The following is a 72,089-nucleotide window of genomic DNA, read 5'->3' on the forward strand; positions in this document are numbered from 1 at the left end:
TGACGTTATCAGTTTGTACATGTAGATTTCCCTGACGTTATCTGTAGGTACATGTAGATATCCCTTACATTATCAGATATCAGTAGGCACATGTAGATATCTCTGACGTTATCAGATATCAGTAGGTGCATGTAGATATCCCTACCATTATTAGATATCAGTAGGTACATGTAGATTTCCCTGACGTTATCAGTAGGTACATGTAGATATCTCTGATATTATCAAATATCAGTAGGTACATGTAGATATCCATGACGTTATCAAATATCAGTGGGTACATGTAGATATCCATGACGTTATCAGTTTGTACATGTAGATTTCCCTGACGTTATCTGTAGGTACATGTAGATATCCCTTACATTATCAGATATCAGTAGGCACATGTAGATATCCCTGACGTTATCAGATATCAGTAGGTGCATGTAGATATCCCTACCATTATTAGATATCAGTAGGTGCATGTAGATACCCCTGAAGTTATCATATATCAGTAGGTAAATGTAGATATCCATGACGTTATCAGATATCAGTTGGTACAGGTAGATATCCATGACGTTATCAGATATCAGTAGGTACAGGTAGATATCCATGACGTTATCAGATATATGTAGGTACATGTAGATATCCCTGACGTTATCAGATATCAGTTGGTACATGTAGATATCCATGACGCTATCAGATATCAGTAGGTACATGTAGATATCCATGACGTTATCAGATATCAGTAGGTGCATGTAGATATCCCTATCATTATTAGATATCAGTAGGTGCATGTAGATACCCTTGACGTTATCAGATATCAGTAGGTACATGTAGATATCCATGCCGTTATCAGATATCAGTAGGTACATGAAGATATCCATGACGTTATCACGTATCAGTAGGTACATGTAGATATCCATGACAATATCAGATATCAGTAAGTACACGTAGATATACATGACGTTATCAGATATTAGTAAGTACATATCCCTGACATTATCAGGTATATGTTCAGTTCAGACATCCCTTAAAACAAAAGACCTCGTTAGGTACAAATCCATTTTGAGGACGATGTTTAAGGATGGTACTGGACTTCCATGTGTAAAATGTAGTCCTGATCAAACCAGGATGACGTAGGAAGATATCTTTTATAAAACTAGACACATCTTTACAAGACATCCCACACGGATCATGGTGCTCATTATTGTTGGATCTCTCTTTATATATCTGAACTTTTTCCTTCTTTTCCCTTCCGTATATCAAATCTAAGGACATGCCAGGTTTGGAAGTCAGAGGAAAGCTGGAGTTCTCAGCGAAAATGCATTGACCTGTGGTCAGTGCTTGACCCACGTAGGCAACGAACCCGTAACTCAGAAGTGGAGTTGGAGACTCCTTAACCTTCTTATGCTATAGTTTTCGTTGGTAACGACACGGAACAGCCCTAGACTAGTGACTGGGATTCTCTAGAATAACTACGTGTAGCATTGACTGAAAACTATTTACCTCATGATCAACGGTAGATTAGAAAGATTTGATAGGAAAATTTGATCCCAAGTGATAGCATACATCGTCCTTCATAGCCCCCTAATCAACACCGCAACTGTCCGCGTATTTCTTGGACCAAATCCTGTGTACCAATCCGTTAATAATTATCGGTCTGACAAGAGTTGCTCGTATCCAACATCTCTGGTAGCTGACGTCCAACAGGGACTGACAAAAAATAAGTACCCATCCTTGATGAGACCCGGAAGTGACGTCCAAAAAGTAAGATTAGGAAGAAGCTGGAGTCCCATAGCCCTGTGTACAGCTTGTCTGTATAACATTCCTGTAACCAACGTAGCTTATTATAAACAGTAGGACGTGGCAATCTACCACACACAATAATAAACTCTATAATATACACAAATATTACGTTTTTATCAATAGACCCTGTATATCAGATTAAAACTTAACTTCAGATAAGTTAAAATAACTCACCTACAACCAAATATGTAGCAACAAGGCAGATAAAAACCACACAGAAGATAGCACCGACACTGATATCATGTCTACACCCATTGTAACAAGCACAGGGAGAGAAGAGATTAAACACAGGTGTATCGTCGTCTTCCGTTCAGGATCAGGACACTTTCACCACTGTTACTACAGTAAACATACGCACAACTCTTCCTGTTAGTAACTGTAATACAGAAGTCAAATATACAAGATTGTAAAACATACATGTAAACAGTGAAATTCTCAAAATCACAATGATCAAAAACATACATGTAAACAGTGAAATTCTCAAAATCACAATGATCAAAAACATACATGTAAAAAATGAAATTCTCAAAATCACAATGATCAAAAACATACATGTAAACAGTGAAATTCTCAAAATCACAATGATCAAAACATACATGTAAAAAATGAAATTCTCAAAATCACAAACATAAAAAACAAACTAGTAACAAAGGAATTCCTCCAACTCGTGAAGATCAAAAAGAAATTCGTAACAAGGGAAATTCCAATACTTAAAAAGATCAAACAAATACCGAAAACTGAAGACAAAAATGACATTCTTATAAACAGCCACATACATGTAACTAGGGACATTCTCAATCATAGTCACACAGATATAACAGGTATAGGTAACTAGGGCAACATCAATCACAGTCACATACATGTAAACCCTACATCACAGTCAAACACAGATATGACAGGTATAGGTAACTAAGGACATCCACAATCACAGTCATACACAGATGTAACAGATACAGGTAACTATGGACATCTTCAATCATAGTCACACAGATATAACAGATACAGGTAACTAGGGACATCCTCAATCATAGTCACACAGATATAACAGATATGGGTACCAAGGGACATCCTCAATCACAGTCACATACAGATATAACAAATACAGGTAACTAGGGACATCCTAAATTACAGTCAAAAACAGATATAACAGATGTAGATAACTAGGGACATCCTCAATCATAGTCACACACATATATAACAGATACAGGTAACTAGGGACATCCTCAATTACAATCACTCAGATGTAACAGACAAAGGTTATTAGGGACATCCTTAGCCACAGTCACACAGATATAACAGATACAGGTAACTAGGGACATCCTCAATCACAATCACACAGATATAACAGATACAGGTAACTAGGGACATCCTCAATCACAGTCACACAAATATAACAAATACAGGTAACTAGGGACATCCTAAATTACAGTCACAAACAGATATAACAGATGTAGATAACTAGGGACATCTTCAATCATAGTCACACACATATATAACAGATACAGGTAACTAGGGACATCCACAATCACAGTCATACATAGATGTAACAGATACAGGTAACTATGGACATCTTCAATAATAGTCACACAGTTATAACAGATACAGGTAACTAGGGACATCCTCAATCATAGTCACACAGATATAACAGATATAGGTACCAAGGGACATCAACAATCACAGTCATACACAGATATAACAGATCTAGGTAACTAGGGACATCCACAATCACAGTCATACATAGATGTAACAGATACAGGTAACTATGGACATCTTCAATCATAGTCACACAGATATAACAGATACAGGTAACTAGGGACATCCTCAATCATAGTCACACAGATGTAACAGACAAAGGTTATTAGGGACATCCTTAGCCACAGTCACACAAATATAACAAATACAGGTAACTAGGGATATCCTTAACCAGAGTCACACAAATGTAACAGATTCAGGTAACTATGGACATCTTCAATCATAGTTACACAGATATAACAGATACAGGTAGCTAGGGACATCCACAATCACAGTCACACACGGATATCACAGATATAGGTAACTAGGGACATCCTCAATCACAATCACACACACAGATACAACAAGTATAGGTAACTAGGGATATTCTTAATCACAATCACACAGATTTAACTGATATAGGTAACTAGGGACATCCTCAATCACAGTCAGAAACATATATAACAGATAAAGGTAACTAGGGACATCCTCTATCAGAGTCACACACAGATATAACAGATACAGGTAACTAGGGACATCCTCAATCACAGCCACACAGATATAATTGATAGAGGTAACTAGGGACATCCTTAATCACAGTCACACAGAATGTACAGAAATAGGTAACGGGGGACATCCTTAATCACAGTCACACGCAGATATAACAGATACAGTTAACAAGGGACATCCTCAATCACAATCGCATAGAAATATTAGATATAGGTAACTATAGACACCTTCCATCACAGTCACATACTGATATCAGACGTCTAGGTAATTAGGGACATCCTCAATCACAATCACACAGAATTAACAGATATGGGTAACTAGGGACATCCTCAATCACAGTCACACAGATATAAAAGATATAGGTAACTAGGGACATCCACAATCACAGTCACACAAAGATATAACCGATATATGTTACTAGGGAAATCCTCAATCACAGTCAAACACATATACAACAGATATAGGTAACTACGGACATCCTTAATCACAATAACACACAGATATAACAGATATAGGTAACTAGGGACATCCACAATCACAGTCATACAAAGATAAAACAGATCTAGGTAACTAGGGACATCCTTAATCACAGTCACACAGATATAACAGATATAGGTAACTAGGGACATCCTCAATCACAATCACACAAATACAACAGATATAGGTAACTACGGACATCCTTAATCACAATAACACATAGATATAACAGATATAGGTAAGTAGGGACATCCTCAATCAGAGTCACACACAGATATAACAGATACAGGTAACTAGGGACATTCTCAATCACAGTCACACAGATATAATTGATAGAGGTAACTATGGACATCCTTAATCACAGTCACATGCAGATGTAACAGATAAAGGTAACTGGGGACATCCTTAGTCACAGTCACACGCAGATATAACAGATACAGTTAACAAGGGACATCCTCAATCACAATCTCATAGATATAACAGATATAGGTAACTATAGACACCCTCCATCACAGTCACATACTGATATCATACATCTAGGTAATTAGGGACATCCTCAATCACAATCACACAGAATTAGCAGATATATGTAACAAGGGACATCCTTAATCACAAACACAAACAGATATGCAAGATCTAGGTAACTAGGGACATCAACAATCACAGTCATACACAGATAAAACAGATCTAGGTAACTAGGGACATCCTTAATCACAGTCACACAGATATAACAGTTAAAGGTAACTAGGGACATCCTCTATCAGAGTCACACACAGATATAACATATACAGGTAACTAGGGACATCCTCTATCAGAGTCACACACAGATATAACATATACAGGTAACTAGGGACATCCTCTATCAGAGTCACACACAGATATAACATATACAGGTAACTATGGACATCCTTAATCACAGTCACACGCAGATATAACAGATACAGTTAACAAGGGACATCCTCAATCACAATCTCATAGATATAACAGATATAGGTAACTATAGACACCCTCCATCACAGTCACATACTGATATCAGACGTTTAGGTAATTAGGGACATCCTCAATCACAATCACACAGAATTAACAGATATAGGTAACTAGGGACATCCACAATCACAGTCACACAAGGATATCACAGATATAGGTAACTAGGGATATACTCAATCACAGTCACACACAGATACAACAAATATAGGTAACTAGGGATATTCTTAATCACAATCACACAGATTTAACTGATATAGGTAACTAGGGACATCCTCAATCACAGCCAGACACATATATAACAGATATAGGTAACTAGGGACATCCTCTATCAGAGTCACACACAGATATAACAGATACAGGTAACTAGGGACATCCTCAATTACAGTCACACAGATATAATTGATACAGTTAACTAGGGACATGCTTAATCACAGTCACACAGAATGTACAGAAATAGGTAACTGGGGACATCCTTAATCACATTCACACGCAGATATAACAGATACAGTTAACAAGGGACATCCTCAATCACAATCGCATAGATATATCAGATATAGGTAACTATAGACACCCTCCATCACAGTCACATACTAATATCAGACTTCTAGGTAATTAGGGACATCCTCAAAGACAATCACACAGAATTAACAGATATAGGTAACTAGGGACATCCTCAATCACTGTCACACAGATATAAAAGATATAGGTAAGTAGGGACATCCAAAATCACAGTCATACACAGATAAAACAGATCTTGGTAACTACTGACATCCTTAATCACAGTCACACATATATAACAGATATAGGTAACTAGGGACATCCTCAATCACAATCACACAGATATAACAGATATAGGTAACTAATGACATCCTCAATCACAGTCACACACAGATCTAACAGAAACAGATTAATTGGGACATCCTCAATTACAATCATACAAATATAACAGATATAGGTAACTAGGGACATCCACAATCACAGTCACACACAGATATAACAGATATATGTTACTAGGGACATCCTTAATCACAGTCAAGCACATATATAACAGATATAGGTAACTAGGGACATCCCCTATCACAGTCACACACATATATAGCAGATACAGGTAACTAAGGACATCCTCAATCACAGTCACACAGATATAATTGATCAAGGTAACTAGGGACATCCTTAATTACTGTCACACACAGATATAACAGATATAGGTAACTTGAGACACCCTCCATCACAGTCACATACTGATATCAGACGTCTTGGTAATTAGAGACATCCTCAATCACAGTCACACAGAATTAACAGATATATGTAACGAGGGACAACCTTAATCACAGTCACAAACAGATATAAAAGATATAGGTAACTATGGACATCTTCATTCAAAGTCACACAGGTATAACAAATACAGTAGGGTTATCCTTAACCAGAGTCACACAAATGTAGCAGATACAGGTAACTATGGACATCTTCAATCATAGTTACACAGATATAACAGATACAGGTAGCTAGGGGCATCCTTAATCACAATCACACGGATATAACTGATATAGGTAACTAGGGATATCCTTAATCACAATCACACAGATATAACTGATATAGGTAACTAGGGACATCCTCAATTACAGTCAAATACAGATATAACAGATATAGATAACTATTGACATCCTCAATATCAGTCACATACAGATATAACAGATACAGGTAACTGGGGACATCCTCAATCACAGTCACACACAGTTATAACAGATATAGGTAACTAGGGACATCCATAATCACAGTCACACACAAATATAACTCATGACAGACACAGGTTACTAGGTACATTCTCACAACTGTACAGATTTAACAGACATAGGTTACTAGGCACATTCTCACAGCTGTTCAGGTATAACAGACATAGGTTACTAGGCACATTCTCACAGCTCAACAGGTATGACAGACACATGTTACTAGGCACATTCTCACAGCTTTACAGGTATAACAGACACTGGTTACTAGACACATCCTCACAGCTGTACAGTTATAACATACACAGGATACTAGCTACATTCTCACAGCTGTACAGATTTAACAATCGTAAGTTATTAGGCACATTCTCCCAGCTGTACAGGTATAACAGACAAAAGGTTACTAGGCATATTTTCACAGCTGTACAGATATAACAGACACAGGCTACTAGGCACATTCTCACAGCTGTACAGGTATGACAGACACAGGTTACTAGGCACATTCTCACAGCTGTACAGGTATAACAGACAGGTTACTAGGCATATTCTCATAGCTGGACAGGTATAACAGACACAGGTTACTAGGCACACTCTCACAGCTGTACAGGTATTACAGACACAGGTTACTTGGCACATTCTCACAGCTGTATTGGTATAACAGACACATGTCACTAGGCACATTCTCACAGCTGTACATATATAACACACACAGGTTACTGGGTACACTATCACAGCTGTACAGGTTTAACTGACACAGATTACTAGGCACATTCTCATTGCTGTACAGGTATAACAGACACAGGTTGCTAAGCTCATCCTCACACCTGTACAGGTATAACAGACACAGATTACTAGGCACATTCTCACACCTGTTCAAGTATAACGGACACGGGTTACTAGGCACACTCTCACAGCTGTACAGGTATAACAGACACAGGTTGCTAGGCACACTCTCACAGCTGTACAGGCATAACAGACACAGGTTACTAGGTATTTTGTCACAGCTGTACAGGTATAACAGACACCGGTTGCTAGGCGCACTCTCACAGCTGTACAGGCATAACAGACACAGGTTACTAGGCACATTCTCATAGCTGTACAGGTATAAGAGATACAGATTACTAGGCATATTTTCACAGCTTTACAGATAAAACAGACACAGGCTACTAGGTACATTCTCCCAGCTGTACAGATTTAACAGACGTAGGTTACTAGACACATTATCACAGCTGTATTGGTATAACAGACACATGTTACTAGGCACATTCTCACAGCTGTACATATATAACACACACAGGTTACTGGATACACTATCACAGCTGTACAGGTATAACAGACACAGGTTACTAGGCACACTCTCACAGCTGTACAGGTATGACAAACACAGGTTACTTGGCACATTTTCACAGTTGTATAGGTATAACAGACACATGTTACTGGGCACATTCTCACGGCTGTACATATATAACAGACACAGGTTACTGGGTACACTATCACAGCTGTACAGGTTTAACAGACACAGGTTACTAGGCACATTCGCACAGCTGTACTGGTATAACAGACACAGGATGCTAAGCTCATCCTCACAGTTGTACAGATATAACAAACACAGCTTACTAGACACATTCTCAAGGCTGTACAGATATAACAGATACAGGCTACTAGGCACATTCTCACAGCTGTACAGGTATGACACACATAGGTTACTAGGCACATTCTCACAGCTATACAGGTATAACAGACAAAAGGTTACTAGGCATATTCTCACAGCTGTACAGGTATAACAAACACAGGTTACTAGGCATATTCTCACAGCTGTACTGGTATAATAGACAGAAGTTACTAGGCATATTCTCACAGCTGGAGAGGTATAACAGACACAGGTTACTAGGCCTATTCTCATAGCTGGAGAGGTATAACAGACACAGGTTACTAGGCACACTCTCACAGCTGTACAGATATAACACACACAGGTTACTGGGTACACTATCACAGCTGTACAGGTTTAACAGACACAGGTTACTAGGCATATTCTCACAGCTGTACAGGTATAACAGACACAGGTTACTAGGCATATTCTCACAGCTGTACAGGTATAATAGACACAGGTTACTAGGCATATTCTCACAGCTGGAGAGGTATAACAGACACAGGTTACTAGGCATATTCTCACAGCTGGAGAGGTATAACAGACACAGGTTACTAGGCACACTCTCACAGCTGTACAGATATGACAGACACAGGTTACTTGGCACATTCTCACAGCTGTATAGGTATAACAGACAAATGTTACTAGGCACATTCTCACAGCTGTACATATATAACACACACAGGTTACTGGGTACACTATCACAGCTGTACAGGTTTAACTGACACAGATTACTAGGCACATTCTCACAGCTGTACAGGTATAACAGACACAGGTTACTAGGTATTTTGTCACAGCTGTACAGGTATAACAGACACCGGTTGCTAGGCACATTCTCACACCTGTTCAAGTATAACGGACACGGGTTACTAGGCACACTCTCACAGCTGTACAGGTATAACAGACACAGGTTGCTAGGCACACTCTCACAGCTGTACAGGCATAACAGACACAGGTTACTAGGTATTTTGTCACAGCTGTACAGGTATAACAGACACCGGTTGCTAGGCGCACTCTCACAGCTGTACAGGCATAACAGACACAGGTTACTAGGCACATTCTCATAGCTGTACAGGTATAAGAGATACAGATTACTAGGCATATTTTCACAGCTTTACAGATAAAACAGACACAGGCTACTAGGTACATTCTCCCAGCTGTACAGATTTAACAGACGTAGGTTACTAGACACATTATCACAGGTATAACAGACACATGTTACTAGGCACATTCTCACAGCTGTACATATATAACAGACACAGGTTACTGGATACACTATCACAGCTGTACAGGTATAACAGACACAGGTTACTAGGCACACTCTCACAGCTGTACAGGTATGACAAACACAGGTTGCTTGGCACATTTTCACAGTTGTATAGGTATAACAGACACATGTTACTGGGCACATTCTCACGGCTGTACATATATAACAGACATAGGTTACTGGGTACACTATCACAGCTGTACAGGTTTAACAGACACGGGTTACTAGGCACATTCGCACAGCTGTACTGGTATAACAGACACAGATTACTGTAGTTGATGTATAATACTTGTTTATCATCACCATATCCGAAAACAGCTTGTTCCTGGTGTCCAACGTCTACAAACGGATGATTCTGTGAGTTGAACTGGCACACAGCCACCTGGTGACAGCCATGTTGGGATGTTTTTGATGACCCAATGTTGAATGAATAGCATGGATTGTAGTAGTATGATGGCGACTGGTCTTCAATGGCCGTTAAACCATCCTAATAAATTTCATCAAAATATATACAGTATAAAAAAATTGTTAAAGTATCTGTATCGTAATAATTTCAAACTCATGTTTTTTTCCATGCCTGAAGACTAATTTAAGAAAACATCTATCTATCTATTTTTGAGGTAAGTGTGCATTTTATATTATTTTGTTGGGGTAGGCCTATCAAATAAAAGAAACAGGGTTGGCCTGCTAGTGTTTATGAGTGTGTGCGATCCATTGCCTATTTAGGGGATGATAAAAGATAGATACTCGGCAGTATGAGAATCAAATAATAAGCCAAACTGTACAAAGGGAAGTAACTCTTCTTGATGTATTTTGTTCAAGTGGTACAATTGATATATATATAGAGAGAGAGCACGTATATCAAGTAATCAAACATTTTTGACATCGGAAGAACGTCCAAAACCGAAGACTTTTCCGACCTTTTTTTTAAATTCGTAATACATTGTGCGCTATCAATTTACCACACTGTTTATTTACAGATGCGAAATTTGACATATTCGGAGTGATTTTTTTATTACATGACTACATCAGTGCATTTAACTAGAACACACATGTACACACACAAAACAGAAGAAAATAAATCAATGAGAGATAGACATTGGGAGTTGATGTTCAGGATATGTACGCTGTGCTTACCATCCAAGAACTACCTGGAACAAAGAACCGAGCGATGTAATCACTCCTACCAACAGAATGAACGAGTTCGGCAGAAAACACCAACAGTCCGAGAATACACACAGACAAATTATGAGTGAATGCCATCTCCTGAACTTTCGTTTTCCGTTCGTTTGTATAGCTGATTTAGAACCTTGTTTTCCTAATGACAAAGTCCAAGGAATTCGGAAGAGAAGAGCTACGTACTAACTGTTTTACTTTCATTTTGACGCAATGAATATGTATATATATGTACATATATACATAAAGCATGTGTACATGATATGTTGTACGGGAGAACATCAATCACCATTTGATATGAATATCATCCGTGTTACTCTATATATACACATACACAAAAACCTATTTTTTTTATTATGTGTTTTAACTGCGGTATCAATACGAATGGCTTTGTTGGTTGGAAGCGAGATAACTCGTATTTCTCTGCTAGCGATGACGTCATGCAGGAGTGTTTTAAGACTGCGTTGGGATCGTGAGGGAGTGAACCAGTTGATCATTTAAGGAAGGAAGGTAATTAATTTTCCATAGTGATAAACTCATTCCGCAATCAGACCGATCAAGACAAATCTGCCACAAAAAGTCCATCCAGGAACTGTTCAAAATGTCCTTCATTATTAGGAGTATAAACGACGGATTGTGTGGAATAAAACGGTGGTTTCCGATGAAAGGCATTTGACAGAAAATGAATGCTAATTGCAAAATGATGATGATAATAGTAAGGAAAAAATAAACAAGCTAAAAAAACTAAACAAAAAAAAAGCTTAATCGTCAACTACGGTTTCGGCCAGTTGCTAAATACTCATACTGCTGTAGTGTGTGTGGTACATCAACGCCCAGAAATGCATTTCAGTAATGACAGTAAACTTTCTTATAATACATTATACAACTATCATCTGGTCAGTCCTTTAAATTGAAGAACTTGTGTCTGAAATAACACGAGACTTGCAAAGACAACCATGTGATTAACATAAAAAATAAATTTTAATAATGTGAATAGTACGTAGGTAGATAAGTTATGGACTACTTTTTCACACGCGAGCTTCCAGTACAAAACAGAAAAGTCCCTAACCTGCCCTAACCTGGACAGAACAATATGGTAAGTAGTTGTAAATTGATTAATCACAGAATTCCAAGACGCCGTTTTAATATTATGTACTTTTGTGAGATATCAAAAAATATTTAAAATTGAAAAAATCGGAGTTTTGATATCAAGAATTCTACTTTCTGATAACTTCAAATGTGCATTTTGATATCAAGCATTTCTGATGACATCAAACATAGTGTAATATCAGAAAAAATATGTCTTATTTTCTTATATCAAAACATCGATTTTTTTTATATCAGAAAATTTATGATCAGGAGACCTATACAACCATTATTACACGATGGGACGACGATAATGTTTTCCTTTCTTTGATATTTTCATATCAGAAAATCGACCCGATGTCTTGACGTCAACCAAGCGAATGTTTGATATCAGAAAAAAGAAAATATCTATGTTTTTTTTTCTGAATCAAGAAATATTTTTTTTATATACAAAGGGAATAGATGGTAAGATTGGTGGCTGTTGATTTTCGAAATTGTTTTGATAGCAGAGATAGCGGGGCTGATTGTTTTGTATGAATTTCATACCAGAAAATAGCGAATAAAGCAAAACGGCGCCCCAGGTAGTATAGGTGTTTCACTTCAAATGTGCTAGCGTGTGTGCTTGGTCGCTTGACGGTTATAATGCTCTTTTTGAACAGACCATCTACCGATGTCAAAATTTTGCACATCTTTATTAAATTTTGTTTGAGTTTGTAATGTGATCTTGTGCGTAGTTATATAAGGCTCATTGGATTATAAAGGCGAAATCTTAACGTACACGATAAAGTTTCGCATTATTTTCAAAGGTCCCTACCGTGCACTATATGAACAGTGCCAGAAAACAATCTATTGAGGCTATAACCCCCATACTACCGCACCCCGCATCCCCACACTACCTCACACCCGCACCCCTACACTACCGCATCCTCCGCACCCCTCACTACCGCACCCCTACACTACCGCACTCCTACACTATCGCACCCCAACACTACCGAATCCTTTGCACCCCCCCCCCACATCCTCCACAACTCCGTAACCCCACACCAACACACTACCACATACCCACACTACTGCACCCCCACACTACTGCATCCTTCGCACCCCACACTACCGCATCCTCTGCACCCCTCATCCCCATACTACCGCATCATCCTCGCCCACTGCATCCTCCGCACCCCAACACTACCGTATCTTCCGTATCCTCACACTACACTACAGCATCCTCCGTACCCATTGCATCCTCCGCACCCCCACACTACCGTATCCTCCACACCCTCCGCATCCTCCATTTCACCACACTACCGCATCCTCCGTATCCTCACACTACACCACCGCATCCTCCGCACCCCCACACTACCGCATCCTCCGCATCCCCACACTACCGCATCCACCGTATCCCCACACTACACTACAGCATTCTCCGCATCCCCACACTACCGCAACCTCCACACCCTCACACTACCGCATCCTCCGTACCCCCTGCATCCTCCGCATCCCCACATTACCGCATCCTCCGCACCCCCACAATACCGCATCCTCCGCACCCCACACTACAGCATCCTCCGCACCCCCCACACTACCGCATCCTCCGCACCCCTACACTACCGCATCCCCCGCACCCCCATACTACCGCATCCTCCGCACCCCCAAACTACCGCATCTTCCGCACCCCCACACTACCGCATCCTCCGCACCCCCATACTACCGCATCCTCCGCACCCCCAAACTACCGCATCCTCCGCACCCCCACACTACAGCATCCTCCACACCCTCCGCATCCTCCGCACCCCCACACTACCGCATCCTCCGCACCCCCACACTACCGCATCCTCCATACCCACTGAATCATCCGCACCCCCATACTACCGCATCCTCCGCACCCTAACACTACCGTATCCTCCACACCCTCCGCATCCTCCATTTCCCCACACTACCGCATCCTCCGTATCCTCACACTACACTTCCACATCCTCCGCACCCCCACACTACCGCATCCTCCGCATCCCCACACTACCGCATCCTCCGGATCCCCACACTACACTACAGCATTCTCCGCATCCCCACATTACGGCATCCTCCGCACCCTAACACTACAGCATCTTTCGTACCCACTACATCCTCCGCATCCCCACACTACAGCATCCTCCACACCCTTCGCATCCCCCGCATCCCTAAAACTACCGCATCCTCCGTACCCACCGCATTCTCCGCACCCCCACACTACCGTATCCTTCACACCCTCCGCATCCTCCATTTCCCCACACTACCGCATCCTCCGTATCCTTACACTACACCACCGCATCCTCCGCACCCCCACACTACCGCATCCTTCGCATCCCCACACTACCGCATCCTCCGGATCCCCACACTACACTACAGCATTCTCCGCATCCCCACATTACGGCATCCTCCGCACCCTAACACTACAGCATATTTCGTACCCACTACATCCTCCGCATCCCCACACTACAGCATCCTCCACACCCTTCGCATTCCCCGCACCCCTAAAACTACCGCATCCTCCGAACCCACTGCATTCTCCGCACCCCCACACTACCGTATCCTTCACACCCTCCGCATCCTCCATTTCCCCACACTACCGCACCCTCCGTATCCTCACACTACACCACCGCATCCTCCGCACCCCCACACTACCGCGTCCTCCGCATCCCCACACTACCGCATCCTCCGTATCCTCACACTACACTACAGCATTCTCCGCATCCCCACACTACCGCATCCTCCACACCCTCACACTACCGCATCCTCCGTACCCACTACATCCTCCGCATCCCAACACTACCGCATCCTCCGCACCCCCACACTACCGCATCCTCCGCACCCCTACACTACAGCATCCTCCACACCCTCCGCATCCTCCATTTCCCCACACTACCGCATCCTCCGTATCCTCATACTACACTACCGCATCCTCCGCACCCTCACATTACCGCATCCTCCGCACCCCCACGCTACCGCATCCTCCGCATCCCCACACTATCGCATCCTCCGCACCCCCACACTACCGCATCCTCCGTACCCACTGAATCCTCCGCACCCCCACACTACCGCATCCTCCGCACCCTAACACTACCGTATCCTCCACACCCTCCGCATCCTCCATTTCCCCACACTACCGCACCCTCCGTATCCTCACACTACACTTCCGCATCCTCCGCACCCCCACAGTACCGCATCCTCCGCATCCCCACACTACCGCATCCTCCGTATCCCCACAATACACTACAGCATTCTCCGCATCCCCACACTACCGCATCCTCCGCACCCTCACACTACCGCATCCTTCGTACCCACTGCATCCTCCGCATCCCCACACTACCGCATCCTCTGCATCCCCACACTACAGCATCCTCCACACCCTCCGCACCCCCACACTACCGCATCCTCCGTACCCACTGCATCCTCCGCACCCCCACACTACCGCATCCTCCGCACCCTAACACTACCGTATCCTCCACATCCTCCGCATCCTCCATTTCCCCACACTACCGCATCCTCCGTATCCTCACACTACACTACCGCATTCTCCGCACCCCCACACTACCGCATCCTCCGCATCCCCACACTACCGCATCCTCCGTATCCCCACACTACACTACAGCATTTTCCGCATCCCCACACTACAGCATCCTCCGCACCCCCACACTACCGCATCCTCCGCACCCCCACACTACCGCATCCTCCGCACCCCCACACTACCGCATCATCCGCACCCCCACACTACCGCATCCTCCGCACCCCCATACTACCGCATCCTTCTATTGTTCTGTTGTACTGTTGTATGTATTGGACCCCCTACCCCACTCACTGACATTGAACTAGTGATCTAGTTAACCTGCAATATATATTGAAAATTCAGAATCCGCGCAAAAAATCACAAGGCGGCGCCATAATCTTTTTTTTTTTTTTTTGTATAATTTTTTTATTTTCAACAATACATGAAACATAACACATCAAACATTCCACTCCGTGCCATAATCACATCCCGATTTTAAATAACACAAGGCGGCGCCATAATCACATCCCGATTTTAAATACAAGGCGGTACCACAATCATATCTCGAGTTTGTATTACACAAGGGGCGTCCAAAAATGTAATGATGCCTGTCTTCAACCAATCAAATTAGTTCAAATGTCCTCACAATTCTCTGCTTATGTTGAACATTTTTAACTTTTCATATAGTTGAATTGTTTAAAGTAAATAATTTCTCAACACTGCTGTTTAGATGAAGCCATCATGAAAACGTGGCCGAGCAGTAATGTCATAAATAATGTCATGAATGAAAGATTGGGCGACAAGTTATGACGTCATAGATGATTTGATGCCATCATCAGTTCACTGTTCTTCGTAAATAGCAATAAAATCTCCAGTTTTTGGTTGTTACCTCAATTGTGTACAACCAAGATTCACGAGTGAGTACTGCGGAAACTTGTTAAGATCAGCCTTATGTCGTTTTAGGATATTGTCAGAATGGAATTGATAGTTTACAACAACAGGACAGTTAACATACTGAAAGTTAACAACAACAGGCCAGTTAACATACTGATAGTTCACAACAACAGGACAGTTAACATACTGATAGTTTACAACAACAGGACAGTTAACATACTGATAGTTTACCACAACAGGACAGTTAACATACTGATAGTTTACAACAACAGGACAGTTAACATACTGATAGTTTACAACAACAGGACAGTTACTGACAGTTTACAACAATAGACAGTTAACATAATAGTTACAACAACAGGACAGTTAACATACTGATAGTTAATTACAACAGAAGAGTTAACATACTGATAGTTTACTACAACAGGACAGTTAACAAACATACTGATAGTTAACTACAACAGGACAGTTAACATACAAATAGTTCACAACAACAGAACAGCTAACATACTAATAGTTCACAACAAAAGGACAGTTAACAAACTGATAGATAACAACAACAGGACAGTTAACATACACAACTGACAGTTACACTACAACTTACAAGGACAGTTAACATACTGATACAACAGGACAGTTTATAGTTAAACAACAGGACAGTTAACATAATTACAGTTTACAACAACAGGACAGTTAACATACTAATAGTTCACAACAAAAGGACAGTTAATATACCAATAGTATACGACAACAGGACAGTTAACATAATGTTAGTTTACCACAACAAGACAGTTAAAATACTGATAATTTACCACATTAGGACGGTTAAGAAACTGATAGATAACAACAACAGGACAGTTAACATACTGATAGTTTACAACAACAGGACAGTTAACATATTGATAGTTTACAACAACAGGACAGTTAACATACTGAAAGTTAACATACTGATAGTTCACAACAACAGGACAGTTAACATACTTATAGTTTACAACAACAGGACAGTTAACATACTGTTTTATTACATCAAACAGGACAGTTAACATACTGACAGTTTACCACAACAGGACAGTTAACATACTGATAGTTTACAACAACAGGACAGTTAACATACTGATAGTATAAAACAACGGGACAGTTAATATACTGATAGTATACAACAACAGGACAGTTAACATACTGACAATTTACAACAACAGGACAGTTAACATAAAGACAGTTTAGAACAAGAGGAGAGTTAACATACTGACAGTTAACTACAACAGGACAGTTAACATACTGACAGTTAACTAAACCAGGACAGTTAACATACTGATAGTTCACTCAAACAGGACAGTTAACATACTGACAGTTAACTACAACAGGACAGTTAACATACTGTTAACTACAACAGGACAGTTAACATACTGATAGTTAACTACAACAGGACAGTTAACATACTGACAGTTAACTACAACAGGACAGTTAACATACTGACAGTTAACTACAACAGGACAGTTAACATACTGACAGTTAACTAAAACAGGACAGTTAACATACTGACAGTTAACTTAAACAGGACAGTTAACATATTCACTATTAACTACAACAGGACAGTTAACATACTGACAGTTAACTACAACAGGACAGTTAACATACTGATAGTTTACCAGAACAGGACAGTTAACATACTGATAGTTTACCACATCAGGACAGTTAACAAACTGATAGATAACGACAACAGGACAGTTAACATACAGATAGTTAATTACAACAGGACAGTTAACATACTGATAGTTTACCACAACAGGACAGTTAACATACTGATAGTTTACAACAACAGGACAGTTAACATACTGTTTGATTACATCAAACAGGACAGTTAACATACTGACAGTTTACCACAACAGGACAGATAACTTATTGATAGTTTTCAACGACAGGACAGTTAATATACTGATAGTTTACAACAACAGGACAGTTAACATACTGACAGTTTACAACAACAGGACAGTTAACATACTGATAGTTAATTACAACAGGACAGTTAACATGCTGACAGTTTAAACAACAGAACAGTTAACATACTGACAGTTAACTTAAACAGGACAGTTAACATACTGATAGTTTACAACAACAGGACAGTTAACATACTGATAGTTCACAACAACAGGACAGTTAACATACTGATAGTTTACCACAACAGGACAGTTAACATACTGATAGTTTACCACAACAGGACAGATATCTTATTGATAGTTTTCAACTACAGGACAGTTAATATACAAACAGACAGTTAACATACAGTTTACAGTTAACAAAAGGACAGTTAACATACTGATAGTTAACAACAACAGGACAGTTAACATACTGATAGTTTACCACAACAGGACAGTTAACATACTGATAGTTTACAACAACAGGACAGTTAACATACTGATAGTATACAACAATAGGACAGTTAACATACTGAAAGTTAACTAAACCAGGACAGTTAACATACTGATAGTTTACTACAACAGGACAGTTAACATACTGATAGTTAACTACAACAGGACAGTTAACAAACTGATAGATAACAACAACAGGACAGTTAACATACTGATAGTTAACAACAACAGGACAGTTAACATACCGATAGTTTAAAACAACAGGACAGTTAACATACTGACAGTTTACAACAACAGGACAGTTAACATACTGACAGTTAACTACAACAGGACAGTTAACATACTGATAGTTCACAAGAACAGGACAGTTAACATACTGATAGTATAAAACAACAGGACAGTTAACATACTGACAGTTAACTACAACAGGACAGTTAACATACTGACAGTTAACTACAACAGGACAGTTAACATACTGACAGTTAACTACAACAGGACAGTTAACATACTGACAGTTAACTACAACAGGACAGTTAACATACTGATAGTTAACTACAACAGGACAGTTAACATACTGACAGTTAACTACAACAGGACAGTTAACATACTGACAGTTAACTACAACAGGACAGTTAACATACTGAAAGTTAACAACAACAGGCCAGTCAACAGGACAGTTAACATACTGAAAGTTAACTACAACAGGACAGTTAACATACTGATAGTTAACAACAACAGGACAGTTAACATACCGATAGTATAAAACAACAGGACAGTTAACATACTGATAGTATACAGTTTACCACAACAGGACAGATAACTTATTCATAGTTTTCAACGACTGGACAGTTAATATACTGATAGTTCACAACAACAGGACAGTTAACATACTGATAGTTTACCACAACAGGACAGTTAACATACTGATAGTTTACAACAACAGGACAGTTAACATACTGACAGTTTACCACAACAGGACAGTTAACATACTGATAGTTTACAACAACAGGACAGTTAACATACTAATAGTTCTCAACAAAAGGACAGTTAACATACCGATAGTATACAACAACAGGACAGTTAACATACTGATAGTTTACAACAACAGGACAGTTAACATACTGATAGTTTACAACAACAGGACAGTTAACATACTGACAGTTTACAACAACAGGACAGTTAACATACTGATAGTTTACAACAACAGGACAGTTAACATACTGATAGTTTACAACAACAGGACAGTTAACATACTGAAAGTTAACAACAACAGGCCAGTTAACATACTGACAGTTTACCATAACAGAACAGTTAAAATTAACAACAACAGGACAGACAATACTGAGTTTACAACAACAGGACAGTTAACACAGGACAGTTAACATACTGACAGTTTACAACAACAGGACAGTTAACATACTGATAGTATACAACAACAGGACAGTTAACATACTGATAGTATACAACAATAGGACAGTTAACATATTGATAGTTTACAACAACAGGACAGTTAACATACTGATAGTTTACAACAACAGGACAGTTAACATACTGAGAGTTTACAACAAGAGGACAGTTAACATACTGACAGTTTACAACAACAGGACAGTTAACATACTGATAGTTAACTACAACAGGACAGTTAACATACTGATAGTTTACAACAACAGGACAGTTAACATACTGATAGTTTACAACAACAGGACAGTTAACATATTGATAGTTTACAACAACAGGACAGTTAACATACTGAAAGTTAACAACAACAGGCCAGTTAACATACTGATAGTTCACAACAACAGGACAGTTAACATACTGATAGTTTACCACAACAGGACAGTTAACATACTGATAGTTTACAACAACAGGACAGTTAACATACTGTTTGATTACATCAAACAGGTCAGTTAACATACTGACAGTTTACAACAACAGGACAGTTAACATACTGATAGTATACAACAACAGGACAGTTAACATACTGACAGTTAACTACAACAGGACAGTTAACATACTGACAGTTAACTAAACCAGGACAGTTAACATACTGACAGTTCACTCAAACAGGACAGTTAACATACTGACAGTTAACTTAAACAGGACAGTTAACATACTGACAGTTAACAACAACAGGACAGTTAACATACTGATAGTTAACTACAACAGGACAGTTAACATACTGATAGTTAACTACAACAGGACAGTTAACATACTGACAGTTAACTACAACAGGACAGTTAACATACTGACAGTTAACTAAACCAGGACAGTTAACATACTGACAGTTCACTCAAACAGGACAGTTAACATACTGACAGTTAACTTAAACAGGACATTTAACATACTGACAGTTAACTTAAACAGGACAGTTAACATATTCACTGTCAACTACAACAGGACAGTTAACATACTGAAAGTTAACAACAACAGGCCAGTTAACATACTGATAGGTCACAACAAAAAGGACAGTTAACATACTGATAGTTAACAACAACAGGACAGTTAACATACTGATAGTTTACAACAACAGGACAGTTAACATACTGATAGTTTACAACAACAGGACAGTTAACATACTGAAAGTTACAACAACAGGACAGTTAACATACTGATAGTTAACAACAACAGGACAGTTAACATACTGATAGTTAATTACAACAGGACAGTTAACATACTGATATTTTACTACAACAGGAGAGTTAACATACTGATAGTTTACTACAACAGGACAGTTAACATACTAATAGTTCACAACAACAGAACAGTTAACATACTAATAGTTCACAACAAAAGGACAGTTAACATACCGATAGTATACAACAATAGGACAGTTAACATATTGATAGTTTACAACAACAGGACAGTTAACATACTGAAAGTTAACAACAACAGGACAGTTAACATACTGATAGTTTACAACAACAGGACAGTTAACATACTGATAGTTTACAACAACAGGACAGTTAACATACTGAAAGTTAACAACAACAGGCCAGTTAACATACTGATAGTTTACAACAACAGGAGACTTAACATACTGATAATTAACTACAACAGGACAGTTAACATACTGAGAGTTTACAACAACAGGACAGTTAACATACTGATAGTTAACAACAACAGGACAGTTAACATGCTGACAGTTTACAACAACAGGACAGTTAACATACTGATAGTTTACAACAACAGGACAGTTAACATACTGAAAGTTAACTACAACAGGACAGTTAACATACTGATAGTTCATAAGAACAGGACAGTTAACATACTGATAGTTCACAGTTAACTACAACAGGACAGTTAACATAATGATAGTTTACAACAACAGGACAGTTAACATACTGACAGTTAACTACAACAGGACAGTTAACATACTGACAGTTAACTAAACCAGGACAGTTAACATACTGATAGTTCACTCAAACAGGACAGTTAACATACTGATAGTATACAACAACAGGACAGTTAACATATTGATAGTTTACAACAACAGGACAGTTAACATACTGAAAGTTAACTACAACAGGACAGTTAACATACTGATAGTTAACAACAACAGGACAGTTAACATATTCACTGTTAACTACAACAGGACAATTAACATACTGATAGGTCACAACAAAAAGGACAGTTAACATACTGATAGTATACAACAACAGGACAGTTAACATACTGATAGTTTACAACAACAGGACAGTTAACATACTGACAGTTAACAACAACAGGACAGTTAACATACTGACAGTTAACTAAACCAGGACAGTTAACATACTGACAGTTAACTAAACCAAGACAGTTAACATACTGACAATTCACTCAAACAGGACAGTTAACATACTGATAGTTAACAACAACAGGACAGTTAACATACTGATAGACAGTTTTCCAACAACAGGACAGTTAACATAATGACAGTTTACAACAAGAGGAAAGTTAACATACTGACAGTTAACTACAACAGGACAGTTAACATAATGATAGTTTACAACAACAGGACAGTTAACATACTGAAAGTTAACTACAACAGGACAGTTAACATACTGATAGTTAACTTAAACAGGACAGTTAACATATTCACTGTTAACTACAACAGGACAGTTAACATACTGATAGTTAACTACAACAGGACAGTTAACATACTGACAGTTAACTACAACAGGACAGTTAACATACTGACAGTTAACAACAACAGGACAGTTAACATACTGATAGTTTACCACAAAAGGACAGTTAACATACTGATAGTATAAAACAACGGGACAGTTAATATACTGATAGTATACAACAACAGGACAGTTAACATACTGACAGTTAACTACAACAGGACAGTTAACATAATGATAGTTTACAACAACAGGACAGTTAACATATTGTTTGATTACATCAAACAGGACAGTTAACATACTGACAGTTTACCACAACAGGACAGATAACTTATTGATAGTTTTCAACGACAGGACAGTTAACATACTGATAGTTTACAACAACAGGACAGTTAACATACTGAAAGTTAACTACAACAGGACAGTTAACATACTGATAGTTAACAACAACAGGACAGTTAACATACTGATAGTTTACAACAACAGGACAGTTAACATACTGATAGTTTACAACAACAGGACAGTTAACATACTGAAAGTTAACTACAACAGGACAGTTAACATACTGATAGTTAACAACAACAGGACAGTTAACATACTGATAGTTAACTACAACAGGACAGTTAACATACTGAGAGTATACAGCAACAGGACAGTGAACATAGTGATAGAAATTAACAGGACAACAAGGCCAGTTAACATACTGATAGTATACAGCAACAGGACAGTTAACAAACTGACAGTTTACAACAACAGGACAGTTAACATACGAATAGTTTACAACAACAGGACAGTTCACATACTGACAGTTTACAACAACAGGACAGTTAACATACTGACAGTTTACAACAAGAGGACAGTTAACATACTGATAGTTAACAACAACGGGACAGTTAACATACTGATAGTTTACAACAACAGGACAGTTAACATACTGATAGTTAACAATAACAGGACAGTTAACATACTGATAGTTAACAACAACAGGACAGTTAACATACTGATAGTATACAACAATAGGACAATTAACATATTGATAGTTTACAACAACAGCACAGTTAACATACTGAAAGTTAACAACAACAGGCCAGTTAACATACTGATAGTTCACAACAACAGGACAGTTAACATACTGATAGTTCACAACAAAAGGACAGTTAACATACTGATAGATAACAACAACAGGACAGTTAACATACTGATAGTTAATTACAACACGACAGTTAACATACTACAACAGGACAGTTAACATACTGAAAGTTAACTACAACAGGACAGTTAACATACTGATAGTTTACAAGAACAGGACAGTTAACATACTGATAGTATAAAACAACGGGACAGTTAATATACTGATAGTATACAACAACAGGACAGTTAACATACTGACAGTTTACAACAACAGGACAGTTAACATACTGATAGTTTACAACAACAGGACAGTTAACATACTGTTTGATTACATCAAACAGGACAGTTAACATACTGACAGTTTACAACAACAGGACAGTTAACATACTGACAGTTCACTCAAACAGGACAGTTAACATACTGACAGTTAACTTAAACAGGACAGTTAACATACTGACAGTTAACAACAACAGGACAGTTAACATACTGATAGTTTACCACAAAAGGACAGTTAACATACTCCAACAACAGGATAGTTTTACAACAACAGGACAGTTAACATAATGACAGTTTACAACAACAGGACAGTTAACATACTGACAGTTAATTAAACCAGGACAGTTAACATACTGACAGTTCACTCAAACAGGACAGTTAACATACTGACAGTTAACTAAAACAGGACAGTTAACATACTGACAGTTAACTTAAACAGGACAGTTAACATACTGATAGTTTAAACAACAGTACAATTAACATACTGATAGTTTACAACAACAGGACAGTTAACATGCTGACAGTTTAAACAACAGTACAATTAACATACTGATAGTTTACAACAACAGGACAGTTAACATACTGATAGTTTACAACAACAGGACAGTTAACATACTGATAGTTAAATACAACAGGACGGTTAACATACTGATAGTTAACAACAACAGGACAGTTAACATACTGATAGTTTACCACAACAGGACAGTTAACATACTGATAGTTCACAACAACAGGACAGTTAACATACTGATAGTTTACCACAACAGGACAGTTAACATACTGATAGGTCACAACAAAAAGGACAGTTAACATACTGATAGTTAACAACAACAGGACAGTTAACATACTGATATTAATTACAACAGGACAGTTAACATGCTGACAGTATACAACAACAGGACAGTTAACATATTGATAGTTTACAACAACAGGACAGTTAACATACTGACAGTTTACCACAACAGGACAGATAACTTATTGATAGTTTTCAACGACAGGACAGTTAATATACTGACGGTTTACAACAACAGGACAGTTAACATACTGATAGTTTACCAGAACAGGACAATTCACAAACTGACAGTTTACAACAATAGGACAGTTAACATACTAATAGTTTACAACAACAGGACAATTCACATACTGACAGTTAACAACAAGAGGACAGTTAACATACCAGTTTAACTACAACAGGACAGTTGACATACTGATAGTTAACAACAACAGGACACTTAACATACTGACAGTTTTCAACAACAGGACAGTTGACATACTGATAGTTTACAACAACAGGACAGTTAACATACTGACAGTTTTCAACAACAGGACAGTTAACATACTGATAGTTTATTACAACAGGACAGTTAACATACTGACAGTTCACTACAACAACAGGACATTTAACATACTGATAGTTTACCACAAAAGGACAGTTAATATACTGATAGTTTACCACAAAAGGACAGTTAACATACTGATAGTTTACCACAACAGGACAGTTAACACAATAAAAGTTAACTAAAACAGGACATTTCAAATACTGACAGTAAATTACAACAGGACAGTTAACATACTGATATTTTACCACAAAAGGACAGGTATCATACTGATAGTTTACCACAACAGGACAGTTAACATACTGATAGTTTACAACAACAGGACAGTTAACATACTGATAGTTTACCACAACAGGACAGTTAACATACTGATAGTTTACTACAACAGGACAGTTAACATACTGATAGTTAACTACAACAGGACAGTTAACATACTGATAGTTAACTACAACAGGACAGTTAACATACTGAGAGTTTACAACAACAGGACAGTTAACATACTGATAGTTTACAACAACAGGACAGTTAACATACTGATAGTATACAACAATAGGACAGTTAATATATTGATAGTTTACAACAACAGGATAGTTAACATACAAGAGGACAGTTAACATACTGATAGTTCACCACAACAGGACAATTTACATACTGACAGTTTACAACAACAGGACAGTTAACATATTGATAGTTTACAACAATAGGACGGTTAACATACTAATAGTTTACAACAACAGGACAGTTAACATACTGATAGTTCACAACAAAAGGACAGTTAACATACCGATAGTATACAACAACATGACAGTTAACATACTGATAGTTAATTACAACAGGACAGTTAACATGCTGACAGCATACAACAACAGGACAGTTAACATACTGATAGTTTACAACAACAGGACAGTTAACATACTGATAGTTTACCACAACAGGACAGTTAACATACTGATAGTTTACCACATCAGGACGGTTAACAAACTGATAGATAACAACAACAGGACAGTTAACATACTGATAGTTAATTACAACAGGACAGTTAACATACTGACAGTTTACAACAACAGGACAGTTAACATACTGATAGTTTACCAGAACAGGACAATTCACAAACTGACAGTTTACAATAATAGGACAATGAACATACTAATAGTTTCCAACAACAGGACAGTTAACATAATGACAGTTTACAACAAGAGGAAAGTTAACATACTGACAGTTAACTACAACAGGACAGTTAACATACTGACAGTTAATTTTATTACAACAGGACTGAAAAAGCGAAAAACAAATTATAAACAACAGGACAGTTAACATACATTAAAACAACAGGACAGTTAACATACTTAAAGTTAACTGCAACAGGAGAGTTAACATACTGATAGTTGACTACAACAGGACAGTTAACATATTCACTGTTTACTACAACAGGACAGTTAACATACTGAAAGTTTACCACAACAGGAAAGTTAACATACTGAGAGTTCACAACAAAATGACAGTTAACAATTGTAGTTGATAACAACAGGACAGTTAACATACTGACACATCAGAAAACAGGACAGTTAACGTATTTTTATATAATATTATCATCTGTTTCAAAAGTCCATTTTTTTCCAACTTTATATCAATTTCTTTTCTATTTTCGACGTGTTCCAGTCAACATGAAGTGGAACACTTGTAGTCAGTTCACGACTTCATTTCAGCCGTAACCCCCTGCATGAGTCAAGACTGTTAAACTTCGCAAAGTTTGTAACAGTACATGATAGCTGAGTAAATAACAAAACATATAAAAAATTTCTGGATAAACATTTTATTTTGAATACCTTGTTGAGCCAATCAGATGCCAGTCCTGTCATCACAATGTCGGAGATAAGTATAAACGCTAACAATAGCCACACCACCTGAAATAAGGAAAGATAAGTATATCATCATCATAAAAGTGTACAATCAAAATTACCAACATCACAATACAAACAGAAATTAAATCAAACTAGGGCAAATAAGGAACATATGGAATATTTACACTGGAGAATCCTGAAAATGTACAAGGAGAATATGACCAAGTGTACCTGAAGAATAAGCATCTTCTGATTCATCGACGGTAACCGCCATGTAAACCTTGGTCAATCAAAGTAAGTAATGTCACGTTCTCAAATGAGAACAAGGTATAGAACATCATAACACACGTGGTATGACGTGTTGTAGAGTACTTGGATTCGGCATGCTGGGTTGTTGAGTGCTTAGGTTTGGTATGATGATTTGTAGAGTTCCTGAATTTGGCATGATGTGTTGTGGAGTAGTGAAGTTTGGCATGATGTGTTGTGGAGTAGTGAAGTTTGGCATGATGTGATGTGGAGTAGTGAAGTTTGGCATGATGTGTTGTGGAGTAGTTAAGTTTGGCATGATGTGATGTGGAGTAGTGAAGTTTGGCATGATGTGTTGTGGAGTAGTGAAGTTTGGCATGATGTGTTGTGGAGTAGTGAAGTTTGGCATGATGTGATGTGGAGTAGTGAAGTTTGGCATGATGTGATGTGGAGTAGTGAAGTTTGGCATGATGTGATGTGGAGTAGTGAAGTTTGGTATGGTGTGGTTGGGTATGACGTGTTGTACGGTAATGAGGTTATGTACGACGTGCTGTAGAGTACTTCAATTTGGCATGGTGTGTTTTAGAGTACATGAATTTGTTATGACGTGTTGTAATATACTTGAATTTGGCATGGGATGTTATAGAGAACTTGAATTTTCCGTGGTGTGTTATAGAGTACTGAAGTTCGGTATGGTGTTTGGTAGAGTAGTTGAATTTGGCATGGTGTATTGTAGAATACTTGAATTTGACATGGTGTGTGGTAGAGTGCTTAGGTCTGGTATGACGTGTTGTAGAGTACTTGAATTAGGCATGAAGTGTTGTAATGTACTTGGGTTGGTTATGACGTGTTGTGGAGTACTAAAGTTTTTCATAGTGTTTTGTAGAGCATTTAGGTTAGGTTTGGTATGATGTGTTGTAGAGTGCTTGGGATTGGCATGGTATATTGTAGAATACTTTAATTTTTCATGGTGTGTTGTAGAGTGCTTAGGTTTGGTATGACGTGTTGTAGACTTCTTAAATTTGGCATCGTGTGTTGTAGAGTATTTGGGCTTGGTTTGGTGTTTTGTAATGTATTTGGGTTTGGTATGACGTGTTGTAGAGTACTTGAATTCGGCATGGTGAGTTGTAGAGTACAGAAGTTTGGTACGACGTGTTGAAGAGTACTTGCATTTTGCATGGTGTGTTTTAGTGTACTGAAGTTCTGTATGACAAATTGTAGAGTACATGAATTCGGGATGAGGTGTGTTGTAGAATGCTTACGTTTGGTATAATGATTTGTAGAGTTCCTGAATTTGGCATGATGTGTTGTAGATTACTGAAGTTTGGCATGATGTGTTGCTAAGTGCTTAGGTTGGGTATGGCGTGTTGTACGGTACTGAGGTTCCGTCCGACGTGCTGTAGAGTACTTCAATTTAGCATGGTATGTTGTAGAGAACTTGAATTTTCCATGGTGTGTTATATAGTACTGAAGCTCGGTATGATATTTGGTAGAATACTTGAATTTGACATGGTGTGTGGTTGAGTGCTTAGGTCTGGTATGACGTGTTGTAGAGTACTTGAATTAGGCATGAGGTGCTGTAATGTACTTGGGTTGGTTATGACGTGTTGTGGAGTACTAAAATTTGGCATAGTTTTTTGTAGAGCATTTGGGTTTGGTATGATGTGTTGTAGAGTGCTTGGGTTTGGCATGGTGTATTGTAAAATACTTGAATTTTTCATGGTGTGTTGTTCAGTACTTAGGTTTGATATGACGTGTTGTAGAGTACAGAAGTTTGGTACGACGTGTTAACGAGTACTTGCATTTTGCATGGTGTGTTGTAGTGTACTGAAGTTCTATATGACAAATTGTAGAGTACTTGAATTCGAGATGAGGTGTGTTGTAGAATGCTTACGTTTGGTATAATGATTTGTAGAGTTCCTGAATTTGACATGATGTGTTGTAGAGTTCCTGAATTTGGCATGATGTGTTGTAGATTACTGAAGTTTGGCATGATGTGATGTGAAGTAGTGAAGTTTGGCAATGTGTGTTACTGAGTGCTTAGGTTCGGTACTACGTGTTGTGGAGTTCTTAAATTTAGCATGGTGTGTTGTAGAGTACTGAGGTTTGGAATGACGTGTTGTGGGGTATTGAAGTTTGGCATGGTGTGTTGTACAGTGCTTGGGTTTGGTATGATGTGTTGTAGAGTACTTGAATTTTTGATTGTGTGTTGTAGAGTACTGAGGTTTGGTATGACATGTTGTAGAGTTCTTGAATTTGGCATAGTGTTTTGTAGAGCATTTGGGTTTGGTATGACGTGTAGCAGAGTTCTTCAATTTGGCATAGTGTTTTGTAGAGCATTTGGGTTTGGTATGATGTGTTGCAGAGATCTTCAATTTGGCATAGTGTTTTGTAGAGCATTTGGATTTGGTATGATGTGTTGTAGAGTACTTGAATTTGGCATGGTGTGTTGTAGAGTACGGAGGTTCGATAGGACGTTTTGTAGAGGACTTGGATTTGGCACGATGTGTTGTGGATTAGTGAAGTTTGGCATGGTGTGGTTGGGTATGTCGTGTTGTACGGTACTGAGGTTCTGTACGGCGTATTGTAGAGTACTTCAATTTGGCATGGTGTGTTTTAGAGTACATGGATTTGATATGACGTGTTGTAGAATACTTGAATTTGCCATGGTATGTTGTAGAGAACTTGAATTTTCCATGGTGTGTTATAGAGTACTGGAGTTCGGTATGGTGTTTGGTAGAGTACTTGAATTTGGCATGGTGTATTGTTGAGTGCTTAGGTTTTATATGGCGTGTTGTAGCGTACAGAGGTTCGGTTTGGCGTGTTGTAGAGTACTTGAATTTGGCATGCTGGGTTGTAGAGTACCGAAGTTCGGTACGACGTGTTGTAGAGTTCTTGAATTTAGCTTGGTGAGTTGTAGAGTACTTAGGTTTGGAATGACGTGTTGTGGGGTACTGAAGTTTGGCATGGTGTGTTGTACAGCGCTTGGGTTTGGTATGATGTGTTGTAGAGTACTTGGATTTTTGATTGTGTGTTGTAGAGTACTGAGGTTTGGTATGACGTGTTGTAGAGTTCTTGAATTTGGGATAGTGTTTTGGTAGAGCATTTGGGTTTGGTATGAGGTGTTGCAGAGTGCTTGAATTCGGCATGGTTTGTGAAAGATTGCATGGGTTTGGTATGACGTGATGTAGTGTACTTGTATTTGGTATTGTGTGTTGTAAAGTACTGACGTTTGGCATGAGGTGTGGTAGAGTTTAAGGTCTTAAGAAACAAATAAATACAGTGATGTCTTTTAAAAGGTTGATAAGATAAATAACATTGGATGAATAATACGAAGTACTTTCAGACATAGTGATAATATTGTATATGGCACTATGGATCACTGAACATTATCACAAGTTTGGAGTTAAATGCAGTGTTGCCAAACAATACATTATACTACATTATATAGTTCTTTCATCCTTTTATATAGCACTGTATAACAAAATACTTACATATTTAGAAAAAGACTTGTTCTTATTTAAGATGACGACGATAACAGATAGGATATGGAGGATGACGTAAACCAGTTCTAGAACTAAAAGAGTGATTAAGACACCAATGAAGTAATCGTCATCGTATTCTTGCCCGAGTTCTTTGCGGAAGGTACCTTGTAGATATCCAGGAGAGATAAGTTGTAGGAAAACAGCTATCCACATAGCAATGTCCCAGATCTTAAACAACATGAAATAACTCAATTATCTACAACGCACTCTATATTGGATTATCTTCAAGACTTTAAACGACAGTGTGCAACAGAATTATTTACAATGTACTCTGAATTTGAATTTCACCCAGACTGTAAGTGACAGTAAACAACAAAATTATCTACAATGTACTCTATATTGGATTACCTCTCAGACTGTAAACGACAGTAAACAACAAAATTATCTACAATGTACTCTATATTGGATTACCTCTCAGACTGTAAACGACAGTAAACAACAAAATTATCTACAATGTACTCTATATTGGATTACCTCTCAGACTGTAAACGACAATAAACAACAAAATTATCTACAATGTACTCTATATTGGATTACCTCTCAGACTGTAAACGACAGTAAACAACAAAATTATCTACAATGTACTCTATATTGGATTACCTCTCAGACTGTAAACGACAGTAAACAACAAAATTATCTACAATGTACTCTATATTGGATTACCTCTCAGACTGTAAACGACAGTAAACAACAAAATTATCTACAATGTACTCTATATTGGATTACCTCTCAGACTGTAAACGACAGTAAACAACAAAATTATCTACAATGTACTCTATATTGGATTACCTCTCAGACTGTAAACGACAGTAAACAACAAAATTATCTACAATGTACTCTATATTGGATTACCTCTCAGACTGTAAACGACAATAAACAACAAAATTATCTACAATGTACTCTATATTGGATTACCTCTCAGACTGTAAACGACAGTAAACAACAAAATTATCTACAATGTACTCTATATTGGATTACCTCTCAGACTGTAAACGACAGTAAACAACAAAATTATCTACAATGTACTCTATATTGGATTACCTCTCAGACTGTAAACGACAGTAAACAACAAAATTATCTACAATGTACTCTATATTGGATTACCTCTCAGACTGTAAACGACAGTAAACAACAAAATTATCTACAATGTACTCTATATTGGATTACCTCTCAGACTGTAAACGACAGTAAACAACAAAATTATCTACAATGTACTCTATATTGGATTACCTCTCAGACTGTAAACGACAGTAAACAACAAAATTATCTACAATGTACTCTATATTGGATTACCTCTCAGACTGTAAACGACCAACAGATTCAGTAACTGTTTGGTAATGGGTTCCGACTATATCAATACATCAAGAATACATTTGACAACCCATTTACATTAACGCTGGCGTGTCGAGAAGCTAAATGTAATATCATATAAAGTAAATTCATGGCAGTTGAAATTTCAGATTGAAATTTCGTTTCTTTTTGCTTATTTATCAGTTGTAATGATTGGCAACTTTAATAGTGTTTCCAGTTAAAATCTATTCTAAGTCACAATAATAATAGGAGTGAATCTATATGATATTGTCACGAACTTATGATTATGTTGTGTGAAGAACGACTCGTCAAATAGGTACACGGACCGGTTTTAAACGTGATTTAGCTAAAATAGATCACCTACCTGGACAACGGCACGTAAACGAACACTACAATAAATATCAGCATTCACTCACGCATGAATGCTCGTATATCATTCACACCATCACATCATAAGTTCGTGACACACTTAAACTTTTATATACCATGTATATACATATCTAAATGGACGGAATTGTACATTCTTATTTTATTTACAATTACGATTACAACACATTACTTCGTTTGCGCACATGGACTTAATATCCCAGTCACGTGTAAATTGCATAACCGCTACCTCATGTCTCCCGAACATATTCACGTGTAAAATGTATAATTTCTATCTTACGCCTCCTTTACATCTTCACGTGTAAAATGTAAAATTTCTACTTACCCCTTCTTAACATATTCACTTGTAAAATGTATAATTTCGACCTCAAGCCTCTTTCATATATTCACGTGTAAAATGTATAATCTTTACCTCACCCCTCCATCCTATATTCACGTGTAAAATGTATAACCTTTACCTCACCCCTCCATCCTATATTCACGTGTAGCCTATATACAACATACATGCGAATAACTCTTGGAACTTTATTATAACAACATACCATAAGGAGACATGACAGAAAACAAAATCTCATGGCGGCGGAAGTCGTCTTCCCTGAATATGTTCTAAAATGTCTGAAAATTCAATAGAATTGTATTTGAAGATTTGTAGTCAATATCAATTTAAAAGGATAAAAAAAATACGTTTATATATGTTGTAAAGACTTACAGAAAAAAAATAATTAATTTCGACTTCATACAAGCACGTATGAAATAACAGATATGAGATATAAAGTATTGCGGTTATCTTGTGCACATGGAAAAATACAATGTCCTCATTCAAAACAGGTAACGTTAACCAGCATGGCCACTTACCTCCGAACGCGTCCCCAAAACCATGACAACAAGCCTTGAGGATCTCGTACTGAAAAACTGCTTTCTATCCGTTTATACAAACGGTCTTTGAGTGCAAACAAAATAATCTGAGAGGAAAAAGTCGTGAAAAAACATCAAACTGAGTTGGCAGTAGACTAGGAAGAAGATAACTAGCAATTGCTAACAATGAATGACATTAACATAATTGAAATAATTCCTCAAACTTCTATTTTATTATTTATGTAACTAGTCCTGTTACTGTAACGACTGGCTGTACACGAGTATGGTGAACTCTGGACTCAATCTTCATTTCATAATTATGTACCTGGCTGTTCCCAATCACTATCTAAGCCGATAATTATGTACCTGGCTGTTCCCAATCACTATATGAGCCGTTAATTATGTACCTGGCTGTCCCAATCACTATCTGAGCCGTTAAGTATGTACCTGGCTGTTCCCAATCACTATCTGAGCCAATAATTATGTACCTGGCTGTTCCCAATCACTATCTGAGCCGATAATTATGTACCTGGTTGTTCCCAGTCACCATCTGAGCCGATAATTATGTATCTGGCTGTTCCCAGTCACCATCTGAGCCGATAATTATGTACCTGGCTGTTCCCAATCACTATCTGAGCCGATAATTATGTACCTGGCTGTTCCCAATCACTATCTGAGCCGATACACAGCGAAATCATAAAAATGATCGAGTTTCTGGTAGACAACATCTCCGTCAAGTTTGGCGGTAAGATCCCCCCAGTCTATTGGTATACCTAAGGGAAATAAACAGTATCTCTCTGGTGGCTGACTTTTGTTTTCAAAAGAGGCTGGATTTACTGAAGAGCTTATCAAAACACTAAGACCTTGCAAAGTCGTTTAATTTCACTTTCAGACGAATTGATGGCGTCCTTTCTTTAAATAGCAATAAATTAATTCACCACGTCCATCGTATATACCTACAACAAAACTAATACGGATAGCTTTCCGCTAATCTGTATGACAAAAAATGATGATTTCAATTTCCTTATTGGCGAATTTTCCATGTCTGGATAGCAATATCTATGCATCCCCAACCTATATAGATAATATGTTGCTGTTGATTCGATATTCTAGAGCCTTTTCCCACCATCACGATTTTCGTACAGGAAGTCGTCTACTGACAGACAAACTCGTTACATATGAAAAGATGCAGGTTGATGGAAATCATGGGGAAATATTACGTCTAATTGGTTGATCGGTATTGATGACAAGTCCTATTTATGTTGTGGTATGAATCATTTAGCAATAAGTAGTTTATAGGCTAGAATAATGTTTATACTTGTTCATACTGTATATTTCTTGTGTGTTTAATCTCTGCTGTTTACATGTCGCGTTTGTTTCAATATTCAATACTTTGTACTCAATATCACGACTTTCGCGTAAAATGTTGTCAACAGACGATTGAACCCATCATACGGGCTTTCAAATGATACAGGTTGATGGAGATTATGGGGAAATATTTCTGTCCTCCTAATTATATCATTGGGAAATATTCTCTTTCCTTATGCGATATGAAATTTGCCGTGTGTGATGCCAGTAGTAGGAAATTGCCGATTCTGGGACATTTTCACATATCCAACCACAACAATGGTTGAAATTCGATTGTATGTTTAAACATGGTTACCCAGGGGGGAAAAAATCAAGAAAAATGAGTTAAAGTATATGAAAATATATGAAAAAAAATGACTTAAAGAAAATAATGTTATAATGTAACTAGCTCCTTATTGCTGACCCACAAATTGAACGACTCTTTCCACTTGACCAACGACTTTGTTTTCCCCTTCTTGACGACCTTTTCTATCCTGTACATCTCTTGGCTCGTCTTCTGCAACTCGGGTTCGTAGAAGGTGCCCCGGATTTCTTCTCCGTGGTCGTCGCTGATCTTGTACGTGACGGGCGACGTGCGTTGTACCGCCGTTATCGTGAATACTTCTTCCGTCCATTTCGGTTTATAGCCCTTCTCAAAGGTTTTCTTTTTCTTGCTTATCCGTACGGTGTCTCCAATAGAAAACTTTGGGTGAATTCTCCTAGGCTCATCATGGTCGGGGTATAGATTCATCCACACTCGGGATTCATTTTTCTTCTTGCTAGCTTCGATGGGTGTATGTTTTGTTGATGAATGTGTTGTATTATTGTACTGATCAACAAGTTCGTCGAGTACGTGGATATATACACTCGTGGAATTTGCGGAAAAGTATTTCCACATTTTTTCCTTCGTCGTTCTGATCCATCTCTCCACCACGCTCGATTTTTCCTCATTTTCGATGGAGTATAAATCGACCAAACTCTGCACTTCTTTATTGTAAAAACTCTTTGCCCTTATCCACCCACATCTTTTTCGGTTTCCTCGCCTTGAGTATCTTTTTCAGTGCAGCTGCGACCGATATCCCCGTTTTATCTTTTAATGGTACTAACCAACCATATTTGGAGAAAATGTCAATAACAGCAAGGAGATACTTAGTGCCACGATTAAGTTTTGAGAATGCCTGCATGTCTATTAAATCTGCGGCCCAAATTTCATCAATGCCATTAACACGTACCCTCCTCCTCTCAAACTTTTTTCTCACAGGTCTGTGTAATTCTTCGGCTAATGCTTTGAGCTCAACTTGTTGCTTTTTTTCCCTCCCACCCCCATTCCAAACCTCATCTTAGTGCCAATGATCTTGTCTACAATAGATCTATCCAGCCTCTCTCTAAATGTGGGGGTCACAATACCATCCAATTCATTTAACATATTCTTGTCGCATACCCCATTTCTTGTTTTAGTGTCCTTGTTTTTCAAGTAACACACATCATGATGGTATGCAGCATTATCAACCCTGTTTACAGGTTTACTCCATTCCTTTGGTGTTAGGTCTGGTTTCAGCCTTTTACCGAGCTTGGTCCCCGGTCCTGTAAAATTATGTCCTGGGAGATGCATTTCAAACGGTAAATTATTGATGGCTTTATTTAACATCGATCCGCCTCTGGTACCTCGTACAAATTGTGTTTTTGTAGTTCCACACACGACACATTTACCCCGTTTCATATTTCGCCCATTTTTAGAAACGGTGTTTTGTACGTCACTTGTTTCAGTAACTCTTTTCACGCAATACATATTTTTTATATAAGATTTTTTATCTATATTTAAAAGAAATGGAAGTCAAAGATCTGTCGTGGAACGAAATGGTGTCAAAACGGTTCAATCACCTGCTTCTGCCAAAAAGCATTAGGGGATTAATTATAGGCAAATCGGGGTGTGGTAAAACCACTCCTTTGCTCAATCTTTTACTAAGACCGGGTTGGCTTGACTATAACAAGCTAGCAGTATTTGGCAAGAGTCTATTCCAACCTGAATACCGCATCCTCAAGAAAGCTTTTGAAGGGAAATTACCAAAAGAAGCTATTATGCGCTTGCTTGACCTGCGTGATGAGGTAATGAGGTTAGATGTGTCACCCTCAGCACTTGTTGAGGAATGGTCTAAGGGGATGAAAGACAAGTCTGACATACAATGCAGCTTTTACGAATCTGCTGAAGACGTCCCAGACCCTCGTGATTTAAGTTCTGAAAACAAGAATTTAATGGTATTCGATGATTTGCTGCTAGAGAAACAGAATAAATGTGAGTCTTACTATATTCGTGGAAGACACAGCAATGTAGATTGTTTCTACCTTTCACAAAACTACTTCAAGTTACCACGTCAAACGATTAGAGAAAATGCAAATTGTATCTGCTTGTTCCCACAAGACCTTAAGAATATCAACCATATCTATAACGATCATGTAAGCCAAGACATGTCGAAAGATGAATTTAGAAAACTGTGTAAGGTAGCATGGGAAAAACCACATGGGTTCGTAGTTATCGACCTGACCAGTAACAGGCAGAATGGTAAGTACAGAAGTGGATTTGATATATTTTATATACCTGAGAAGCAACGGAGTTAAAAAATATATTATAAAAAATAAATATGTTATAAACAAAATGGAACCAATACTTGAGAACATAGCTGAAAATACAGAGCCAAAAAGCTCACTTCAGATTGTTGTGAATAGCAACAAGACACGTTTTAAAACTAGGTTCAATACACCGATTCAACTTGATAAGAATAGAAACTATGAAATGGAGCTCGTAAACCTCGAGACGTACTACTCTTTTCCTAATATTGATGCGACGAATAATTATTTTAGATACTCACCCGATGGTTGAACGACATGGTTCGAAATTTTTGTACCAGAAGGTAGCTACGACATCAGTGACATTAATGACATAATTCAACAAGTGATGAGGCGGAGTGGGCACTATGATAGTGTTAATGAGGATTATTACGTTACAATTTCTGCCAATACAAACACACCAAGGTCTGTCCTTATTTTAGATAATAATTACCAAGTAGATTTTAGACAACCCAACTCCATTTCCAGCGTGTTAGGATTTAACAACGACATTTACACACCAGGGCTTCAGGAGTCTGAAAATGTAGTTAACATTCTTAGTATTAACAACTTGCTTGTCAATATTGATATAATCTCAGGAAGCTACGTTAATGGAGCTTCCCAAAATACGATATATTCATTCTTTCCAAATGACTCCCCCGGACATAAAATAGTGGAAACACCAGTAAATTTGGTGTATCTTCCTGTAACATTAGACACAATATACAGTCTTGAAACATCACTCACTGATCAAAATGGCAGGCTGCTTAATTTAAGAGGGGAAAATTTATCGATGAGGTTTCACATAAGACAAGTGTAATAAAAAAATAAATATTCTATATAAAAAAAATGAGTACTCACTACACAAATGTAAAAATGAATGTTTTAGAAGGGCAGAAACAAAAATTACGAGAGGTCCTTCAAAGCGGTTGTCCTGTCAGTGTCCGTTTTGGTCACGAAGATTTAAACGGTGAAGATGTCCTAGCACTTACAGACAGACAAGTGAAGTGATTAGCAAAGGCCAATGTGTGTGGCAAAGGAATAACCATCAAAATGAGTAAAGCACAACTCAAGCATAATGTGAAAGTTGAGGGCGGCTTCCTTGGGGTGCTTGCTGGTTTGGCAGCGCGTGCATTGCCTATGTTAGCAAAGACGGTACTTCCCGCATTAGGCGTTGGCGCTCTTTCTGGTTTGGTTAGTTCGGGAGTACAAAAGGTGATTGGGAACGGATTGTAACTCAAGAAAGGGGGTTGTGTTTGTCAAATAGAAACAGACGGGAAAGGACTTTATTTAGGACCTGCGACCGGTTCGGGTCTAGAATATGTTGGTGATGGTCTTTACCTAAAGAAAGAAGGGGGATTGTATGATGGGAGGGGCCTTCTCCTGGGACCTAACAGCCCATTTAGTAATATTCCAATCCTCGGCGCACTGTTATAAAAATATATTCGTGTTCATAAAAACATGCCAATTCACAAATTTGGTGTCAAACCGGAAAAATGGTATAACTTACGAAGGCAACCGAAGACGATTTATTGGACACCGGTAATGGATGTAAAACATCCTCCACAAAAGGTGCGACCGGCAACGTGGGAAATTTTCAACCAACATAAACTTACCATCGGACCGAAAGATAATAAAACAATTAGATTAAGGTTCGGATTAATGATGACTAGTGGTATGGTTTTAACGGCACTAAAGCAAAACCTTAAAATGAAGCAATGTAGTATACAAAATGAAGTCATTCTCGAAAGTATTGATGATGTGATGATAAACATCGTGAACAATTCGAACGAGGTTGTTGTAATTGAGGAAAACGAGCCATTATGTTTTATGCATTACATGATATAAAAAAAATTTCGCGTATATAAAAATATGGATTTCGACAAAATGAATAATGAGACGGGGCTTTATCCAAAGTTGCCGACAGCTCCCCCCGAAGACGTTTACAGAAAATTAATGAGATTCAAAGGACTTTCGAGGAAGAAAAAGAAAAGCGTGAGACTCTCAGCAAAAAGTATCACAGAGCCGTGAAGCTAGTAGATGATGTCGATGTTGGTCTTATCAGCGTCGCAATGGGCCTTGGTATCGGTGGTGTTGGCCTTCTATCTACGATAGTAGCAGCACCGATTGTGTCGTGAGCTACCGGAGCTCTGAGTATCGTTGGAAAATACGTGAACAGAAAGTGTGCGGCCAAAGCCGAAAAGCATGAAAAGATAAAGGTTTTGGCCGAAGCAAAACTTAACACGATATCTTCATACATCTCAAAGGCACTAGCTGATAATAAAATAAGTGATGAAGAGTTTCAACTTGTACTGGTAGAGTTGGTCAAATACCGCGAGATGAAGGAAGAAGTGAGAAGGGTATCCAAGAAGCACATGGACTACGAGCTACAACAATCTCTGATCGAACAGGGAAGACAGGAAACTCGCGAGTCCTTTCGTAAGTTGTTTGAGAAAAAGTGAGGTGAAAAGTGAGATAAAACGTGAGATAAAACGTGAGATAAAATGTGAGATAAAAAAATATTATCTTTAGAAAAAAAGAGATATGTCATTTCTAAAGATTACCGATCCTAGGAAAAGGGACTTAATCGTAAAAGAGTTCCTCGAGACAAGGAAAAATATCCAAAACAGACAGATAGAGAGACGGACTGGTGAACGAGAGTTACAAACAGATCTCGGTAAATTATTCAAACTTATAACGGACGTACAAAAAAGCACGGCAGAAGACATAAGGTCTAATATTAAACCCATCGAAGAAAACATGTCGGAATTGAAGGCAATCACATTTCCAGCGTTTCGATCTATAAAGGGGTTTCAACAACAAGAAGAGAAAGATACTGACACACAGTTTATCGGACCCATCGCGCAAGAATATTTAAGGAAGTTTGCTTCCAAATCCGAGACCGATAAAACGTACGGGTTGTACAATAAGAGTGACAGTTTTTATATAAAATAAAAAATCGGTCGTGTGTTCGATGAGGTGACAGAGCATGTAAGGAGAAATTATCCTCCCAGACATGAGTTTGAAATCAGAGAGGCAAGATCTGCTCTGAGGAGGTTTACGACTCAATATAATGTAGATGGTACTTCAGGATATGATCCCAGATCATTTCTCGACACTACTCGTCAAAATGTAATTAACCTCTTGAGAGGAATCCGTGGCACTAAGATAAATCTAATTTTTAGATGTAACATGGAAAAAGTAAGCATTGTCAGTGAAACGGGAACAATTGTAGAGCCCGCAGCATTTCACTCCAATGTTGAAATTAACCTCGGGGGAACAGATGTAGACGAGTTATATGATGCAATGGTAGATCGAGCCGTGGAAGCCATGGCGACGTTCCAGATGCAAGGCAGCAACTGGACGTTTAGATCAATCGTTGCTCTTGATGTTCATACAGTCGCTTATGAGCCGTTGAGGGGAAGCTCTTACATCCCACTTCCTAAACCGTTAGCGACAAAGAAAGCCATCATAAATATGAAAAATGACGATGATAAATACTTTTTATGGTGCATAACGAGAGCGTTATACCCAAAAGACCAAAAACCGGAAAGAATCGATAAACAGTTGATTGAAAAGAGTAAACTCCTGAACATGAAGAATATCAATTATCCAGTCACTTTGAAAGATATTGCAAAAGTGGAAAAGCAAAACCCAGATATCTTGGTCAATGTGTTTGGGTATGACGATAACGTTTATCCCCTGAGAATCGCTAAATTTAGCGATACAGAGCCGATTAATCTTTTGCTAATCACAGATGGTGAGAAGCATCACTATTGTTTAATAAAGAGCATGCGCCGTTTGTTGTCCAACCAAACCGGAAACCACCAGCACAAAAATTATTATTGTTGTTGTTTAAACCCATTTCACACCAAAAACGCGCTGGAAAAACACGTGGAATATTGTTAAGGTAGATATGCCGGAAGAGGGCTCGACCATATCATTCAAGTCGGTGCACAAGTCTATGAGAGTACTTTTCATAGTGTACGCCGACTTTGAGTCCTTCATCAAACCCATAGCTACCTGTGAACCTGGCTCAGAAAAGAGTAAACACACCCCATCAAGCTTTTGTTACTACATCAAATGCTTTGATGATACTGTCTACTCTAAAGATCCGGTTACCTACACCACAAAGACTGAAGACGAAGATGTATCCCAAATATTCGTAGAAATGTTGGAGAAAGACATCAAAGAAATTGCCAAAATTCCGGATAAACCAGTGATTTTCGGGAAAAAGGACAGAAAATATTTCAAAAGGCAACAAAGTGCTGGATCTGTCAAGGCGACTTCAGTAATGATGATAAGAAGGTTATAAATCACTGCCACTATACGGGAAAGTTTAGAGGTGCAGCTCACAATTTCTGCAACCTCAAATACAAGAAACCGAGTTTCGTCCCGGTGGTATTCCATAACCTTGGTGGTTACGGTAGCCATCTGTTCATCAAGAACCTCGGTAAAAGTGAGGGAGACATCAACTGTATTCCCAACAACGAGGAGAAGTACGTCAGCTTCACCAAGGAGGTTGTTGTCGGTTCTTATACTGGCAAGGACGGAAAAGAGAAGGATGTGAAGCACCAACTCAGATCCATCGACAGCTTCAAGTTCATGGCCTCTAGTCTCGAGAAACTGTCTGGTAATCTGGGTGGGGTTTGCTTCACTAACACTTCGAAATATTATAATGGAAAACAATTATACCTCCTGGTGCGGAAGGGTGTCTACCCATATGAATATATGGATTCACTCAAAAGACTATCAGAAACAGCACTTCCTGCAAAAGAAGCATTCTACTCCAGAATCAGTGGAGAGGGTATCAGTGATGATGATTATAGGCATGCACAAAAGGTGTGGAAAGAGTTTGAGATGATGTCGCTCGGAGACTACCACGAACTGTACAATCAGTCGGACGTGTTGCTCTTGGCCGATGTCTTTGAGAACTTTCGAGATGTGTGCATTAAGAACTTTGATCTTGATCCAGCATGTTATTATACCGCTCCTGGTCTAGCATGGGATGCTGCTTTGAAAATCACCGGAGTGCAATTGGAGTTGTTGTCGGATCCAGACATGTTGCTTATGGTTGAGAAAGGCATCCGAGGTGGCATTTCTATGATCACCAACAGGTATGGTAAAGCGAACAATCCATACATGGAAGCCAAGTACAACCCAAATGAGACAACAAAATATATTACATACCTGGACGCCAACAATCTCTACGGTTGGGCCATGAGTAAACCGCTTCCTACGCACGGATTCAAATGGATGACTGACAGTGAACTGGACTCCTGGAAAAAACCACAGCTGTATACTGGAGGTTGACCTTGAGTATCCAAAGGATCTGCACGATCACTACAATGACTATCCCCTTGCTCCAGAAAGTCTCAAAGTAGGAAAGGTTGACAAACTAATTCCAAACCTTAGAGACAAAACGAAATACGTGTTGCTTTATGAAAATTTAAAGCTATACGAAAACTTGGGGTTGAAGATTGCAAAGATCCACAGAGGCATCAAGTTTGCGGAAAGTGTGTGGTTGAAGCAATACATCGACCTGAATACAAACCTCAAAGCAAAGGCAAATAACGAGTTTGAAAAAGACTTCTTCAAGCTCATGAACAACTCTGTTTTCGGAAAGACCATGGAAAACATCAGGAACCGAGTGGATATCCGGCTAGTCAACAATGAAACAAAAGCAAAGAAGCTTGCAGCAAAGCCAAATTTCAAGCATTGCACCATCTTCGATGAGAACCTGGTTGCCGTGCACATGAAAAAGACGAAACTGAAGTTCAACAAGCCCGATTATCTAGGAATGTGCATCCTCGATCTGAGTAAGACGTTGATGTACGATTTCCACTACAACTACATCAAAGCCAAATTTGGAGAGAGAGCGACTCTGCTTTTTACCGATACTGATTCTTTGGCATACGAGGTGCAGACTGAAGACTTTTACACTGACATCTCTGGCGATGTGGCTGCCAAGTTTGACACGAGCAACTTCCCAAAGGATCACCCATCGGGCATTGAAGCCGGACACAACAAGAAAATGGTGGGTATGTTCAAGGACGAAGCAGGAGGTAAGATCATTGGAGAGTATGTGGGATTGAGAGCCAAATTATATTCTTACCGGATGTTTAGTGGAGTCGAGGAAAAGAAGTGTAAGAGGGTGAAGAAACCCGTTGCCAAAAAGAACATTTGGTTTGATGATTACAAGAAATGTTTGTTTACGGGTGAGGAACAGATGAATGTCATCAGGAGTCACCACCATGAAGTGTATACAGAGGAAGTGGACAAGGTTGCTCTTTCGGCAAACGACGACAAGCGAATCATCCTGGAGGACGGAATACACACGCTGGCCCACGGACACTGGAAATCGTTTTAGAATATAGCATGGTATATATAAAAATGAACATTTCAGTCGGAAAAGTCGTTTTACCAAATAAACCACTGAGTAATATTGAGGCCGCGGATGAATTAAAAATACCAAACTTTTGAGGAGTATTTCTGCATGACACACTTCCGAAGAAAGCAAAGAGAAATGAATGTGGGATTCTGAAATTAGATTCTAGTGACGGAGGAGGAACGCACTGGGTCGTCTGGTACAACCAAGGAAAAAGTAAATACTATTTCGATAGTTATGGCTTACAACCTCCGAATGAGTTAATATCCTATTTGAAGCGAGGGATCTTGTACAATACAGAACAGGTTCAACAAGCCGATCAGGTATTTTGCGGTCATTTGTTTTTATACGTTCTAAAAGAGATGAGTGTTGGGAAAGATCTTCAAGATATAATAAACGGATTGTATTGATTAAAAAAAATTATATTAAAAAAATGCCTGTTGATAAATTCGGACGGATGCCAGAGTACAGATCGGAACCCGGTGTGTCTCTGACGTACATCAATAAGAATTTTCTACGAAAAGCTGATGTGGCTGAATTAAAGAACGTCATCCAAGACTTAAGAGTCAAGTATTCTCAGCTATTAGATAATACACAAAAATTACTGCGAGAATTGGATAAAAAATACATAACTATTTGGGCCGAAGAAAAGGGCGGTCTTGTGAGAGGTAAATACGAATACTCGTTTGGTAATGGTGTAACAGGAAAAAAAGCTGGTTATACCGTGCTAGCACCAACTAAAGTTTTGAAAATGGGTATGTCGGTTACAACACCAGAATCCTCTCCTGAAGAGGCTGGTGTAGTCCTCGTGGTAAACGGTCGTAAAACTCGATGTAAAATTTTAAAGCCACAAGGAGAATTTAATCACGTTTCAGATGTGGAAGGAATCAGATTAAATGTAGGTGATGTGATCAACTTTGTATCTGAAATAACAACAACGAAAATTACCGGAGCTATTATTTCGCTTCTATTAGAAATTACTTTATAAAATATATTTTATATTAAAAAAAAATGCCTGTTGATAAATTCGGACGGATGCCAGAGTACAGATCGGAACCCGGTGTGTCTCTAGCTTACATAAATAAGAATTTTCTACGAAAGAATGGGGCTATCGTAACCGGTTCCATAAATATGACAGGAAATACGTTAACGAACGTGTCGGATCCCGTGAACGCGCAAGACGTCTCTACTAAGAATTATGTTGATGATATTGTTAACTCCACACCCGTAACCACCGTCGTAACAGTGGGTGCGCACAATCTGGATGATACGTATCATATTATTATGGTAGATACCACCGACGGAAACGTTGTGCTAAAATTTCTGCCAATGGCTGCTGTCGGTAAAGAATATATAGTGATTCACGAAAAATACGGTAATCAATGTTCAATGTGGGATCATGAAAATAGAAAAGTTAATCCGGAGTATAGTACTAATACATTTGTTGGGACTTTAGAATCTTTGAATATTTTTGCCGGAGAATCGAGAACATTTAAATGGAGTGGTGAACGTTGGGTGGTTACTTCAAAGTACATTCGTGAGATAGCTAGAGTTAGTAAGAGTGGAGACGCCATGACTGGATCTTTGCATATGGGAGGTAATGAAATAACTGGCCTATCCTTGGGTCAACCCTCGACTGATGGTCACGCCGCAACAAAAGATTATGTGGATGCTGTTTTAGTTGACTCGTGGAGAATTTATGGTCCATATACTTATTTGCACACTCAAGCAGAAACTATCACCCCATCAAATACGACAACTTATCAAACTTTACCTTTTATAACACTAACGATCCCAAATGTAAAGGTGGGGGATTATTTAGAAGTTTTCACCTACCTGGCTGTGGATTATAGGAGTTACTATTCTATTGGTGATTTGGTGATGGTAGACGTTGAGACGGGGGATGAGTTGTTTGAAAACGCGTCCCTGATAAGTCAGTTTGCGGCTGGTAGTAAAGGTACTAAGGTAAAAACAAAAACGGCCTACATGATGTACATATCACCTGTTCCTATTACTCGTGATGCAAATGCTGTATGCACAATTAAGGTGAAAGCAAAAACAATATCACCAAGAGTATATCAAGAAAACCGGTGTGGATTTTATGTGAAGCACATGAAAAAATTTACTGCCTAACACTGAGAAGACGAGCCAAGAGATGTACAGGATAGAAAAGGTCGTCAAGAAGGGGAAAACAAAGTCGTTGGTCAAGTGGAAAGGGTATCCAGAGTCGTTCAATTCATGGGTCAGCAATAAGGAGCTAGTTACATTATGACATTATTTTCTTTAAGTCATTTTAAAATAATGTTATGTTCTTGAAATTATTTTATATATTTTCGTTTTCTTTAACTCATTTTTCTTGAATTTTTTTCCCCCTTAGGTAACCATGTTTAACCATGTTTAAACATACAATCGAATTTCGACCATTGTTGTGGTTGGATATGTGAAAATGTCCCAGAATCGGCAATTTCCTACTACTGATGCCCCTTACTTTCCCCGTTGTTTCCTAGTTGTATACCATGTTCTCTTTTGGGAACGTGGCATTGCTTGCTTGGTCTTATTTTCTGAACTTTTGTTCACGAATCTCCGTGTAAATCTTTCTTTTATTCACATTTCCACGTTAGTTCACCGAATTTGAGTTTGAATCTATATTTTGTTGACACCTTGATGTATTTTTAAAGCTTTTAGATTATCATCAAGTTTATACGATGTTATTGTCGTAAGGAGAGGGCGTCTATATACATTTAACATTCTGAGCAGTATAAATCATATTAAAACCAAATTTCCTTTATATATATATTATAAAGCTCACAATTGCTTGTCTATATAAACACGTATTACAACATAACCTCACCTGAGCGGATATATTTATGCACAGGTATGCCAGGGTCAGTACATACACATCTCGATAGATGCTTCTGTCTGATAGCTGTAAAATATGAAGTATTCAAGTATAAGTCGCTATACCATTGAAATATGTACAATTCGATATAGATGAAGTAATACGAAAACCGTTACAATTTGATCATCTGACGGTTCATATAACCAATAGCTACCCAAATATTTTCGTGTCGATCCATCTGACGTCTCACATAAGTATGCTTACCCAGTTCTACTGACTGATAAATGATGAAACATGATACCGTTTCTTACTGTCTAATATTCTGACGTCTCACATAAACAATGCACTTACCCTTATACTCTCCAAGAGCTGTGAGTACATACCAATAAGAACGATGTCTACAATCAGATGCAAAGTCAATGGCAGTGTGCTCTAAATAAAACACCCAAAAAACCCAATTAATATCATCTGTACATTGTAACACTCGGGCCCCACTAGATTTTACTTTAGATATAACATCACGTGCCATATTTGACACGACATGTAGCGCCATATTTGACACGACATCTAGCGCCATATTTGACACGATATCAAGGGCCATATTAGACACGACATCAAGGGCCATATTTGACACGACATCTAGCGTCGTATAAGACGACATCACGCGTCATATAAGAAACGATATCAAGCGCCATATTAGACACGATACCAAGCGCCATATTTGATACGACATCACGTACTGTAGTAATCATATTACGCGTTCTATCAAACAATAACCATTGACAAAAATATTTCTAATCGTGAAAATGTATCAGGCTTACATATACATGTTTGTATGATGATGGTGGTTACTGACTTACACCGGATAACAAAACATAGTTACTCGACAATGACACAGCAACAATTCACATGGCAAATTCGAGAATGAATGATAGTCATTGTATTGTATGATGAAATATCTGATATCATTTTCAATTATAATAAGAACGTTTATATGATGTCATAACATACCAGGAGCAAACCGGTATTCCATTTACAGAGAGACGATACCACATTAAACACGCCAAAGATTATTGAGATTGGAATGACCACTAGTAGTGTAATGTTGGCTCCTTGTATCATCTCGCTTAGGTATAGAGTCCCTACATACATCTGGTCCAGTTGTCTATCATCAAAATGCACACTTATCATTATCAAGGCTGCAACGTCTAACACCTGAAATGTCAAAAGAAAATATGCGTAAGGAGGAAATCACATGAGTTTCCATCCATTACTATAACAAGAAAGGAACATTGTTCTGGTCAGTGTTTTACAGAAGGGTATTTCGTATTTCTGGCGTGTTTCACTTTTCTGGTGAGTGTTTTACAGAAGGGTATTTCGTATTTCTGGCGTGTTTCACTTTTCTGGTCAGTGTTTTACAGAAGGGTATTTCGTATTTCTGGCGTGTTTCACTTTTCTGGTGAGTATTTTACAGAAGGGTATTTCGTATTTCTGGCGTGTTTCACTTTTCTGGTGAGTATTTTACAGAAGGGTATTTCGTATTTCTGGCGTGTTTCACTTTTCTGGTGAGTGTTTTATATGAAGGTTTTCTGTATTTCTGGCGTGTTTCAGTTTTCTGGTCAGTGTTTTACAGAAGGGTATTTCGTATTTCTGGCGTGATTCACTTTTCTGGTGAGTATTTTACAGAAGGGTATTTCGTATTTCTGGCGTGTTTCACTTTTCTGGTGAGTATTTTACAGAAGGGTATTTCGTATTTCTGGCGTGTTTCACTTTTCTGGTCAGTGTTTTACAGAAGGGTTTTCTGTATTTTTGGCCTGTATTTATTTTAAATATCTGGGTTTTTACTAGCACTTCTGGTGTGTTTTAGATTTCTGGCGTCTGTTTTTGATATCTGGTGATTGTTTTAAGACTTATAGTGTTTCCGGTATACCTACCATTGACGCCGCTTGAACAAAACACAGGCCTAAAGCCAAATGTTTAAATGTCGGCATCTTCTTATCGTTGATGCATCTAGAACAAGATATATATTGTCATGAGTTGATTGTCCAACAAGGAACCGGAGATCTTTTAAAAGAAATTTATGGTACAACTTTTACAAGCCTTTAATTAATCATTTCAATGAAGGATAACAATTCTTCGAATCGCATTATTTTAGCCGACCTGTTATTAAGGAATATGTTAGAGAATATTCCTCTGTCTCCTCTAGCCACTCGCCCTTTATATGCCCTGTCCAGTATCACTAGGAGGAGTATCTGTAATTAAATATCATAATGGATATCATCAATAATCGTTTAATTTTGGCGATACTAGCTACGTTTTAAAAATTTGGAAGGGAAAAGAGGACAATATAAGCATAAAATTTTAAAACAGATATTGAGAAGTGTTCTCCCCACACTTTTGTCTGAAAAGTTGTCTTTATCCATAGTTGGGTCAGAGAAGCGTTTTACCCCAAAGTTTCTTTAGAACAGCGCATCTTTGAATTAAGCTCATAATTTGTTCGTGGTGTTGTATTTACGTTTGATCATGGTGTTGTATTCATCACATAGTTTGATTGTGAAGTTGTATTTACAACATAGTTTGATCGTGGTGTTGTTTTCACCACATAGTTTGATCGTGGTGCTATATGTACCACATAGTTTAATCGTGGTGTTGTATTCACCACATAGTTTAATCGTGGTGTTGTATTCACCATATAGTTTGATCGTGGTGTTGTATTCACCACATAGTTTAATCGTGGTGTTGTATTTACCACATAGTTTGATCGTGGTGTTGTATTTACCACAAGTTTTGATCGTGGTGTTGTATTCACCACATAGTTTGATCGTGGTGTTGTATTTACCATATAGTTTGATCGTGGTGTTGTATTTACTACATCGTTTGATCGTGATGTTGTATTTGACACATCGTTTGATCGTGGTGTTGTATTTACTATATCGTTTGATCGTGGTGTTGTATTTACCACATAGTTTGATCAAGGTATTGTATTACCACATAGTTTGATCGTGGTGTTGTATTACCACATAGTTTGATCGTGGTGTTGTATTTACCACATAGTTTGATCGTGGTGTTGTATTTACCACATAGTTTAATCGTGGTGTTGTATTCACCATATAGTTTGATCGTGGTGTTGTATTTACCACATAGTTTGATCGTGGTGTTGTATTTACCACATAGTTTGATCGTGGTGTTGTATTCACCACATAGTTTGATCGTGGTGTTGTATTTACCACAAGTTTTGATCGTGGTGTTGTATTCACCACATAGTTTGATCGTGGTGTTGTATTTACCACATAGTTTGATCGTGGTGTTGTATTCACCACATAGTTTGATCGTGGTGTTGTATTTACCACATAGTTTGATCGTGGTGTTGTATTTACTACATCGTTTGATCGTGATGTTGTATTTGACACATCGTTTGATCGTGGTGTTGTATTCACCATATAGTTTGATCGTGGTGTTGTATTTACCACATAGTTTGATCGTGGTGTTGTATTCACCACATAGTTTGATCGTGGTGTTGTATTCACCACATAGTTTGATCGTGGTGTTGTATTTACCACATAGTTTGATCGTGGTGTTGTATTTACGTTTGATCGTGGTGTTGTATTCACCACATAGTTTGATCGTGGTGTTGTATTTACCACATAGTTTGATCGTGGTGTTGTATTTACGTTTGATCGTGGTGTTGTATTACCACATGGTTTGATCGTGGTGTTGTATTTATCACATAGTTTGATCGTGGTGCTATATATACCATATAGTTTGATCGTTGTGCTATATGTACCACATAGTTTGATCGTGGTGTTGTATTCACCACATAGTTTGATCGTGGTGCTATATGTACCACATAGTTTGATCGTGGTGTTGTATTCACCACATCGTTTAATCGTGGTGTTGTATTACCACATAGTTTGATCGTGGTATTGTATTCACCACAGAGTTTGATCGTGGTGTTGTATTTACGTTTGATCGTGGTGTTGTATTCACCACATAGTTTGATCGTGGTGTTGTATTTACCACATAGTTTGATCGTGGTGTTGTAGTTACCACAAGTTTTGATCGTGGTGTTGTATTCACCACATCGTTTGATCGTGGTGTTGTATTCACCATATAGTTTGATCGTGGTGTTGTATTTACCACATAGTTTTATTGTGGTGTTGTATTTACCACATAGTTTGATTGTGGTGTTGTATTTACCACATCGTTTGATCGTGGTATTGTATTCAAAACATAGTTTGATCGTGGTGTTGTATTTACCACATAGTTTGATTGTGGTGTTGTATTTACCACATAGTTTGATCGTGGTGTTGTATTTACCACATAGTTTGATCGTGGTGTTGTATTTACCACATAGTTTGATCGTGGTGTTGTATTTACCACATATTTACCACATAGTTTGATCGTGGTGTTGTATTTACCACATAGTTTGATCGTGGTGTTGTATTTACCACATAGTTTGATCGTGGTGTTGTATTTACTACATAGTTTAATCGTGGTGTTGTATTTACCACATAGTTTGATCGTGGTGTTGTATTTACCACAAGCTTTGATCGTGGTGTTGTATTTACCACAAGCTTTGATCGTGGTGTTGTATTTACCACAAGCTTTGATCGTGGTGCTATATGTACCACATAGTTTGATCGTGGTGTTGTATTTACCACATAATTTGATCGTGGTGTTGTATTTACAACATAGTTTGATCGTGGTGTTGTATTTACCACATAGTTTGATTGTGGTGTTGTATTTACCACATCGTTTGATCGTGGTGTTGTATTCAAAACCTGGTTTAATCGTGGTGTTGTATTACCACATAGTTTGATCGTGGTGTTGTATTACCACATAGTTTGATCGTGGTGTTGTATTCACCACAGAGTTTGATCGTGGTGTTGTATTCACCACATAGTTTGATCGTGGTGTTGTATTCACCACATAGTTTGATCGTGGTGTTGTATTCACCACATAGGCTGATCGTGGTGTTGTATTTACCACATAGTTTGATCGTGGTTTTGTATTCACCACATAGTTTGATCGTGGTGTTGTATTCACCACATAGTTTGATCGTGGTGTTGTATTTACCACATAGTTTGATCGTGGTGTTGTATATACCACATAGTTTGATCGTGGTGCTATATGTACCACATAGTTTGATCGTGGTGTTGTATTTACCACATAGTTTGATCGTGGTGTTGTATTCACCACATAGTTTGATCGTGGTGTTGTATTTACCACATAGTTTGATCGTGGTGTTGTATTCACCACATAGTTTGATCGTGGTTTTGTATTCACCACATAGGCTGATCGTGGTGTTGTATTCAACACATAGTTTGATCGTGGTGTTGTATTTACCACATAGTTTGATCGTGGTGTTATATTTACGTTTGATCGTGGTGTTGTATTCACCACATAATTTGATCGTGGTGTTGTATTTACCACATAGTTTGATCGTGGTGTTGTATTTACCACAAGCTTTGATCGTGGTGTTGTATTTACCACATAGTTTGATCGTGGTGTTGCTAAATGTACCACATAGTTTGATCGTGGTGTTGTATTTACCACAAGGTTTGATCGTGGTGTTGTATTTACCACATAGTTTGATCGTGGTGTTGTATTTACCACAAGCTTTGATCGTGGTGTTGTATTTACCACATAGTTTGATCGTGGTGTTGTATTCACCACATAGTTTGATCGTGGTGTTGTATTTACCACATAGTTTGATCGTGGTGTTGTATTTACCACATAGTTTGATCGTGGTGTTGTATTTACCACATAGTTTGATCGTGGTGTTGTATTTACCACATAGTTTGATCGTGGTGTTGTATTTACCACATAATTTGATCTTGGTGTTGTATTTACAACATAGTTTGATCGTGGTGTTGTATTTACCACATAATTTGATCGTGGTGTTGTATTTACAACATAGTTTGATCGTGGTGTTGTATTTACCACATAGTTTAATCGTGGTGTTGTATTCACCATATAGTTTGATCGTGGTGTTGTATTTACCACATAGTTTGATCGTGGTGTTTTATTTACTACATCGTTTGATCGTGGTGTTGTATTTACCACATAGTTTGATCGTGGTGTTGTATTTACCATATAGTTTGATAGTGGTGTTGTATTTACCATATAGTTTGTTCGTGGTGTTGTATTTACGTTTGATCGTGGTAATGTATTCACCACACAGTTTGATCGTGGTGTTGTATTTACCACATAGTTTGATCGTGGTTTGATCGTGGTGTTGTATTTACCACATAGTTTGATCGTGGTGTTGTATTCACCACATAGTTTGATCGTGGTGTTGTATTTACCACATAGTTTGATCGTGGTGTTGTATTTGACACATCGTTTGATCGTGGTGTTGTATTTACTATATCGTTTGATCGTGGTGTTGTATTTACCACATAGTTTGATCAAGGTATTGTATTTACCACATAGTTTGATCGTGGTGTTGTATTTACGTTTAATCGTGGTGTTGTATTCACCATATAGTTTGATCGTGGTGTTGTATTTACCACATAGTTTGATTGTGGTGTTGTATTTACCACATCGTTTGATCGTGGTATTGTATTCAAAACATGGTTTGATCGTGGTGTTGTATTTACCACAAGTTTTGATCGTGGTGTTGTATTTTGATCGTGGTGTTGTATTTACCACATCGTTTGATCGTGGTGTTGTATTCACCATATAGTTTGATCGTGGTGTTGTATTTACCACATAGTTTGATCGTGGTGTTGTATTTACTACATAGTTTAATCGTGGTGTTGTATTTACCACATAGTTTGATCGTGGTGTTGTATTTACCACCACATAGTTTGATCGTGGTGTTGTATCGTGGTGTTGTATTCACCACATAGTTTGATCGTGGTGTTGTATTCACCACATAGTTTGATCGTGGTGTTGTATTTACCACATAGTTTGATCGTGGTGTTGTATTTACGTTTGATCGTGGTGTTGTATTCACCACATAGTTTGATCGTGGTGCTATATGTACCACATAGTTTGATCGTGGTGTTGTATTCACCACATAGTTTGATCGCGGTGTTGTATTCACCACATCGTTTAATCGTGGTGTTGTATTACCACATAGTTTGATCGTGGTGTTGTATTCACCACATAGTTTGATCGTGGTGCTATATGTACCACATAGTTTGATCGTGGTGTTGTATTTACCACATAATTTGATCGTGGTGTTGTATTTACCACAAGCTTTGATCGTGGTGCTATATGTACCACATAGTTTGATCGTGGTGTTGTATTTACCACATAGTTTGATCGTGGTGTTGTATTTACTATATCGTTTGATCGTGGTGTTGTATTTACCACATAGTTTGATCAAGGTATTGTATTTACAACATAGTTTGATCGTGGTGCTATATGTACCACATGGTTTGATCATGGTGTTGTATTTACTACATCGTTTGATCGTGGTGTTGTATTTACCACATAGTTTGATCGTGGTGTTGTATTTACCATATAGTTTGATCGTGGTGTTGTATTTACCATATAGTTTGTTCGTGGTGTTGTATTTACCACATAGTTTGATCGTGGTGTTGTATTCACCACATGGTTTGATCGTGGTGTTGTATTTACCACATAGTTTGATCGTGGTGTTGTATTCACCACATAGTTTGATCGTGGTGTTGTATTTACAACATAGTTTGATCGTGGTGTTGTATTTACCACATAGTTTGATCGTGGTGTTGTATATACCACATAGTTTGATCGTGGTGTTGTATATACCACATAGTTTGATCGTGGTGTTGTATTTACCACATAGTTTGATCGTGGTGTTGTATTTACGTTTGATCGTGGTGTTGTATTCACCACATAGTTTGATCGTGGTGTTGTATTTACCACATAGTTTGATCGTGGTGTTGTATTTACGTTTGATCGTGGTGTTGTATTCACCACATAGTTTGATCGTGGTGTTGTATTTACCACATAGTTTGATCGTGGTGTTGTATTTACCACATAGTTTGATCGTGGTGTTGTATTCACCATATAGTTTGATCGTGGTGTTGTATTCACCACATCGTTTGATCGTGGTGTTGTATTCACCATATAGTTTGATCGTGGTGTTGTATTTACCACATAGTTTGATCGTGGTGTTGTATTTACCATATAGTTTGATCGTGGTGTTGTATTTACTATATAGTTTGTTCGTGGTGTTGTATTTACCACATAGTTTGATCGTGGTGTTGTATTTACGTTTGATCGTGGTGTTGTATTCACCACATAGTTTGATCGTGGTGTTGTATTTACCACATAGTTTGATCCTGGTGTTGTATTTACGTTTGATCGTGGTGTTGTATTCACCACATAGTTTGATCGTGGTGTTGTATTCACCACATAGTTTGATCGTGGTGTTGTATTTACCACATAGTTTAATCGTGGTGTTGTATTCACCATATAGTTTGAATTCACCACATCGTGGTGTTGTATTCACCACATCGTTTAATCGTGGTGTTGTATTACCACATAGTTTGATCGTGGTGTTGTATTCACCACAGAGTTTGATCGTGGTGTTGTATTCACCACATAGTTTGATCGTGGTGTTGTATTTACCACATAGTTTGATCGTGGTGTTGTATTTACGTTTGATCGTGGTGTTGTATTCACCACATCGGCTGATCGTGGTGTTGTATTCACCACATAGGCTGATCGTGGTGTTGTATTTACCACATAGTTTGATCGTGGTTTTGTATTCACCACATAGTTTGATCGTGGTGTTGTATTCACCACATAGTTTGATCGTGGTGTTGTATTAACCACATAGTTTGATCGTGGTGTTGTATTCACCACATAGTTTGATCGCGGTGTTGTATTCACCACATCGTTTAATCGTGGTGTTGTATTACCACATAGTTTGATCGTGGTATTGTATTCACCACAGAGTTTGATCGTGGTGTTGTATTAACGTTTGATCGTGGTGTTGTATTTACGTTTGATCGTGGTGTTGTATTCACCACATAGTTTGATCGTGGTGTTGTATTTACCACATCGTTTGATCGTGGTATTGTATTCAAAACATGGTTTGATCGTGGTGTTGTATTTACCACAAGTTTTGATCGTGGTGTTGTATTCACCACATAGTTTGATCGTGGTGTTGTATTTACCATATAGTTTGATCGTGGTGTTGTATTTACTACATAGTTTGATCGTGGTGTTGTATTCACCACATAGTTTGATCGTGGTGTTGTATTCACCACATAGTTTGATCGTGGTGTTGTATTCACCACATAGGCTGATCGTGGTGTTGTATTCACCACATAGTTTGATCGTGGTGTTGTATTTACTACATAGTTTGATCGTGGTGTTGTATTCACCACATAGTTTGATCGTGGTGTTGTATTCACCACATAGTTTGATCGTGGTGTTGTATTCACCACATAGGCTGATCGTGGTGTTGTATTCACCACATAGTTTGATCGTGGTGTTGTATTTACTACATAGTTTGATCGTGGTGTTGTATTCACCACATAGTTTGATCGTGGTGTTGTATTCACCACATAGTTTGATCGTGGTGTTGTATTCACCACATAGGCTGATCGTGGTGTTGTATTCACCACATAGTTTGATCGTGGTGTTGTATTTACTACATAGTTATACAGTTAAACCTTAATTTGGCAGTAAGAGAGATTTGGCAAACCTCGTTCAACTGACAAATCTGGAATTTTAATCACAGACATTAATGCTAAGACTTTCATCGCTACATGATTATATCCCACAACTTTGTTGTCATAACAATACATTATCATATACCACAACTTTGTTGTCATAACAAAAATATGCGTTTCCAAATGTGTCGTAACACACTGTCATAAAGTTAACTGCATTTTGATTAAAACAAAATTATATTACAAAAAAAATCACAGATATACAGAATTGAATTGTTTACTAAATGAATAACAGAAATAATGGACATAAACTGTACTGCGCGGACAAGATGATCTTTAATACTAGAAAATCATGAAAAATTTATAGTTTTTCTTCAGAAATATCTTACATCTAAAAGGATCATCAGGGCTGCAAACACCACTGCTGTCGTGTCGTAGTGATGGAGGGTAGAGTCCAAAATAGTAGTGGTACAGTCCTAAAAGCAATGTAACATCCTACTCAAATAGTCATATACGTGTTTGATCAAATGACGTTGCAGTCATGTGTTAGTGACCCAAGTTAAACCCAAGAGATGTTATTCATCTTCCAACCAGTTACAAACTGGAGTTAGGCATCCAGAGTGAGGCATCCGCATCCAGAGTTAGGCATCTAGAGTTAGGCATCCAGAGTTAGGCATCTAGGGTTAGGCATTTACTCATCTACTATTCATACATGTTTACTAAAAGAGTTACTTGTAGGTATGTAATCATGCACTTTGTAAATATGGATAACAATGGCCGAATACACACATTATTGTGCGTTCTTTACAGAAAAGAGTTTTGCACATAATTATGAATACTTTACAGAAAAACGAGTGAGGGGGCTATGTTTTGTTTATGATAAATCACTTTGACACTTTCAACCAACTTTCTGTAGTAACATCATCTTTTTAAAATAATTTCATTTTTACACAGAAAATGTTAAAAAGCTGAATCTCGTGTCATAAAATTCCGTATATGATGAAATCTCATTTAGTATACTATATAGAAGGCAGACTGACAGCAAGTAACACAATTACGTCTTGCTTTTATGTTAAGTTATCTCTAAATAAGACACACACGTTTTTTTCATAGTACAAACCTCACTATACGCCGAATTAATGGGACACAGATTTCTCACATAGCTATTCAGGTATGGCCAGCGGATACCATAATCATTATCACAGTGATTACAGGTCCAGGGCCAACTTCCCGTCAGCCGTCCATTTAATTGTAAGTTACTAAAGACACTTGACTGACGTAAACAACACTTTCCCTACAACAAAATAGTATGCAGTGGTTAGCGATAGACCATCGTAGTAATCAATTTACCAATGCCTAATTATAAATGAAACGAAAATAGCAAAGAAAAACACTTTCGATAACACATTACTCCAATCAAGGCTTCATGACAATTACAATCTTTCTTAGAGCATGCACAAAGTCGACAATTAATAGTCTATACATGTGTAGAATTAGTATCTAGGTCTCTATCGGAGAAGAACAAATTATATATAAATGATGCTGGCATATAAAATGTCATATGCTTCACGGACACTGATATTTTGTTGAATTGAATAAATCTATAGAAATGAGTCTTATCCATCATACATCATGAAAGAACCATATCCTCTTAATGAACAAAGTGTTGACGCTGTAATTTATTATCAATGTGACTTATAACCCCTTCAAGTACAGATCTATTTACTTACGTTATAACACAAAGTATTCAAGCTTTGGTTTGTATATTTGTGTGTTCATTAACCTCATAAAGCAGAGTGTGTATTCATATACATGATAAAACTAAGTGTTGAATTCGTCAACTGAAGAACAAACTCGTAACACAGGGTTTCAAAAGTTGCATGTTGATGAAAATTACGGAAAAGTTTTATTGTCGCCATAGTGATCTCATTGAGATTTTTTTAGATCTGTGCGATACGAAGCTGGACATGTTTAATGTCCGTTAGTTTGCCCGTTTAGTGTTGTTGTATACCTGGTGACATTATCAACTTGGATTGACCAAGGATTATTACCAGGGGATATCGTGAAGCACAATACGGTACTCTTTTGGAACACTTTGTCTTATTTTGCTTATGCTTTTTCATGAGTCTCTGTGTAAATCTCTCTTTTGTTTGTATTTCGCCCTAGTGTTATGGAATCTGAATTTTGATCATGACAACAATGTATTGTGACTTGTAGATTATTTCTTGACCTTTTTTTTTTTTTTTTTTGTTGTTTATCTGTGTGTTCACAAATCTCATAAAGTATAGTGTGAATTTACTTACCTGATGAAACAATGTGTTGAAGCCTAGATTCTTGTCCTCAATATACAAAGCTATTCCACTGGCTGGATTATCCGTAACATAGTAATCTTGTAGCGCACGATACATCTCTCCTCGTAGATCCCTATCAAACTGTCACACCATTCATACAAGTTTATCAATAAAGCCAACTTACAGAGATATATGTCCTCATCGGACGAACTTTAATGTCTTAACACAATACACAATTAGAGGTTATAGAAATAGTATGTATACCAAGGCCACTGAGTTATATGTATTAGAGAGAAACAAATATATTATAATCTGTTATAATCGAATTTTCTTCAATTTCCTTATGCAATGTTGTGTTCAATGTTGAGTATTTCTGATGGATGGTTTTGTTATTCTATGCCTGGTTCTCCTTGTAAAAGAGAAGATTTGATAGAATTACGCATATGTAGATAATACAATCTGATTCAGAATTAGATACAGTAGATGCATGTACATCAGTATATATACATAATACAGCAGACCAATGGGTCCACGGAATGAATTGATTCGAAATTAATAATATTTTCTTTCGAATCACGCGACCACGTTCAAAGTGGTAAGGTACCATGTGAAAATAAACATATACTTGACAGAATAAATACATGATATCTGACAAAAAATCAAGATACAAAAATGAAGAAAGATGTAAAGAATATGAATGATTTTCGACTTTTTTACAGGGGATAGCACTACATCTGCCATGTCAGTGTAACCATTCTTGCTTTCATTTGAAAACGTGATATAACTACATTAAATAGTTTGGACGTACACGGTGGTGTTCTGTCGATGAGCCAGAAGAGGCTTTTCGTAACATTGATTCATTTTTTTATTCATATAAAGGTCTCTGTGTAATCCTATCGTTTTGCTTATCTTGCAATCCTTAGATCAGTATTTTCTATAAGTTCCATGCTTTTTTTTTTTTTTTTTTTTTTGGTGTGTGTTTTTTTATGTTAGTTTTTGTTTTTCGTTGTTTTGTTTGTTTGTTTTTTGTTTTTGGTTTTTCATCATTTCGACATCTAAATACAGCATATCATTAGGTTGGAGAATGTAAAAGTTTTCTCAAAACCGTTGTCATGAAATGGACTATTGTTGTTCTACCTTAATTTTATCTTTAGGTATCCAGTTTCCTTAGCTTCCTTTGATCCTCGGTTAAACTTGTGTTTCCCATTCTTAACCCGATACTGGATAAATGTACGATTACTTATTGCAGATACATTACCATGAGTTTGGAAAATAAAACAAATGCTGGTATAGAAATGCAAATGGAATCGCTTTTATCTGATACATTTTCTCATTATTTCACGCCCTTCAACATAGCAATCTAAAAGTTTTTTTTTTTTTTATTTCGATACAAGGAATTCTATTGTTATCTGTTAATTACCTCCAAAAGAACGGCTTCTGGATCAAACTGTTGAATCACTAATTGATATATAAGTATATGGTTTACGCCAACGAAAGACTTACCGCTACTCGGAGTGGTATCCATGCCAGAATGGCAATAAGTTTGAAGACTAAAGATGTCACAACAGCAATTACTGCCTACAACAGATTAAAAAAGTTTAGGTGGAATACAGTAACAACAGAGAACAGAGGTTCAGCCGGGCACTGCCTACAACAGATAAAAAAGGTCAGGCGGAGTACAGTAACAACAGAGAACAGAGATTTAGCCGGGCACTACCTACAACAGAGAACAGAAGTTTAGCCAGGCACTACCTACAACAGAGAACAGAGGTTTAGTCAGGAACTGCCTACAACAGAGAACAGAAGTTTAGCCAGGCACTACCTACAACAGAGTAAATAAGGTTAGGCGGAGTACAGTAACAACAGAGAACAGAGATTTAGCCGGGCACTACCTACAACAGAGTAAATAAGGTTAGGCGGAGTACAGTAACAACAGAGAACAGAGGTTTAGTGAGGAACTCACTACAACAGAGAACAGAGATTTAGCCGGGCATTGCCTACAACAGAGAACAGAGGTTTAGTGAGGAACTCACTACAACAGAGAACAGAGGTTTAGCCGGGCATTGCATACAACAAAGAACAGAGGATAAGCCTAGCACTGTCTACAACAGAATAAATCAAAGTACTGAAAGTACTGAAAGGCTAAACGTATTGCAAAATGTTCACAAATAACTGCAAAGCTATATTACTTCCCCCATACTCCATACTTTGGAATGCAAAATTTACTTAAATAAGAGAACCAGAGGCTATTTTTCTTAATTTTAAGCGATTTTATATCTTCTTTAATTCTTATTTCAAATTTGACGACAATAATGTGAATAAATAAAAATAGGTAAAAAAAATAACAAAATGCACACAACCATATATTTATTGCTAACAAGCCAAATGACAAATAGCTCTATGATGAAGTTGACTAAATAAAACCTTTGAAATACCCAAGATGTTGCAATTACTATCCTATCAATATGAGGATTTAAACAAATCGAAAGGACTTTATACCTACTTCTTTATTTTGAATGTATTGCAAAGTAATGGTCCTTACTTATTATAATCATATTTGTAGTTGAGGAAAGTAGATAAGGTATACACAGCATTTCAGATAGATAAAAGTGTAAGTAATTACATTAAATGTATTTGCATGCCTGTCTTCCTTGAAGTATCATGGTTAGACTTTTCTTCCAGTAATTACGTCTATAAATGCATAGTTCTATGAGATGAAACCAGACTTCAATATATATACAAAATTTACAATATTTTCACTATAGCTACTATTATTTCTGATCTCCAATGCATTAGATAATGTCACCATGACACGCTAAATGAATAAATATGTTACGGAAATATTTCGTTTTAGTTAATTGATAATTATAAACATGAATATTTTTGGGGTTTTTTTATACGCGCTTTGTTTAAAGGAATATTTTCATTTCAAGGAACTTTGATACACATTAATAAACATTGAGAAATCAGCACAATCAACCTTCATCAAATAAAACTAAAAGACAAAAAATATAGGATATAACAAAGTCAACATCATGATCAGTACAGTATTGAAAATATATTATTCATAAATCATGAGCACCAAATGTACCTTGCCTACGAAGCGCAAACTTTTTATCTTCAAAAACATGAAAAAGTGTCATGGCGGTGGATGTGAAAATCCTGTAAAAGTGTCATATCGGCGAGTGTGCGCGTAGGACGAACAGTCCAATTTTGTGACGTCTAATGAGGTAAAGTGATGTTATATATTAAGACGATCTTGCCACAACGACAAGGATTAAAGCAAAATTGATGTTCTGTTTGTAAGTTTTGTTTGTTTATAAGTGCTGTTAGTTGATAATTCAAACCAAGCCCCCAGACTAGCTTCTTATCATGGCGCCAACTCGCACGTACGTTTACGTCATGTCGAGAATTCCGTAAAATATATTGTTCAAAATTTATCAATAGTTCAACCACACTGTGCTTCTTATTTGAAATATATAGTAATTGTATTGTTATTAAAAAATAAACTAATTTTGGATGCTTTTAAAATAGCGATTTGAAAAATCGCGGCATTATTTACGCAAAAAATTGCCGCTAGAGGGTTCTAACTCTTTTCGATATTTCAGCCAATGAGAAGGCCAGGATCGGTAAATTTTGTCTGAAAGGCCGTCGCAATAGGCTATGCGTACTGAGTACGTTTAGCCTAAAAAGGCTAAAGATTAAAGATGTCACAACAGCAATTACTGCCTACAACAGATTAAAAAAGTTTAGGTGGAATACAGTTACAACAGAGAACAGAGGTTTAGCCGGGCACTACCTACAACAGAGTAAAAAAAGTCAGGCGGAGTACAGTCACAGCAGAGAACAGAGGTTTAGTTGGGCACTGCCTACAACAAAGAACAGTGGTTTAGCCAGGCACTGCCTACAACAGAGAACAGAGGTTTAGCCGGGCACTTCTTACAACAGAGAACAGAAGTTTAGCCAGGGACTTCTTACAACAGAGAACAGAGGTTAAGCCGGGCACTGCCTATAACACAGTAAAAAAAGTCAGGTGGAATACAGTTACAACAGAGAACAGAGGTTATGCCGGGCACTGCTTACTGCAGAGAACAGAGTTTTAGCCGGGCACTGCCTACAATAGAGAACAGAGGTTTAACTGGGCACTGCCTACAACAGAGTAAAACAGGTCATGCGGAGTACAGTAAAAACAGAGAACAGAGGTTTAGCTGGGCACTGCCTACAACAGAGTAAAAAATGTTAGATGGAATACAGTAACAACAGAGAACAGAGATTTAGCCAGGCACTGCCTACAATAGAGTAAAAAATGTTAGATGGAATACAGTAACAACAGAGAACAGAGATTTAGCCAGGCACTGCCTACAATAGAGAATAGAGGTTTAGCTGGGCATTGCCTACAACAGAGAATAGAGGTTTAGCCGGGCACTGCCTACAATAGAGAACAGAAGTTTAGCCGGGCACTGCCTACAATAGAGAACAGAGGTTTAGCCGGGCACTGCCTACAATAGAGAACAGAGGTTTAGCCAGGCACTGCCTACAATAGAGAACAGAGGTTTAGCCAGGCACTGCCTACAATAGAGAACAGAGGTTTAGCCAGGCACTGCCTACACCAAAGCAAATTAGGTTAGGCAGAGTACAGTTACAGCAGAGAACAGTGGTTTAACAGGGCACTGTCTACAGCAGAGTAAGATAAGGTCAGATGGAATACAGTGACAACAGAAAACAGAAGTTTAGCCGGGCACTGCCTATAACAGAGTAATGAACATGTAATGCGGACAGTGATTAAAAATGTGAAAAGAATGCGAAAATGATGATTTACAGAATACAACAAATATTGTCAAAGACAAAGTTAACATCAATAGATTGAACATTAATCAAAGTTTTATTACACATAAAACAGCCATGATACTCACCATGTAATACATGGGCCCCATTCCTAGATATATGGTTACGATTCCAACGCAGTAAATGACGAAAGAAACGCAGCCGATACTGACCAATATGATGGACATTATCCTAACCCACGACGTTACATCCCTTCCAGCTATATAGATGTATTCAAACAAGACTTTGATGTCCTTATGGCCAAGTATATCATCAACGCCTAAATAGACTCCAGTTATCAGAAGCCCTAATGAAAACAGCTGTGGGAAAATTAAATGACACTATTATTGCGAAAACATCTGCAAGAATTACATCATTAATGCGTTGTATATAAATTGCTCCAATAGAATTAGCTGTAATTGATACGTCACAAAGATGCAGCCCAATGAGCTCGGAACTACGTCATCAAAATGAATTAAGTAATAGTCACCATTATATTTTATATTTATAAATTATATACCATTTTAAAGCACTGATATTTGTTTTACAATCAGTATCATCCATATAATAATAAACATCGGTATGTTTATCTCAAAGAGAAATACACATTTCCCAATGTCACAGTGGGCAATCATTTACTAAATTTGATACTGTATGATGATACGCACCAGTCCTAGTAGAGTGAAAACCATGAAGCCTACTGACCGACATTTGTTCTCCCTGGATGGCCAAAAAGAAAAACAGAAAAGAGTAAATACACTGTGATATGGCGGGATCATATTTTGTTATTGTAGAACACAATACTGTAATTATTGTAGAACACAACACTGTAGTTATTGTATGACACAATACTGTAGATATTGTATGACTCAATACTGTAGTTTTTGCATGACGTAATATTGTAGCAATTTCATGACACAACATATTAGATATTGTTTTACACAAGATTGTAACTGATGCTTTACACATCGGTTTAGCTAAGGTGAGATACAAATGATACCAAAATGTTGTAGCTGTTGAATGACACAATTGTGTCGATGTCGTATCAATCAATATCATAACTACATGGTACCATAATATCACTAATCTATGATACTACAACATCATTAACGTGTGGTATAAATTTTAATAAATTTACTGAAAAATACAAAGTCGACTTACTTTAAGTAATTCATGAAAATCTGCCAGCTCGAAGTTTCCGTCTCTTGTTCAGAATCGTTTTCAAATCCAAACTTGTAGAAATAAATAATATTGAAAATCTGCAACATAAATCATTTTAAATAATGAAATATTTATTGAATAAAATGATTATATGATTTTGCAACCAACTGACACTATCATATCTTGCGATACATGCCCCCTTCAAGGTAAACAAAGAACCAAATGATATGGTTGCGACCGTTTATATCATCCCTCATAGTTTGCTGATAACGAAAAATAGTTTCTCGTATTGACAATTCACCGTAATACTCAAAATATTTCAACCTTAGTGGTGAAAATTAATTTGTGTGAGGTAAAAGGCCGTCTTCATTATTTCTATAATAATCAAAGTAAAAGTACATCTTTTCCTTTCTTTTTCAATTTTTTTCATTGACAAATGTTTTACCTGTTTTTCTCGGACAATATGGCCGTAATTGGCGGAGACATTAACAAACCAATCGATAATTTAACATTGTTTACCTAACCTGCCGGCCGGCATTATAGAACAGAATTCTCACATCTTATGTCAGATGAACTTGTTAATTTACACGATAGTCATGCTATCCAAACAACGGTCATTTGTTAAGATAACCTAAGAATTGAGATAGATAATCAAAATGGCGAAGGAAAGATCACAAACAATGAAATACATGTACTTGATTGTCATAGAGCAGGTTGAGAACACTTTTCATGGTATTGCGTCGTTATATATGACATGTATAAAACCTTCTTTTTTTTATTCTTGAGCGAAAATCGATGTCAGTAAGGCAACGGAATATTTTCAGACAGACATATATTGTAGCAGCAATACCTATGTTCATGATGTACGTATTATGTAAACAAAATGTGATACGTGTCTGACCGTATTCATTAGCATGTGTCCAGGTATTAATACAATAATAATATATCTCTGTGATTACAACTTCGCCAACATGTCGGTATCTATACAGAATAATGTACTATAACACGTGTCACTCTGAAATTCGTATAATAAACTTTTCGTTTTGACAGCTTTTGTATCCGGGTCATCATAAGAAAAGAAGTTCATATAGTACAACCTGTAGAAGTGTGTGAAGTTTCGATGACTACACCGACATCTTTATCAAACAATGAACAGTGTGGAGGGTACGTATAGTACAACCTGTAGAAGTGTGTGAAGTTTCGATGACTACACGACATCTTTATCAAACAATGACCAGTGTGGAGGGTGCGTATAGTACAACCTGTTGAAGTGTGTGAAGTTTCGATGACTACACCGACATCTTTATCAAACAATGAACAGTGTGGAGGGTACGTATAGTACAACCTGTAGAAGTGTGTGAAGTTTCGATGACTACACGACATCTTTATCAAACAATGACCAGTGTGGAGGGTGCGTATAGTACAACCTGTTGAAGTGTGTGAAGTTTCGATGACTACACGACATCTTTATCAAACAATGACCAGTGTGGAGGGTACGTATAGTACAACCTGTAGAAGTGTGTGAGGTTTCGATGACTACACCGACATCTTTATCAAACAATGACCAGTGTGGGGCGTACTGGTTCTAATGTAAGCAGTGCCCGATATAGTAAGGTATCGGCCAGTTTTTTGGCTTTACTTAAACCTTATATTTACTAAGGTTGAAATAATTCTGAAGAGATGGTAAACAGATTATAAACCAAAACAATACACAACATGGAACAATACATTGTACTTTCTTTTACACTGAAACATCGTTTGCAGATATGGTTGCCTTGTTTCAAAATATTTCAAGGTAATTCCTGTACCTAGAGTGGTGAACTTGGCATTTACGAAGGACCTTCAACATTGCCACAAACACGGTGTCAATGTATTTCAGAAACACGAACCGAGAAAATATTGAATATGTCATACTGACTATCAATCTGTTAAGTGATACTGACTGTGAATCTGTTAAGTGAAACTGACCATGAATCTGTTAAGTAATACTGACCATCACTATGTAAGTGATACTAACCGTGAATATGTTAAGTGATACTGACCATGACTCTATTAAGTGATACTAACCATCAACCTGTTAAGTGATACTGACCATAAATCTGTTAAGTGATACTGACCATCAATCTGTTAAGTGATACTGACTGTGAATATGTTAAGTGATACTGACTGTGAAACTGTTAAGTGATACTGACCGTAAATCTGTTAGGTGATACTGATCATGAATCTGTTAAGTGATACTGACCATGAATCTGTTAGTGATACTGACCATGAATCTGTTAAGTGATACTGATCATGAATCTGTTAGTGATACTGACCATGAATCTGTTAAGTGATACTGACCAACGATCTGGTAAGTGATACTGACCATCAATCTGTTAAGTGATACTGATCATGAATCTGTTAGTGATACTGACTATCAATCTGTTAAGTGATACTGACCAACGATCTGTTAAGTGATACTGACTGTGAATCTGTTAAGTGATACTGACCATGAATCTGCTAAGTGATAGTGCCTGTGAATCTGTTGGTGAGACTGACTGTGAATCTGTTAAGTGATACTGGTTGTGAATCTGTTAAGTGATACTGATCATGAATCTGTTAAATGATACTGACCATGAATCTGTTAAGTGATACTGACCATTAATCTGTTAAGTGATACTGTCCATGAATCTGTTAAGTGATACTGACCATCAATCTGTTAAGTGATACTGACCATCAATCTGTTAAGTGATACTGGCCATGAATCTGTTAAGTGATACTGACTGTGAATATGTTAAGTGATACTGACTGTGAAACTGTTAAGTGATACTGACCGTAAATCTGTTAGTGATACTGACCATGAATCTGTTAAGTGATACTGACCATCAATCTATTAAGTGATATTAATCATCAATCTGTTAAGTGATACTGATTATGAATCTGTTAAGTGATACTGACCATGAATCCTTTAGTGATACTGACTGTGAATCAGTTAAGTGATACTGATTATGAATCTGTTAAGTGATACTGATCATGAATCTGTTAAGTGATACTGACCATCAATCTGTTAAGTGATACTGACCATCAATCTGTTAAGTGATACTGACCATGAATCTGTTAGTGATACTGACTGTGAATCAGTTAAATGATACTGATCATGAATCTGTTAAGTGATACTGACCATCAATCTGTTAAGTGATACTGACCATGAATCTGTTAAGTGATACTGACCATGAATCCTTTAGTGATACTGACTGTGAATCAGTTAAGTGATACTGATCATGAATCTGTTAAGTGATACTGACCATCAATCTGTTAAGTGATACTGACCATCAATCTGTTAAGTGATACTGACCATGAATCTGTTAGTGATACTGACTGTGAATCAGTTAAATGATACTGATCATGAATCTGTTAAGTGATACTGACCATGAATCTGTTAAGTGATACTGACCATGAATCTGTTAGTGATACTGACTGTGAATCTGTTAAGTGATTCTGACCATCAATCTGTTAAGTGATACTGATCATGAATCTGTTAAGTGATACTGACCATTAATCTGTTAAGTGATACTGACCATGAATCCTTTAGTGATACTGACTGTGAATCAGTTAAGTGATACTGATCATGAATCTGTTAAGTGATACTGACCATCAATCTGTTAAGTGATACTGACCATCAATCTGTTAAGAGATACTGACCATGAATCTGTTAGTGATACTGACTGTGAATCTGTTAAGTGATTCTGACCATCAATCTGTTAAGTGATACTGATCATGAATCTGTTAAGTGATACTGACCATTAATCTGTTAAGTGTTACTGACCATGAATCTGTTAGTGATACTGACCAACCTCCCAAGTCTAGGATTAAGTTATATAAAAGTACCAACCTTTCCAGTTTAGGATTAAGTGATATAAAAGTACCAACCTCCCACGTGTAGGATTAAGTGATATAAAAATACCAACCTACCAAGTGTAGGATTAAGTGATATAAAAGTACCAACCTCTCCAGTCTAGGAGTGGTGATATAAATGTACCAATCTCACAAGTGTACGATTAGTGATATAAAAGTACCAACCTCCCAAGTCTAGGATTAAGTGATATAAAAGTACCAACCTCCCAAGTCTAGGATTAAGTGATATAAAAGTACCAACTTCCCAAGTGTCGGATTAGTGATATTAAAGTACCAACCTCCCAGTCTAGGATTAAGTGATATAAAAGTACCAACTTCCCAAGTGTCGGATTAGTGATATTAAAGTACCAACCTCCCAAGTCTAGGATTAAGTGATATAAAAGTACCAACTTCCCAAGTGTCGGATTAGTGATATTAAAGTACCAACTTCCCAAGTAGGATTAAGTGATATAAAAGTACCAAGTCTAGGATTAAGTGATATAAAAGTACCAACCTTCCCAAGTGTAGGATTAAGTGATATTAAAAGTACCAACCTCCCAAGTGTAGGATTAAGTGATATAAAAGTACCAACCTCCCAAGTCTAGGATTAAGTGATATAAAAGTACCAACTTCCCAAGTGTCGGATTAGTGATATTAAAGTACCAACTTCCCAAGTCTAGGATTAAGTGATATAAAAATACCAACCTACCAAGTCTAGGATTAAGTGATATAAAAATACCAACCTCCCAAGTGTAGGATTAAGTGATATAAAAGTACCAACTTCCCAAGTGTCGGATTAGTGATATTAAAGTACCAACCTCCCAAGTCTAGGATTAAGTGATATAAAAGTACCAACTTCCCAAGTGTACGATTAGTGATATTAAAGTACCAACCTCCCACGTGTAGGATTAAGTGATATAAAAGTACCAACTTCCCAAGTCTAGGATTAAGTGACATAAAAGTACCAACCTTCCAAGTAGGATTAGTGGATTCCCAAGTGTAGGATTAGTGATATAAAAGTACCAACTCTCCCAAGATATCTAGGATTAAGTGATATAAAAGTACCAACCTCCCAAGTCTAGGATTAAGTGATATAAACGTACCATCTTCCCAAGTGTAGGATTAGCGATATAAAAGTACCAACCTCCCAAGTCTAGGATTAAGTGATATAAAAGTACCAACCTCCCAAGTCTAGGATTAAGTGATATAAAAGTACCAACTTCCCAAGTGTCGGATTAGTGATATTAAAGTACCAACCTCCCAAGTCTAGGATTAAGTGATATAAAAGTACCAACCTCCCAAGTCTAGGATTAAGTGATATAAAAGTACCAACCTCCCAAGTGTAGGTAGTGATTAAAAGTGATATAAAAGATATACCAACCTTCCCAAGTGTAGGATTAAGTGATATAAAAGTACCAACCTCCCAAGTCTAGGATTAAGTGATATAGGAAAGATATAAAAGTACCAACCTCCCAAGTCTAGGATTAAGTGATATAAAAGTACCAACCTCCCAAGTCTAGGATTAAGTGATATAAACGTACCATCTTCCCAAGTGTAGGATTAGCGATATAAAAGTACCAACCTCCCAAGTCTAGGATTAAGTTATATAAAAGTACCAACCTTTCCAGTTTAGGATTAAGTGATATAAAAGTACCAACCTCCCAAGTGTAGGATTAAGTGATATAAAAGTACCAACCTCGCAAGTCTAGGATTAAGTTATATAAAAGTACCAACCTCCCAAGTGTAGGATTAAGTGATATAAAAGTACCAACCTCCAAGTGTAGGATTAAGTGATATAAAAGTACCAACCTCCCAAGTCCCAAGTGTAGGATTAAGTGATATAAAAGTACCAACCTCCCAAGTGTAGGATTAAGTGATATAAAAGTACCAACCTCCCAAGTGTAGGATTAAGTGATATAAAAGTACCAACCTTCCCAAGTGTAGGATTAGTGATATAAAAGTACCAACCTCCCAACGTGTAGGATTAAGTGATATAAAAGTACCAAGTAGGATTAGTGATATAAAAGTACCAACCTCCCAAGTCTAGGATTAAGTGATATAAAAGTACCAACCTCCCAAGTCTAGGATTAAGTGATATAAAAGTACCAACCTCCCAAGTCTAGGATTAAGTGATATAAAAGTACCAACCTCCCAAGTCTAGGATTAAGTGATATTAAAGTACCAACCTCCCAAGTCTAGGATTAAGTGATATAAACGTACCATCTTCCCAAGTGTAGGATTAGCGATATAAAAGTACCAACCTCCCAAGTCTAGGATTAAGTTATATAAAAGTACCAACCTCCCAGTGTAAAGTACCAACCTCCCAGAGTCTAGGATTAAGTGATATAAAAGTACCAACCTCCCAAGTCTAGGATTAAGTGATATAAACGTACCATCTTCCCAAGTGTAGGATTAGCGATATAAAAGTACCAACCTCCCAAGTCTAGGATAAAGTTATATAAAAGTACCAACCTCCCAAGTCCCAACCTCCCAAGTCTAGGATTAAGTGATATAAAAGTACCAACCTCCCCTCCCTAGGATTAAGTGATATAAAGTCTCCCAAGGATTAAGTGATATAAAAGTACCAACCTCCCAAGTCTAGGATTAAGTGATATAAAAGTACCAACCTCCCAAGTGTAGGATTAAGTGATATAAAAGTACCAACCTCCCAAGTGTAGGATTAAGTGATATAAAAGTACCAACCTCCCAAGTCTAGGATTAAGTGATATAAAAGTACCAACTTCCCAAGTGTCGGATTAGTGATATTAAAGTACCAACCTCCCAAGTCTAGGATTAAGTGATATAAAAGTACCAACTTCCCAAGTGTCGGATTAGTGATATTAAAGTACCAACCTCCCAAGTCTAGGATTAAGTGATATAAAAGTACCAACCTCCCAAGTGTAGGATTAAGTGATATAAAAGTACCAACCTCCCAAGTG

At 37.7% G+C, this 72,089-nt stretch overlaps 4 protein-coding genes across 4 annotated transcripts; 1 reads left to right on the plus strand and 3 right to left on the minus strand.

The window, feature by feature from the left end:
- Nucleotides 1–1,631: 1,631 nt before the first annotated feature.
- LOC132554038 (uncharacterized) lies at nucleotides 1,632–11,395 on the minus strand. The gene is made up of 4 exons (XM_060218334.1): nucleotides 11,270–11,395; nucleotides 10,403–10,619; nucleotides 1,960–2,088; nucleotides 1,632–1,807 (listed from the first exon to the last, which is right to left on the minus strand). The coding sequence occupies exons 1-4, from the start codon at nucleotides 11,393–11,395 to the stop codon at nucleotides 1,632–1,634; spliced, it is 648 nt and encodes a 215-aa protein (XP_060074317.1).
- A 1,823-nt stretch (nucleotides 11,396–13,218) lies between these two features.
- LOC132554039 (uncharacterized) lies at nucleotides 13,219–15,482 on the plus strand. The gene is made up of 2 exons (XM_060218335.1): nucleotides 13,219–14,218; nucleotides 14,491–15,482. The coding sequence occupies exons 1-2, from the start codon at nucleotides 13,219–13,221 to the stop codon at nucleotides 15,480–15,482; spliced, it is 1,992 nt and encodes a 663-aa protein (XP_060074318.1).
- Nucleotides 15,483–21,460: 5,978 nt separating this feature from the next.
- Nucleotides 21,461–48,540, minus strand: LOC132554040 (uncharacterized). The gene is made up of 8 exons (XM_060218336.1): nucleotides 48,396–48,540; nucleotides 47,736–47,816; nucleotides 47,397–47,471; nucleotides 34,207–34,313; nucleotides 33,894–33,966; nucleotides 31,603–31,821; nucleotides 27,848–27,925; nucleotides 21,461–21,562 (listed from the first exon to the last, which is right to left on the minus strand). Exons 1-8 carry the CDS (start codon nucleotides 48,534–48,536, stop codon nucleotides 21,461–21,463), a joined length of 876 nt encoding a protein of 291 aa, XP_060074319.1. The 5' UTR covers nucleotides 48,537–48,540.
- Nucleotides 48,541–49,486: 946 nt separating this feature from the next.
- On the minus strand, nucleotides 49,487–64,226 carry LOC132554041 (uncharacterized). The gene is made up of 6 exons (XM_060218338.1): nucleotides 64,206–64,226; nucleotides 60,796–60,870; nucleotides 59,305–59,433; nucleotides 58,122–58,295; nucleotides 57,391–57,477; nucleotides 49,487–49,636 (listed from the first exon to the last, which is right to left on the minus strand). The coding sequence occupies exons 1-6, from the start codon at nucleotides 64,224–64,226 to the stop codon at nucleotides 49,487–49,489; spliced, it is 636 nt and encodes a 211-aa protein (XP_060074321.1).
- Nucleotides 64,227–72,089: the final 7,863 nt, after the last annotated feature.

Source organism: Ylistrum balloti, unplaced genomic scaffold, assembly GCF_031769215.1.
Source record: "Ylistrum balloti isolate Yb309-2 unplaced genomic scaffold, AGI_CSIRO_Ybal_v1 Utg370372, whole genome shotgun sequence".
NCBI classification, from domain to species: Eukaryota; Metazoa; Mollusca; class Bivalvia; order Pectinida; family Pectinidae; genus Ylistrum; species Ylistrum balloti.

Bases quoted from the DNA above. Each gene is read 5' to 3' on its own strand.
- LOC132554041 (XM_060218338.1), bottom strand. From the start codon at position 64,226: ATGGGGCCCATGTATTACATG. The intron at 59,434-60,795 runs GTAAGTCTTTCG...ATGGTGTGACAG, and splicing joins GGATACCACTCCGAGTAGCG to TTTGATAGGGATCTACGAGG. The intron at 58,296-59,304 runs GTAAGTAAATTC...ATTTTGTTGTAG, and splicing joins TCAACACATTGTTTCATCAG to GGAAAGTGTTGTTTACGTCA.
- LOC132554040 (XM_060218336.1), bottom strand. From the start codon at position 48,536: ATGTATGTAGGGACTCTATACCTAAGCGAGATGATACAAGGAGCCAAC. The intron at 34,314-47,396 runs GTGAGGTTATGT...TTTTCCTCTCAG, and splicing joins GCATAAATATATCCGCTCAG to ATTATTTTGTTTGCACTCAA. The intron at 31,822-33,893 runs GTATGTTGTTAT...ATGTTGTTTAAG, and splicing joins TTCTGTCATGTCTCCTTATG to ATCTGGGACATTGCTATGTG.
- LOC132554039 (XM_060218335.1), top strand. From the start codon at position 13,219: ATGAACAGTGCCAGAAAACAATCTATTGAGGCTATAACCCCCATACTA. The intron at 14,219-14,490 runs GCATCCTCCATA...CTAACACTACAG, and splicing joins CTCCGCACCCCCACACTACC to CATCTTTCGTACCCACTACA.
- LOC132554038 (XM_060218334.1), bottom strand. From the start codon at position 11,395: ATGGCATTCACTCATAATTTGTCTGTGTGTATTCTCGGACTGTTGGTG. The intron at 10,620-11,269 runs GTAAGCACAGCG...GAAATTTATTAG, and splicing joins TTCCAGGTAGTTCTTGGATG to GATGGTTTAACGGCCATTGA. The intron at 1,808-1,959 runs GTGAGTTATTTT...CGTTGGTTACAG, and splicing joins TGCTACATATTTGGTTGTAG to GAATGTTATACAGACAAGCT.